Source organism: Meriones unguiculatus, chromosome 18 (genome assembly GCF_030254825.1).
Source record: "Meriones unguiculatus strain TT.TT164.6M chromosome 18, Bangor_MerUng_6.1, whole genome shotgun sequence".
In the NCBI taxonomy this organism is placed as follows: Eukaryota; Metazoa; Chordata; class Mammalia; order Rodentia; family Muridae; genus Meriones; species Meriones unguiculatus.
Genome location: NC_083365.1, coordinates 47,853,895 through 47,925,329, shown reverse-complemented (window position 1 = coordinate 47,925,329; position 71,435 = coordinate 47,853,895). Strand labels below are relative to the sequence as shown.

At 48.3% G+C, this 71,435-nt stretch overlaps 1 protein-coding gene and 1 pseudogene across 1 annotated transcript; one reads left to right on the top strand and one right to left on the bottom strand.

Moving 5' to 3' along the window:
- Window positions 1-8,665: 8,665 nt before the first annotated feature.
- LOC132648916 (large ribosomal subunit protein uL22-like) lies at window positions 8,666-10,109 on the bottom strand (annotated as a pseudogene).
- Window positions 10,110-33,715: 23,606 nt separating this feature from the next.
- On the top strand, window positions 33,716-71,229 carry Syt13 (synaptotagmin 13). The gene is made up of 6 exons (XM_021646563.2): window positions 33,716-34,017; window positions 56,649-56,874; window positions 58,964-59,098; window positions 61,809-62,110; window positions 66,770-66,899; window positions 68,880-71,229. Exons 1-6 carry the CDS (start codon window positions 33,835-33,837, stop codon window positions 69,182-69,184), a joined length of 1,281 nt encoding a protein of 426 aa, XP_021502238.1. The 5' UTR covers window positions 33,716-33,834; the 3' UTR covers window positions 69,185-71,229.
- Window positions 71,230-71,435: the final 206 nt, after the last annotated feature.

Below are 71,435 nucleotides of genomic sequence, written 5' to 3'. Positions count from 1 at the left end.
TTGCAGTTTCCAGGTTCCTGATGTTCTTGCTGTTTAAGGTTTTGGTTTTTTTTTTCCCCCCACACTGTTAAGGTTTGCTCTTCTCTTTTTCTGCCTTCTTTCCAGTTAGCGGAAGGACGGCAGAAGCAGGACATGCGAGTGGCCAGTCAGACTTTCTTGCTGAGTGTTCACTAGAGCAACCACAGTTATGAAGAAAACAGACCTACATGCTGCGTCCTCCAGCTTGGTGCCATCAGCATCTGATGTAGATCCATGTATCTCAGCTTCCCAAGTCCTGATGTGAGGCACCATTAGGAACTGCTGTTTCCTGTGTGGCCAAGCCTTTGCTCGGGGTCTGCACATCTAGAGTCAGAGAAAAGAAAACAAACCAGTATTTGCAGCCCTTCAGCATTCTAGAACAGCTGATGCTAAGTCTAGACTGTAATGGACCTTGCCTCTGCTTCTACCCCTTTCCTGTGAACTGGGGGCTCATAGAGTGCCTGTCTTTTGCACTAGTTCTGAGGCTCACACTCCTAAAAGGGGGCAGAGCATACTGAGCGGTACACAGCATGCTGCGAACCACATATGCAGGTTCCTGTAAGTTGCTAAGCGAAAGGTGAGTCTGTGTCAATCCAGTAAGTGTCATCCATTCTGCTCAACGTGTTGGGTCCTTCTGCAGCATTCTATGGGGAGAGGGGTGGGTCTGACAACTTCATTCAACACACACACACACACATGGCCTAACATCTCCTCTATGAAGTTGGTGCAGTGTTTCCAGGGGCTGCCCAGGGACTAACCAATGGATAAGCATCACTCACCATCCTGCTCTTTCACTGCAGCGCTGAGGATGTGTCTGGAAGAATGCATTCACAGCCAGCTCCATCCTCAGAGCCCAGGCTGCCCTCTTGGCTCATGTGACTGCAGCACTCATTTTGATCCCCGCTGCCTTGCTCTCTCAACACTGTTATAATCAATCATTTCCCCATAGCAATTAGAAGAGTGTTAGAATGCAAATCACTTCTCTACTTAAACCTTCTGCTTAATGAAACAATCCACAACTTCCGTGCCTTCAAATAAGGCCCCATGGAAAACAGCCCAATGACCATTTAGGTCAGAGGTGGCTACTCCCCTGTCACCATTCTTGCCCGTGGCCAAGCTCACCCCATGGTCTGTAGATCCAAGGTTCAAGCACATGCTAGCCTTCCAGAATATCTTACTCAGTGCCCCACAGCACCACAGCAGTTCTCCAAGGGCCCTTGGGCCCACCCAGTTCTCCTCTTCCTGCTGGTAGCCATTCCTGGAAACAGCCTTTGCCCAGCAAATCCTAATTCTCCTGGTATGTCAACACCAGCCTTGCTTTCTGGGGCTCCTCGGCTGCTTTGCAAGTGGGTACAGACAGATGAGACTCCATCTGCCTTGGGAAACAACTCCTGGTGCCTCCTGGGCTCTGTCATCTCCTGGGTAATAAGCTCATTTCAGGTCCATCAAAGTGTTTGTGGGTCTCCCATCTTGCTGGACTTGGACAGATCAAAACATTGGATTCCAGTGGCGGCCTGTGCCCTATGAGGCCACCTTCCCATTGGCTGGCCACTCTGTCCTATGTCCCCTTTCTGTTTTTCACAAAGCAGTTACAGTTACAGGGTTTTTATCCCCTTGTAGGTGTGGCTCTTGCTCACTTGCCCACCCCAGTGCAAATGTCTGTTCATCCTACTTTCCTCCCACACAGTGTGTGTGTGTGTATGTGTCCCACATACTTAGTAGGACATTCTTACATACATTTTGAGAGAGTAGGTCTTCCTTTCCCTTCCTTTCTTGAAAAGAAAACTTTTTTATGAGCTACACAGAGAGTCACAGAGTAGGAAAACAAACAAACAGAAGAGAAGACATTTGAAAGCAAAGGAATAGTGCCCCTTTCCAAAGGGAGTCATGAGTTCCAACCTCAGACATGAATGACAGCAAGCAGGTGAGAGATGTGGGGACTGAAACTCGGGTTCCAGGGTCTGTGACAGGCCTGAGGCAGAAAGAGACCTGTGCTTTCCTGCCCAAGCCAAGCCACAGTGGGCTCTGCACCTGGTGAGGTCACTCATGGCGGAGCTGCCACTCAGAGGGTCTGAGGCACCCCCTTCCCCTAACCCTCACTCTAGAGTGGCAGGAAAAAGTTAGGAGCATTGCCGGGACCCCAGGGAGAAACAGCAGAGAGATGTTTGGAGGAACTGATGAGGAGTAGCGTCTTGGGGAGAGGATGCAGAGAGACATCTGAGAAACCAATGATGGAGCAGATGAGGCAACGGCGGGTACGGAAGGATCGAGGCACAGGCCAGGCAAGCTTTCATCCTTGACTGCCCTGTAGATGAGACCAAGGTGGAGTGGGCACATTCCACGCTGCTGATGCCGAGAGGGAAAGGGCAGGAGCCTTAAGTTGCTGAGCGTTGGCAGGCCTGGCAGTAGGCGCTTACTGGAGTTGGCAGGCTTCTCTGTTTTCCTCCCGGGAGAGAACGAGTCACCTGAACATGTCCCCATGGGGAGAAATTGGTAAGACTTGGAAACCTGTGCACACTGACCGTGAGAAGACGCAACATTCCTGTCACAGACTATCAACCAAGATCAGCGGAATGATTGGTGCTATAAAATGAAGATCACTCGCGCGCCCCTGGCTGTGGACAACAGAGGTCCTGCCAGCAGGCTCACACTGGAGATCTGGTGGAGTTAAGAACCTTATAGATTCCAAAAGGACTAGCTTGGATGAGGCAAGCTTGGATGGCATGCAGACCCAGGTTGGCCTTGGACAGCTGGGTCTAGCTGGGTGATTTCACCTGTCCCAGGTCCTTAAAGCAAGTCCCCTACTCTGACCCATTTTCTTTGTGCTGTAACAGACAGCTTGAGAGTAGAGGGGTTCATTTTGGCTCATAGTTTCAGGGATATTCATCCATCCTGGCTGGGAAGGCATGATGACTGCAGAGCAGGAGCTTGAGGACACACTTGCTGACTTCTTGGTGACATAGGGAGCAGGAAGCTCTGAGCCAGACTGAGAGGCCAGTGTAACCTTCAAAAGCTCACGCTCCTCCTCCAGACAGGTCCCATGTCCCCAAAGTGCCATAACCTTCCAAAGCAGCTGGGGACCAAGAGTGCAAGCCCTTGAGCCCATAAGAGACATTTCCAAACCCAAACCGTAACAGGAATGGATGTCTATGCTTCCTCCCAGTTTCCCCAGAAGGCCCAGTACCTCTGCTGTAGTGATTTTTTAAAAAATGAGTCTTGAATAACGGATTGGTGGAAACTGGCTATGGGCATACCACACTGCCAAGGAGGAGGACCCCTTGACCTCAGTGTTCCCACTTCTGGGATGCAGGAAGTGTCTGCAAGAGAACTGGAAAGGTGTGGGTGGAGCCAGCTGTCTATCAACATTCTGTTCTGTAGACAGGCACTTCAGAGAGAGGGGCTGCGCGTCTTCCTTCTCGCAGAATCTTGGTTAGAAATGAACTCATTTTCCTGTTTTTCCTTCGTACATTGTTAGTTTTTCAACCTGGCACAATGTTGTAGAATCACCGGGGAAGAGAGACTCAATGGGGGATTGTTTAGATCACGTTGTCCTGTGGGTGTGTCTGTAGGGACTGTCTTGATTGCATTAGTTGGGTGGGAAAGATCTGGCCTACTGCAGGTGGCAGCATTCCCTAGGCAGGGGACCCTGTGCTCTATAAGCATAGAAAGGAGCTGAGCGTGAACAGGCATGCATGGGTCATTCTATCCCCTCTCTTGACCGTAGAAATGACTAGATACTTCATGTTCCTGCCTTGACTTCCCCGATACTATGGCCTTGGAATTGTGAGCTAAAGTCTACCCCTTTTCCTTTAAGGTGCTTTTTTTTTAAAAAACAAAACAAAACAAAACAAAACAAAACAAAAACAAAAACAGGGTACAACAATACAAGCTAGAACTGAGTACAAAAAAAGTCCTCCTGTCTGTGACTGCAGTCTATTCATGCAAAATGTATTGAAAGCCTAAAAAGGGTACCAACCTCCCACAGGTTAGGCACCTTACTTTATTTAACCTGAAACATCTGTGAGGCACATGTTACGCTCACTTCACAGATCAGGACACAGGTTGTGCACAATCACCCTAAGACCAAATTCACGAAAGGAGTTTGAAGGTGGTTGAACTACTCTTGTGACCCACAGCATGCCACAGAAGAGAAAACGTGGCCTTTTGACCACTGAATATTTTCCTTTCTTTGGCTTTATTCTGCTTCAGCTGTAGCTTTTTATGTGTTCCTTAACAGTGCTGGACACAGCAGGGAAAATGATGGGGTGCTATTCGTCATGATGCCCACTAGGGGGCAGCAAGAAGCCACATGTACGGAGACTCGCCTCTGATTCTTAGGAATGAACTTGGAGAGGAAGAACACCCTTATTTCACCCCTTATTTCCAACACCCTTATTTTTCTAATAAAACAAAACCAAACCAGAATGCCACAAGGATCAGGTTTCCTCCCTAGAGCCAGTTATAGGGAATCATTAAATCAACAAATGTTAATTGGATATTCATTAAGCCAATTCCAGCTTAGATGTGGTTGCCCCCAACAGAGAGCGTAGTCTCAGGGACGTTGGAGAGAGACTGTAGGGAGGGCTGTGGAGAGGAGGGGGCAGGAAGAAGCCTGAGCACTAGCGATTTCCCCTCAGGCCTAAGGATGAAAGACATCCAGCCTTTCAAGCAGCTAGGACTAGAACTCCAAAAATAAAGAGCAGCATTAGGGGGCTGGCTGGGTCCGAGACAGAAAAGGAAAACACGCTTAAGGGGCCAGAAGCAGGGTGACTGCCATGCCTGAATAAGTCTTCCCTGTCCTGAGCAAGGACATGAGCTCTCAGTATCCGCACCATGAACCTAAGCTCCTACCCTGTTAATATTCCTACTTAAAGCTTGGCTAAGGCTACAGAGGCTGGAAAGCAGCGCCTAGTGGGGACTTGAATTTGAGTCCATCTGACTCCCAACACTTCAGCTTGTCCTTCCTATCCCAATAAGGGCAGGGCTAAGACTAGAGGCCCAGATTCTGCATGGGGGTCACGGTTTCTCTGCGAGCCTGGCAGAGGTCCTTCCTTGCCTCTTCAATGTTATTAGCTCCAGAATGCAAAATCCAGTCACTGCCCCCTCCTCCCCTCCCCCCCTCACAGGGCCACTTGCTTCTTCTGTGGTTTGTTAAGGATACTTGTCACTGGATTCAGGGTCCCTCTGGATAGCCCAGGATAATCTCAATTTAAGATGCTAATTACATTTGGGAGTGGTGGCACTCACCTTTAATCCCAGCACTTGGGTGGCAGAGGCAGGCAGATCTCTGTGAGTTCAAGGCCAGCCTGGTCTACAAAGCAAGTTCCAGGACAGCCAGGGACATATACACAGAGAAACCCTGTATCCAAACAACAAACAAACAAACAAAAACCTAAGACTGTTTCTCCGGGTGTCACTGTCCCTCCTGATCTGGGGTTGGGGCTGTTCTTTCCAATCTCCCTCAGAAAACAAAATCCGAGACTACATAAGTCTCTTCTATAAAGAGCTGTGGTACTGCACGTGAAACCCAGCACACCTTGCTTCCTGCATACTTTAAAACATCTCCAATTTCTCATGATCCCCATTACAGTGTAACTATTTGCCATATTGTATTTTTCATAATGACAAAGAATAAAAGCCTATGCACGTTCTATGCAAGGCTTAACTGAACAGTCCCATCCGTGGATTCCGTCGATTAGAACATGAATCAAACTGTGGTGGCCACCATTCGACTCGTCACAGAATTGCTATGAGTCATTACCTGGCCAGCGCTAGGCCAGGTGCATAACTAGGAGCCGGTGCCAGAGATCCAGGGGCTGCGCCTGAGATCCAGCTGTGGGAGCTTCCGTGACATGAGCACAGGAGCCGGGTAGGAAGACTGGTCACCCTTTCCCCCACAGGTCCCCACGGTGGGCAGCCTGACTTGTTGGGCTGCATTTTCCAACTTGATCAAACTCGTTCCAAGCTTCAAGATGTGTCGCATTCTTGCTCTGCCTCAAAGAAGCTCTGTACACACACTGCCAGCTGCGGTAAAGCCCTTATTTTGCTCCATTCAAAGCAGGTTCAGGCTGGCTGCTGGCAGAAGGCACTGGGAGCAAGCTGTAAAAGAGCCCACCTGGGAAGAGGAGGCTGAGGCTCCCAGAGGCTTCTTGCTGAACTGACATCTTGCTGGACCTCAAGCCAAAGCCAGCTTGGCCTCAGCCATGATGTTAGCATCAGATTTCAAAGTCCCGGAAGGGAAGGAGGCTGCCTCCACTAGGTAAAGTCACTAGGGTGAGCTGGGTTGCGTATGCACGTGAGCCAGGGGTACAAATGTCTGGTCGGAGGGAGAATAGAAAAACAGAGTGGGCCGAAGGACAAGCGTAAGAAGGTTGAGGATGTCCAAATGAGGTCTTGGACTATGTCACGTACCTCAGCTGAAGGTCAGGTCTGGTCTCTAACAGAAGTCTCTGACTGAGGGTCAGGATCCTGGGGGCGACTCTGCAGCCATAGGATGGAGCAGGTTGGCCTCTCTCCAGAAGCATAGAAGAGCGTTGTTCTTAGTCTCTGCTTGTATACTGTCCAGTGGGCATCGTGGGGTTCTTAGGCCTGAGTCTAGTTATCTTGAGTTAGTGATGTTACTGACTTCTGATTATCAGGTGAGGCCTTGGGGGTAGTGAGTATCCTGACCAAGCTATTTTTATATGTCTAAAAGACTGCGGTGAATGTGCTCATTCAGACAGTGAGGAGGCCATGGAGAGTGAGGGAAGGGAGAAGGCTGAGGGAGGATAAGGAGGCTAGGCACAAATTCCTTCGGGAATCTGATGGGAACTGTTGGGAACTTCCTTTCTTCCCAAAAGTAATCTGCATCTGCAGACTGATGGGCTGATTAGAATGTCAGTACTGTGGAGGGATTGGAAGAGTGTCTGTCCAGAGGTTCATTAGCTTATCTTGGGCTTGAACAGCCCTGCCATCCCCTAACACAATGCAGAAATTAACATCTTGAAAAAATAACTTTTAGAATCTATTAGCAGAAAACTGGCTTCTACCGACCCCAGATCAAAGAAGGCCACCAGACAGCATCTTGAGCCTACAGAAAAACTCCCCCAACTCTCTGTACCCACCTCTCTGATGTACTCACCAATGTATTTAAAACTTTCATGGCTTTCTCTGTTCTGTAAAACTATAAAAGCTCAGTGAAACTGCTTCCACATTGAAACACAGAATTTGACATAAAGTAATTCTACACCCCAGGGCTAAGGTCACTCACAGTGGCTCCTGAATAAACAATTTCTTATTTCCTTTGACATGGGAGCTGTATGGAGAAGTCTAAGCAGGCTGTTTTGTGGTGTCTGGGCTGGTGGGGCCGAGACTGTCCTGTGATGAGCACTGGAGAGTGTCCTCATCAGTGCCCCCACTGTGATCAAGATTAACACAACAGGAAAGTCCCAGGCATCCTCAAGGTCAGAAGCCAGTCTTGTGCCAGCTTCTGGGGTTCTGCTCCCCCGGGGCCAGCTTTGACTGGTCTGAGCTCTATTTAAGGGAAACTATGGGCTGAGGAGATGACTCATCAGGCAAGCATGCTTTTCACCCAAGCTTGGTGACCTGAATTTGAGCCCCTGGGCCCACCTTGGAATGGAAAGGAAGAACTGACTCCCACAACGTGTCCCTCTGACTTCCACACACAAGTAAATTAAATAAGTAAGCAAGCAAGCAAACACACAAATAAGAAAAGAGCTATATGCTCACCCAGCTAAAGGAGGAACCTCGAGCCGAGAAGAAAGTTCAAGTCTAAGTAAGGCTTTCTGGTTTCCCACTGGCTCAGGTGGCTAAGAACATGCCCTTCCTGGTGAGAAATATTCTTGTGTTCTGTTGATCTCATCGAGGGACAAATTCAGGACCTCACACATGGTGAGCAGTATTTGCACAACCTAGGGATCCCTCCACAAAGTCACTCAGGCTTTCCTTGACTCATTGTTCAATCAAGGCAGGCCTCCTGGGTATCTGGGATGACACAGAATATTCCTCCATTTTTGTTGTGTCGTTTGGTTGGTTGGTTTGGGTGGAAAATTGATTAAGATCTTAATCAATTTTAATCTTAAGGAATGTAATATTTTTTTTAATTTATTATTTTATTTAGGTATTTGTGTGTGGCCAGAGAAGACATTGGATCTCTTGGAGCCAGAGATGGTTATGAGCTGCACCCCATGGGTACTAGGGACTGAACTCAGGTCTTTTGAAAGAGCAGCCAGTACTCTCACCTGCTTAGTCGTCACCCTAGCCCTGAGGTATGTAGTCTTCTGTAGAAGAATCTGAGAAATAATAAATGGAATGATTGTATATGGGCTTGTGGGACAGCCAGAGGAAGCAGGCCAGCACACAGTAGGAACCTTGCCCTACTGGCGCCTGGCAAGAGCTAACTGTCATGTCTGGCCTCCTTGCCTGGGTCCCTATCCCAGAATGATGTCCTCTTCTCAGGCAATCAGAGGGATGGAGAAGGGGTTGTCTTTTCTCTGCCCAGTGCCCCTGAGCATCAGGTTTCTGCATCTCCACAAGGACATTGTGACGCAAACCTGCCCATTACTGCCAGGCAATTCCTGAGAGCTCCCCTCAGCTGAGTGTGGTTTGGTTTTTTACTTTTATCTGCATTTATTTTATCCTGAATTTATTATTCCCGTGCCATCAGCTTTTGTTTCTTCAGTTTCTTCTGAGATATTTTTTTTTCTTCTATGCAACTTCCTCTTCTGGCTTCAGAACAATTTGTTCCTTTTCTTTTTTTTTTTCTTTTTTTTAAATTTTTATTCATTACACTTTATTCACTTTGTATCCCCCCATAAGGCCTTCCCTCCTCCCCTCCCGATCCCACCCCCCATCCTCCCACCCTCTTCTTCATACATGCCCCTCCCCAAGTCCACTGATAGGGGAGGTCCTCCTCTCCTTCCTTCTGATCTTAGTCTATCAGATCTCATCTGGAGTGGCTGCATTGTCATCTTCTGTGGCCTGGTAAGGCTGCTCCCTGCTCAGGGGGAGGTGATCAAAGAGCAGGCCAATCAGATTATGTCAGAGGCAGTCCCTCTTCCCATTACTATGTAACCCACTTGAACACTAAACTGCCATGGGCTACATCTGTGCAGGGGTTCTAGGTTATCTCCATGTATGGTACTTGGTTGGAGTATGAGTCTCTGGGAAGACCCCTGTGTTCAAATTTCTGGTTCTGTTGCTCTCCTTATGGAGTTCCTGTCCTCTCCAGATCTTACTATTTCCCACTTCTTACATAAGATTCCATGCACACTGCCCAACAGTTGGCCATAAGTCTCAGCGTCTACACAATGGAATATTACTCAGCAATGAAAAATAAGAAAATCATGAAATTTGCAGGTAAATGGTGGGACCTGGAAAGGATCATCCTGAGTGAGCTGTTCCAGAAGCAAAAAGACACACATGGTATATACTCACTCATATAGACATGTAATATATGATAAACCTACTAAAATCTGTGCATCTAAAGAAACTAATCAAGAGGGAGGACCCTGACCAAAATGCTCAATCCCCATCCCGAAAGGCAAAGAGGATGGACATCAGAAGAAGAAGAAAACAGGAAACAACCTAGGAACCTGCCACAGAGGGCCTCTGAAGGGCTCTGCCCTGCAGACTATCAAAGCAGATGCTGAGACTGATGGCCAACTGTTGGGCAGTGTGCACGGAATCTTATGTAAGAAGTGGGAAATAGTAAGATTTGATCCTTTTCAGTGAGGAGCATCTCAATGTGGCAGGGGGAAGCCATGCCTGGGTTAATCCGGCCATGAGCTCTGTAAGTTCGAAGGTGCATCTTAGGTGCCTTGTTCACCTGAATATATTCAATGACTAGAGAATCTCCATCTAAGCCCTTAAGTTCTTCATCACTCTCTGCATTTTTAAGCAGGTGTAACAAAAATTCAGCACTTTTTTTTTTTTCCTTTTGGCACACACTGCTTCTTTAAAGTGACGTCTTTCGGACACTTGGTGGCTTTTCGGATATGCATACCCTTGATGGCTGGGCAGTTTCCCGGGTGTTCTTAAAGTGAACATGAATGAAGATTTGAACCTCTTGATTTGCATGATTTCATAGGGTTTTCTGGGACAAGAGGGTAGTGATCCATCTTCGTGGATCGACTCTGGCCATTTTTGGGAAGAGCCTGAGGGTGCTCTTAATCAGGCTTCTTCATCCAGCTGAGAGAAAGGTTTTATACTGATGGATGAAGTAATCCTCCTTCATCCCTTCAACTTTAGCCTCCCATGCTGTTGACTCCACTGCCTCCTTGCTACAGTAGATACTGTACCTATTGGCCCTTGGATGTGAGGTCGCAGAAGGCTCTGATATTTAAATCTGTGCTCCAGCCCTGAGCAGATATCACTCTGTAAATAGGTTGTCCACCACAGGGGCAAAGCTTGGCTCTGCTTTGGTCTCTGAAGGCTCCCACCGTGACATGAGGGACCAGAACTAACATGCACAGGACACCCCCACGTGCAGCTGCTGGACAAATAAAAAAGAAATATGGATGCCAGACACCAGGAGGTGTCTGAGCCAGGCTTTGAGATAAGATCCATGTCCCAACAGATGTTGAAGCAGGTGTTTTATCCTCCCTGCTGTTTATTTACTGACCCAAGCTCTCAAGCGAGAAAATTCCAAGCTAAGAAGGGATCCAGAGTCGTTGGAAATGAGTACACAGGTGCCTGCATCACTCTGGGGCATGTTACATAAAAGAAAAGGCTGGCTGCTCTTGCATAGTGACCTCAGGAGAAAAGACTTCCTTTCCCTCCACCTAAAATGGGAATTTCGTGAACTGCTGTACAAAGGGTCTGTTGCTGCAAACACAGAGCGTCCTAACTGTGCAATCCAAGTCTGTGCCGTGGAGTACAAGAATGAAGGGGGTAAAAGGAGAGATGTGTCTAAGGGGACAAAACAAATTGCATAAGGAGGTAACTTCCTATGTGCAAGGAGGAACAATCTTAAGTTTCAGAGGGAAGAGTAAATGTTCAAGAAGTACCAAGAAAAACGTTGAGACGCCACAGTGCAGAGGGCTTTGCCTGAGCTCAAGCTTATGTCTCAGGGTACTATGTCCGAAATAAGCCTGCCTTAGAGGCCAGGCTAAAAGTGTACCTCACGCCTAGATCATCCCCAAATAGACTGGCATATGTATAAGAGGTATGAAGTTGCAGCTCAGGGGGGGACAGTTGGACTCTGAGAGTTGATCGGTTCAGTTACTGAATGTTGCCTGGCTCCTGGGCTGGACAAAATTCAAGCCTTTCCATGTAGCACGCGCATAGCACTAATAATTTCCGGATGGGTTAGAGATGACGTCACCAATGCTTAAAAAATACCAAATACAGTACAGAAAAATGAAAGGTCCTGTATCAGTTTCTTTTCTCAGCACTGTGACAACTTCCGGGAAGAAGGTTTGATTTGGCTCACGGTTCTAGGAACACAGTCCACAACTGTGGGAAGGCACAGCTCCCCAACAGCTCAGTCTATGACAGGAAGACCTTGAAGACCTTGAAGCACAACTTGTTTACATCTGGGCAGATCAGGGTGGGGCCAGAGGCAGGGCTGGGATGTGACCCTCAGTGTCCAACCTAGTTGAAGGGTTAATGACCTAAAAGCCTCAGCTGGGTGGGGAACCTCCCAGCAGTTGGCTTGACTGGTAACAGCTGTGGCCTGTTAGACTACAGGAAGCTTCTCATATCAACACAGCAACTCTGCAGCACAGCGCACTGGCATGCAGGTGGAATCTTCATCCCCCAAATCCCCATTCCTGACCTGTAAAACCGCAAGCTCCCTGCTCCACGTGCGCACTCCTGCACAGTCTGTGTCTTTCATTTGTTCTGACCGACCAACAGTTCTGCCTTCAGAGAGGTCTGTCTCCTTCCTTTTATCATCTCCAGCTGACACAAATGACCTGCATCCACCAGCCTAACCCTATGTCACAAAGTTCCACACCTCCAGAAATAGCCTTACCATTGGGACACTTAAGCACTTGAGCCTTCGGGAGGCATTTCCCATCTGAACCGGCTTTCTTAGGCAAAGGTATAAGCACACAGATGCCACAGAAAAGCACAGGGGAGTTGATGTCATTGTTACTAAATTTTCTCTCCTAGAAAATGACACTAGCGAACTCAGTCGTAATAGCTCAAGCATGTAATCCCAGCATTCTGGAGCCTGAAGCCAGAGGATTGGAGAATCTGCCTCTAAACAAATGATGCCATAAAACAGAGTCTAAAGACACACTCAAGCCCTTCTGTTAGGTAAAGGGCACAACCCGGTTCCGATCTTGAGGCTGGAGAAATGGCTCAGGTGGTAATGGGCACGCAGACCTGAGCACTCACAGAAAGGGCACAGCTGTGACCACAGCACTTTGGGGATCATAGACAGGAGGACGTCTGGGCCTTGCCAGCTGCCAGCCTTGCTCTGTGGTTAGAGGGACTTTGCCTCAGAAGGCTGTGTGGGGAGTAACATCACAACCCCTGGCAATCTATACTGTACCCATGTGTTCAAGCGCTACGTACTGTGCTGTGATAGGCTTTGGGTACACACACACACACACACACACACACACACACACACACACATTTAGTCACTCCAGAAAGGAAATCTACAACAGACCAATGTAATGACTGCGCCAATCAAAGTCCAACCTGGCAAACTGGTGAGCTTTCATTGGGGTTACTAAGGGAAGTATGGTGAGGGGTCACTTCCAGGAGCAGGAAGGATTCACAAAGACAGCTGCATCACCAACTATTCACCCTGACACCAATGACACCTCCCAAAGGCTGCAACCCCGAGCTTGCTCTCTGCACAATTTGCAGGTCCAAGGATCTGCTCGCTGCTTGGCCAGTCAGTCTCTTTCCTTTGCAGTTGTTTGTTCCTTCTATAAAGCTGGGGGATAGCCGGAAAAATGGAAATCTAGACCACCCTCAGCCACCTAGTAAGTTTGAGACTAGCTTGGACTACTTGAGATTTTGTCTCAAAAAAAAAAAAAAAAAAAACAACAACAAACAAAACTGGGTAAGTGTAAGTATAAATACGTGTTTAAATGTGTATACATGAACAACACATTATTCAAGTGTATATATTACAATGCTATTTCTATTTTTTTCCTTGTATTGTTAACAAGATGGGAATTCACTCTCTGCAGGCATCAAAGGGGGAAAGGCCCACAGCAGAACCACAGGCTAGCCACTTACCCATAAGAACTAAGAGCCACACCTTGCTCCTTCCCCATCCCCTTCCCCACCCAGTTCCCTTCCTCCATCTACTTCACATGTCTATTTTATTTCCCCTTCTGAGTGAGAATCAAGCCTGGGGTTAGGGACTGGGGGATAGAATGGAAATCAGTGTGTGTGTGGGGGGGGCATCTCCAGGACAGGGGAGGCTCCTGGGAGTCTATGCGGGTGACCCTAGCAGCAGGGGATATGGGGCCTGAAGTGGCCACCTCCTGTAGCCAGGTGGGACTTCCAGTGGAGGGAGGGGGACACCGACCCACCCACAAAACCTTTGACTTAAAACTTGTCTTGCCTACAAGAAGTGTAGGGGTAAAGATGGAGCAGAGATTGATGGAATGGCCAACCACATCTTGATCTACAAGTAGGAAGCAGAGAGAGAGAGAGACAGAGAGAGACAGTGACAGAGAGAGAGACAGAGAGGGAGAGAGAGCGGTTTGAGTCTTTTGGAATTTCAAAGCCCACCCCCAGTGACACCCCTCCTCCAACAAGGCCACACCTCCTAATCATTTTCAAAAGTTCAAGTCATCACATGGGGAAAGGTCCCATGGGGTCCTGAACACTAGACCTTCGATCCCCCCTGTTATTTAGTGCTGGGGTTTTTGTGGCAGCTCCCTCAGATAGGTGTGACAGGATAGGGGTGATGAGTGAGGTGGAAGGTCTCAAGCCCTTAATCATGCCTTGACCTTTGTGTTGGTAGTATGAATTAGAATGTCTCCACTCCATCAGGCTCATATGTTTGAGCTTGATCCTCAGTTAGCAGTACTATTTGGGAAGGATTAGGAAGTGGCCTTATTGGAGTAGATGTGGTCTTGTCAGAGGAGGTGTGTCACTGGAAGTGAGCTTTGAGATTTCAAAAGTCCCTGCCAGGTCCAGTCTCTCATTCTCTCTCTGCCTGAGACTTTCATATCAGATATGAACCCTCTGTTCCTTCTCCGGCATCAGGCCTGCTTGTTGCCAAGCTTCCTGCCCTGATGGTCATGGACCAACCCTCTGAAACTGTAAGCAGGCCCCCAAGTAAGTGCTTTATTTTTTAAGTTGTCTTAGTCATGGTATTTCTTCATAGCAATAGAATAGTAACTAAGACAATATTGCTGGTACAGAAGCCCATAAAAGGTCACCTCCTCAGAACAAAGATGGTTTTTAGCACCCAGGAAATTCCAAGAGGGTCTGAACTCTGTGCCTGGAACTGGGTCGGAGAGCTAATATCAGAACCAAAGAGTCTCCTAGTATTTCTATTGCTTGAGAATTTATGATGATTTTAGAAGCTTTCTGCCAGGAACTTGGGTGAAGACCAATATATATATTTCTCTTGTCAATCACAGTACCACAGCGACAAAATCTACATATTTTCCAAGTGCACATAGAATATTTACTCAAATACCATATGCTAGGCTATTTAAAGAAACTTCAAAAAATGTAAAATATTAGAAACACTCAGAGCCCATCTTCACACAGCTGTGGAGTCAAGCCTGTCATGAAGGATAAATAGACTATCAACTGCCTAACTAGGCAGTGATACAGCTTAGAAATACAGCTTCATAATGTTGTCTTAGATTGCTTTCTGTTGCTATGGCAAACACCACAACCAAAAGCAACTTTGGGGAACAAGAGGTTTATTTCCACTTACACTTCCAGGTCACAGTTTATCTCTGAGGGAAGTCGGGTCAGAAACTCAAGCAGAAACTATGAAGCAACACTGCTTCCTGGCTCATGCTCTGCTCATGCTCAGCTGCCTTTCTTATACAGCCCAAGCCCACATGTTTGGGGATGGTGCTGCCCACTATGGTCTGAGCCCTCCTCCTCAGTCATCATTCAAGCAATCCCTCACAGACGTGGCCACAAGCTAACCTGAAGAGGCAGTTTTTCAGTTGAGGTTCCTTCTTCCAAGATCGCTTTAGGTTGCATCAAGTTGATAATATAAAACCAACAAGATGTAAGTTTTCCCCAACCTGAATTTTGGGCCTATAAAAAGGTGTCGAACTCTTAATTAGTGTGTTGCATAGTCATCATTGTTGGTTTGACCTGATTAACTCCTCTAGGTATGTCTAGGGGGCGTTTGCAGATACTGTTGTTGAGATATACTATTGTTGAGTAACTGGCGGGGGTGGGGGGAAGATCTCCCTTGGAGATGGTCAGCAGCATCTAAGAAGAAGGAAGGAGGCAGCCAGCCAGCTCATGCAGGCTCCATTTTTCTGGCCTGCATACGCCTATTTCTGCTTTCATTGTCCAGGAGCACCACACTCCAGATTCTTTAGCCTTTCAACACCAGCTTACACTTGGAACTCCAGAAAATTCCAGGCTTCCATCCTCAGACTGGCGCTCCATCACTGGTTCCCTCTGTGTGCTGGCTCGTGTTATGTTAAGGTAGTCACAAGCCAGAGCCAGAGTCATTTGAGAAGAGGAAACTTGCTTTTAGAAAATGCTCCCAAAGACTGACCCATGGGCAAGCCTGTGGTGCATTCACAATTGATAGTTGTGATGGCTGTTCTTGGGTGTCAACTTGATTACATCTGGAATTGACTAAAACTGTAGGCAGCTGGGTACGCCTGGGAGGGACAGTTCTTGAAATTTTTGAAGTGGGAAGACCCACATAAATCAGGGTCTCTTGAGGTGGGAAGATCCACTTTAAATGTGGCCACCCCCCCTGGTAGCAGCCTATACTAAGGACATGGAAGAAGAAAGCTTTCACTCTTTGCTTGCTTGCCCACCCTCACAATTACTGGAAGGATTCATATTTTCACTGATGTTAGGGTCTCCTTCTTAGGGATTCTGACATATACTGAAGACCATCTGAGACATCCAGCTTTATAGACTGTCCAACTACTGGATTCTTGGACATTCTGTTGGTAGACAACCATTGCTGGACTAGCGGGAACACAGACCATAAGCCACTCTAACAAAATCCCGTGTGTGAGTGTGCGCATGTATGATATCATTCTATCAGTTCTGTTCTCTAGAGAGCAATACAGTGCAATAATTGATGGGAAAGGGCCCAGCCCATTGTGGGTGGTGCCATCCCAGGGTAGGCGGTCCTAGGTGCTACAAGAAAGTAAACTGAGCAAGCCATGAGGAGCAAGCCAATAAGCAGCACTCCTCCATGGGCTCTGCATCAGCTCCTGCCTCCAAGTCATTACCCTGTTTCAGTTTCTGTCCTGACTTTCTTCTGTGTTGGACTGTGATATGAAAGTGGAAATGGAATAAACCTTTTCTTTCCAAATTGCTCGTGGCCATGGTGTTTTATCACAGCAATAGAAATCCTGACTAAGAGACCCTGGTTCTGAGCTTCTGGTTTCTTAACCTGAGCAGTCAGAGTTCACTACCCCTCCACTGTAGAACCAAAGATGGCCAATGTTTGACTACCCAGCCTCCAACTGTGAAGACAATAAATCCAGAATCTCCTAAGGGAAGCTGTCCACACTGGAGCAAACAGAATATTAACCCATTAGTAGTAAGAGAATCAGTATAAAGCTACTTTGGAAAACTTCCTGTCTACTAAAGCCAAGCACACATTTAACCAGTGACCTAGTGGCATCTTTTCAGGGCATGAGCATAAGTTTCCCAGGAGACACATACAAAGCTGTCATTACTGGCTCAACTAATGGGGGCAAAACAGCAGAGAGCTGCTATTGCTCAGCAGTGTCAACTGTGATGGAGTCACAGGCTATGGAACATTACACTGCAGTGAGACCAAATGAGCTCATGCTGCCTACAACGGCACTGATAAAGTCCACAGTACAGTGCTCATTTAGTCAAGAGCCAAGGGAGATAGGGGTGGCTCTTCTCGACTGAAGAGACGCGTAGCCAAACGAAGTGCGCACACGTGACTGCATTCCACAGTTTTTTTTTTTTTAAGCTATATGCTACATTTCCAGGATGACTAGCAGCTTATAAAACATACAGATTGTACATTAGGGGTGACCGAATGAACATCAGCGTTCCTAGGTTATGATCAGGAGGCTGTGTGGGAGGATGCCTTTGTCTTGGAAGCTTCAGGCCAAAGCTTTTAGGTCTCTTGCTTGTTAGGGTATTCTGATGAAAAGAAACTGTGTGTAGTTAAAGAAAAATGGAAGCATGTGCCACAGTGTTAAAGATCAACAACAGTCTGGAGAGATGGCTGAGCAGTTAAAAACACTTATTCCTTTTACAGAGAAAAATGGGGTTCATTCCTAGAACCATCTGTAACTACAGTTTCAGGGGATTCAACATCCTCTCCAGACCTCCCGAGGTCCCTAGGCACACATATGGTACACATACATATATATATATATATATATATATATACATGCAGACAAAGGACTCACTCACATAAAATAGAAACAAATAAATCTAAAATAAATTAAGCAAAAGAAGATTAATAATGCAGGTGAGGAGATACATAGTGTTTGCCCATCATTCTTTCAGTGTTTCTAGAAACCTCCCCCCCTTTTTTTTCCTGAAGAGACTCAAAGGCAAGGACAGAAATCGAAAGGGAAAATCTAAAGCATGCCACTTACAGAAAATTATAACATAAAACGAGAGAAAGACAAAGGAATGAAAGACTAAACCTTTCTCCTTAAAAGAAATTACATCCATAGAAAATATCTTCTGTGTTTTCACTTAGCATTGAGTAGTCAGTCCCAGCTGCCCAGTAGGGAGGAGGGGAGCTGAATGGAAAGAAACAAAATTACCTCCATTGCAAACAAATGATCAGACCTAAGAGATCTGGGCTGGGCTGCTGCATGCAAGGCCAGTAAACAAAGACAAAATGCGAGTCTCTACCAAAGCATCCAAGAGCATAAAAAGCAAGACGTGACATTTCATTTAAATACAGGAACAAAAGCAAATAAACCAGGAATGAATCTAATAAGAGACCATGGGGGATTTTGATGTAGCAAAGAGTAAAGTTTTATTGTAAGGCATTACTGTCCCCAGTAACAGAGAGATAAGTTGTGTTCACAGATGGTGAAAATCTGAACTCCTAACTATATTGCTTTCTTCAAATCTGACATAAACTTGATTTAATTCCAACCAAAGTCTCCAAAAAGGGTTTTCATCGAATTTGACAGGTGGATTCTAGACCTTGATGTGGTCTGAGTCGGTGGAAGCTGGTGGCTCTCATCTCGGCTGGTAGAAAGACTTAAACCCAATGCAGTCAAGACTGGTTGCTGCTGAACAAGGATGGACACGTGGGACACAGGACAGAGCATGGTCCTGGACTAGAGACACATCCTCACATGAGTAAACGTCTTCACTCCACCAGGGGAAGCACCGTGAGCCGACGTGGAAGGTTTCCGTGGGTAATCCATGAGGCAATGACAATTGGTGTCGATGTAGAAAAATGTGCTGAGATCCCCACCTCCCACCAAACACAGGAACAGTGGTGTCCCGGGTGAACCATTGGCCTAAATGGGAAATACAAACTTTTTTTTTAAATTTTATTTTCTTCTTATCAGTTACATTTTATTAACTCTGTATCTCAGCTGTATCCCGCTCCCTCATTCCCTCCCAATCCCTCCCTCCCTCCCTCATCTCCACCGTGCCCCTTTCCAAGTCCACTGATTTCGGGGGTCCTCCTCCCCATTTATCCGATCCTGTTTTATCAGGTATCTTCAGGACTGGCTGCAAAGCCCTCCTCTGTGGCCTAACAGGACTGCTCCTCCCTTGGGGGGTGGGGTAAAGTTCTTCCTATCCAGAGTCAAGAACTTCAGAGCATCCTGGATTGTCCCTGTGGAAGCCGTGGATCTGGCTTTACTGGGGCAGAGACTCCAAAGAGTCAAGGATTTCTCATGCTGTGGCCAGCAGTGGGAGCAGGACCCCCACTCTGCCACTCATAGATACACATCTGTTATCTACTGTGGCCAGATGACAGGGCTCTTAAGACCTGGAGGTGAGGGCCACAGCCACAGACCCCTTATAGCCATCAGCAACCCACAGTGTGAACCACAAAGGCCAGCTTATGTCCCCCTGCGTTCTTTGTGAGTGCATTAGACACAGAAACACTAGAAACTCTACACCCTCCTTAATGGGAGAGAGAGTCTGAGCCTCTGACCTGGGCTGTCTAAGGGCCAAGGGGTGAGCTCAGTGTGTGAAGGAGCTTATTTCCAAGCCTGGCAACATGGCTTCAACCCATGGAACCCGCCCACATGGAAGAAAGAGAGAACCAACTCCCAAAAGTTGTCCTATGATTTCCACACACAAGCCACATCACACATATGCACACACCCCCAAATAAATCAATAGCCCTTAAAAAGGGAAAGAAAGATGGAAAGAAAGAAAGAAAGAAAGAAAGAAAGAAAGAAAGAGGGAGAAAGAAAGAAAGGAAGAAACATTAGGGTTGCCCAGAATCCTTCCTGACTTCCTGCTTGGACTTTCTCTTTATTGTGTCCGCAGGGACACATATAGAACAGGAAATGAAGAGGATTCAAGCCACCAGGCGGTGCTCCAATCTACTCAGTTCTCCCTGGCTTAGCTCTTCATTGCCCGGCTTCTTTATCTTAGCTCCTCAGGAAGACACAGAGCAGCAAGGTGTGGTGGTGCACACCTGTAATCCCAGCACCCAGGAGGCTGAGGCAGGAATGAGTTTGAAACTAACCTGGGCTTCATAGTGAGACCCAGGAGAGTGCGGAATAGAGAGTCAGGCATGGAGCACCTGGTTCGGGCCTAGTTGAGTTTATGAGGAGACAGGGGAGACAAGATGTTCCTTCCCCTTGGGACCACTAGCATCCTACCTGTTGGGAAAGAATAGGACAGGACTGACTACCACGGAGGCCATGGATATAAGGGACACATGTGTACACAGAAAGTGTGTGTGACAGATGCAGCCTCAGCCAGGCGTGGTCAGGGGAGGAGACTTTATTGCTGTTGGTGGCTCCCTGATGTTCCCTTGCTCTTAGGCAGGTCCCCTGGAACTTTGTATGGGAAAAGAAAGAGGGTGCTCCATTTCCAGGGCCACATACATCAGGCCCCTGAGAACACAGTCTTCCTGCATGGACTCTCAGCCTTTTCTGGGACACAGTGCTGCTGCTGTGGTCACTGCCCAGTGGAGAAGCTAGGTCAGGGGGCCAACGGGTTGGGGCAGGCCAGAGGAACCAAAAGGCAAAGGATGGGGAGAAACTTTGATGTCGGAACAGCCCCCAGGCTTTGGGAATGGAACTGGGACCAATGGTGTTTATAAGCTGCTGCAAATGGGTCATTTATGTCTGGGGGTACAGCCAGGAAATTAGGGTTTTATGGCCCACTAAACATCAGTAACAATTAAAGTCAGCTGGAGATTGCAAGGCCTGCCATGGGTGCAAAGCACAAAAACAAACATGAAGTAAGAAAGCCACCAATTCTGCAGCCAAAAGCCAACTCTGCCGAGCCTTCCTCCTGAGGCCGGGGAGGAGGGGCCACTCAGTTTAGGGTACTTCCCTTAGTTTTATTTTCCAAAGAAACAAAGACTTAGTGACAGTTTTTCTCAGGAAGGAAGGAAGGAAGGAAGGAAGGAAGGAAGGAAGGAAGGTCTATCTTCCAAATAGGTCAAACAAAAGGATGACCCACACAATGTTAATTGCATTAAGTGTCACAGCAGGCTGTGGTTTCCCACTGGTAATGGCCTCCAATGGCTCACCTAGACAGTCCTCACACTGGCAGGAATCATCAACCCCCTTCACTGGAGAGGAGAGGGACCTTCACAGGTGGAGGGCATTCGCTGAAGGCCAGCACACATCTGGTGGGTTCCATTTGTTAGGGCTACAGTAGCTATTGAAATGGACACATTCTGCATCCTTTGGATGCACTTTGGAGTCTTCTGAAACAAAACAAAACAAAACAAAAATAAACCCTGTCCTGCTCCTTGAGATGAGGTCATTAGTTAGTAAGTAATGTGTACCAATGTACTACTCGGGGCTCACAGACAACAGGATAGGAGAGAGAGAGAGAGAGAGAGAGAGAGAGAGAGAGAGAGAGAGGGAGGTATGCATGCATACACACACACACACATATATGTATACATATATACACTGATACATAGATAGACATAAGTAGGCAGGTAGATAAACAGGCAAGTAGATGATAGTTTCATAGATACATAGATATATTCACACATAGATACATAGATGGTGAGTAAGAAAAAGAAAAGAAAAGAAAGACCATGACTGGTTACAGACTTCAGCACCAAATGAAGAGAAAGAGAAAGGAAAGGAAAGAACTGCTCATAGGTGTTGGACATGACTGGTCCTGGGTTTTGGCACTAGATAAACATTTAAAGAAAAGAAAAAAAGAGAAGGGAAAGACATGACTATTCCTAGCTATGGCAGAAGAGAAAGCTTATTTTAGATATGTAGGAGATCATACCAGAAGCAAGGACATCTGGGAGAGTCCAGGGTGGACATGTCCAGACTGAGCTGAGCCATGTGGAGAGGGAGAGGGAGAGAGGGGAACCAAGTGCAGCAGCCAGGAGGCGCAAAGTACAAGGAGAGTGGGTAACCAAAATGATTGGATTACGTAGGGAAGAGCAGCCCAGCCCCCTGGGCTGGAGAGTTCAGGGTAAGGGGCAGGGTATCCCAGCCTGGGGGACCCTGCAACTAGCAGGGACTGAGAAATGCAGGGAGAACCTAGTGGCCAGATCTACATTGACATGTTAAATAAGCACCTCAGCCATTGCCGGTTAGAAACCGAACAGTAGGTAGGTAGTCAGACAGACAGGAGATAGATAGATAGATAGATAGATAGATAGATAGATAGATAGATAGATAGATAGATAGATAGATAGATGCATACCTGCATACATGCAAATACATAAATATATAATAGACACAGATAGGTAAACAGATAGATGAGTAGGCAAGCAGACAGATAGGAGGATCGGAGACGGGTTTAAGAGGGGAATTGGCTTCTATAATTATTAAGACCAAGAAGTCCCCCAATAGGCCATCTGTAAGCTGGAACCCCAGGGAAGAAAGTAGGATGTTCAGAGCAGATTCGAAAGCCTCGGAATGTGGAAGCTCACAGTGTGGATCTGTGTGAAAACAAAGCCAGAGAGGTTGAGAGGACGCCTGATGCAAAACCTGGAGTCCCAAAGGCTGGGGAACCGGGGTTTCCAAAGTAGGCAAGGGAAAAGCTAAAGGGCAAGGGGGAGGGGGAAGAGGAAGAGGAGAAGGAGGAACAGGAGGAAGAGGAAGGTAGGATTTCCTTTCCTAGACATTGTTCTATCAGTAGGAATTTTAGGTTGAGAACTAGGAAGTGAGTGGGAACCAATGTATTCCCGAGAGCAAGAGGGCACAAGTTTTTAAAACAAAAGGTTCCCAGAGTGCCCAGCCCAACAAACACCACACACTGGGGGACACATCCAGAACTCACTGATGAAAACCAGATTCTGGAAATTTTCGGAGAAAAACCAACAAAAGATGTCACCGCCAAATGGATAATTCCAACCAGAATCAGAAACCAGGGAGGAAGGAAGAACAAAGACTATAAAATTACGAGGGAAAATCACCTACAGCCTCCATTCCGTAGCCAAGTAGTTAACGGAGTTTAATGGAATCTTGAGATAAAAGGATGGGGAAAGATAACATTTCAGCTTTACCAGGTGTCGGTGTGCAGACGATTCTGCTGGCCTGCCCTCAGGGACCTAGCGATTGTTCACCTGCTGTCACCCCCTGTCTGCCAGATAAGACACCCCCTCTCCACCGCCTCAGCTCTCTCTCTCTCTCTCTCTGTTCCCACTGTTTCTTTCTGTCCATTTTTCCAGCTCTCTCTCTCTCTCTTCCCAGTGTCCCCTTTCTCTCTTCCCTCATGGCTCAGTCGTGGCCTGTACCCCTTCTCCAGGCCCTCCTCTCTTTCCCCCCACTAAAACTCCTTATACCAGATCCGCTGCATGGCATAATTCCTCAGGGGCGTACTCTGGCATGGGGCCACCTTGGTGGGCATCTCTGTTGAGGAAGATACTTAAGAATACACTCTCGTTATAAAGTAAATCAAAGGGGCGGGGGGCTAGCATGCAATCTAGGAGAGTGACTGGGGAGGCCAAGGCTAAAGTTAGCCCAGATGCAAAGAAGGAGAGAGAAGGTCAGGGGATTGTGTGGCCCTGGGTCAGTGGCTCACAGCAGGTGATGGTTTTGCTCTTAGGGACATTTGGTAGCATGGCAGTGTGGGGGAGTCAAAACAAAGAGAGAAGTTGATACTGACGTCTAGTTGGTAAACAGAATCTCTTGACTATCCCACAGGGCACAGGAAAACCTCCCTCTACGCATAGAGGTGTCCAGCACAAAATTACACATGCAAACCAGAGTACAAGCCTCATGAGGATCCACTCGGTCTTTTAAAATTTTATTTTGTTGGTGCGTGCATGTGTGTGTGTGTAGGACACCCAGAGTTTCTGTCAGATATCTTTCTCTTTTGCACTCCACCTGGTATTTTGGACAGGATCTCTTGCTGAACCTGGATTGATTGGCTAGGCTGGCTAGCCAGTGAGCTTCGGAGTTCACCTCTCTCTGCCCTGCAGTGATGGGGTTACAGACATGCACCCATGAGTCCAACTTTTACTTAAGTTCTAGGGATCCGAACTAGGATCCTCCTGCTTGTGAGGCAAGCACCTTATCCACTAAGCCACCGCCATCGTCTCCTTTGTTTACTGATACATCCCTAAAACGCAGCAGATCTTTGCTGAAAAGAGCGTGTGATTAACATGACTGACAGTGTAGCCTGGCAGACGGACAGATGTCTGAGAAGCTGGGTCAGTATGAGTTCTTGCTGCACATCAATCCGATTTCTTTCTTTCACATCTCGGAGGAGGGCTTCCAAGCCTGGGTGGTGAAAGGTAGGTGCTGCGGCAGGTTGACGTGGTTGGCAGCAGGCATATGATTCTGAGGAAGTCGGCAGCAGCTCCCCGGGTGGAGGCCCCCTCCAGTGTCTGCTGGAGCAGGACTCCCGGGAGGCCATTGGATTCTACATAATTGGAGCCTCTCAGCAGGACAGCATGGGGTCCAGCGGGAGCTGCAGATGAGTCCAGCAATGCTGCTGCTCCTCTGAGGACAGTTCCTCTGTGAGAGGGTGCTTGTCTACTGTAACATGCCCCCCCCATATTCCCATCTGTAAAATGAGGGCACGAATAAGCACCAGGGGCTTCCTACATACTTCCGAGAGGTGTGTGAGAAGTGATGTTGGGGGGGCAGGGCAAGCCAGAGTGAGTCTGCGCTCACTCTCCTTCACCAAAGCAGGCTGTTCTTTGCTTCCTGCTCCATGGGTCACTGTGGGCCTCCTGCATCCTGTGAGGACCCGTTTCACATTCTACAAGAACGTTTTGAGTGCCAGCAGCAGCATTCTGAATCTACTGCCCATCACGTGCCAGGCATGAAGCGTAACCTCCATGCTCATTGCGTAGTCTCACCCTCGTTATGTTCAGGCACTGAGATGAGCCTCCATGACAGCGCTTTGTCGAAGGCTTTGACCCTGGCTTCCCTGTGTTCACTTGGGCCGAATGGGGCCACTCTCCTCTAACTTGACAAAAGCACAACACAGTTCCCAGGCTGCTTAACCACTGTCAGACACAAGACAGAGGTGCCAGGGGCTCTGTCTGAGGCTGCTCCTGGTTAGTCAAGCCCCAGAGAGGACTAACAATGTCAGGGGATTTATGGAGCCACCTCCGTAAGTGTGAAGGAGTAGAGAAACCTGCAAAGGTCTGTGCACAGAGGCAGGCAGAGCCCAGGGACTTGAACGAAAGCCTGGACAGGGCTGCGGAGCAGGCACAGGGGCTCTCATTGTCAGCTTGTGTCCTTACAGAGAGAAGTAGTATGCCTGACTGTGTTCTTGGGCTGAGAATACACTGGTGAACAACACAGACCTTCATTCTCTGCCTTCCAAAGGCCTTCGTTCTCAAGGAGACTCAGCAAGATGGACAAGACAGAAGAGCAGCATGCTGTGGAACGTTAAACAGTACAAGTGGTAATGGTTGGAAGCGTAAAGCAGGTAAGAGGAACAGGAGGTGATGGAGCAAGGGATGGGATGATGCAGCAGAGTGTTGGTGATTCCAGATGTATCAGTTCCCAAGAAGGCTGCCTAGAGAAGACAAGGGTTGCCGCAGAAAACCCAGGGAGGGAGCAATTCTCGAGATGGCCTCTAGGGGGAAGCGTCTCCTCATTCAAGAACAATTTCCATGTAAAACTGATTTTAAAATAGGAGCATTTTAGACAGAGTACCTGAAGAGCCACTGGGGTGAAAACTGTTCTCTGATGTGGTAAAAGTCGGTACCTACACTGCCAGAACTACTGTAACATGCTTGGGACCTATTCCCCGTGTTCATCGTACTTCAAAAATAAGTCACACACACCCTGAACTTTTATTTTAATTTAAATCATAGTTGCATTGTTTTCCCCTGCCCCACATTGGCAAAAGCTGCCATTCCTCTCAGATTTTATGCAATGCATTAGTACAGACAGAAAGCTCAGAGTGCGCCTGACTGGTAGGAAGGGCTTAATGACTGTCAGCCCCACCTCTGATGCACACCCACAGAGCCTCCTTTGTGATTCCTGGTGTGGTCCCTGTTCGGTACAGTGAAGGGAGAACATGGAGATTTTCCTGGAGTCTGATGGCAGACTCCTAGAATGCTGGAATTTTGCCCAGTCTCTTAAAATTTATTATCCTGATTATCATTTATTATCATCATTTATTATTATTATCATTATTATTATTTACAGTATGTGCATGTGACTGACTGCAGGTGTCCAAGGAAGCCAAAGGTATCAGAACTCTCCAGACCTGAAGTTATAGGCATGAACCACCTGACATGGCTGCTAGGAACAGAACTGGCATCCTCTGGAAGAGCAGTGAGGGCTCTTAACTGTTGGGCAGTGCCTCCTACCCCTTTTATGGATAACTCATCCTGTTTCATTAGCAATTCTAAAGGAGCCAACTACCAAGCAGATCTGGGCAAAGCATGGGTCTCAGTTTCCATAGAGCGAACTCTGCAGACTTCTGGTTCCCTGGTTGACTTCTCAATTAACTAAAAAGAATGTTTTGATAATGAGACCAAAATATATAGAGATGTCTGGGTGCAAAACAGCTATCCCCAAGGTGGGAGACTACGTTAAAAGGGGAGAGGTGATAGCAGTTAGAGTGAGGCTGTGAGCATCATCAGAACAGACCGAGATGTCCTGCACCAGATGTTACTGAAGCCATGGCGAACTGGGACCAGTAGAGGTGAGTTCTGGGAAGCGACGCTGTCCGCTTCCTGAATGCTGGCATCTGAAAGATTGATTCTTGTGCATTTGTTTGTAAGAAAACAGTAAGAAAACTGATCACAGGTATTGATCATACCCTGAAAAGCTCTGTTCTGAAAGACTAACAAAACAGAGCATTAGGGGCCTGGAGAGATGGCTCCGTGGATACTAGCACTGGCTGCTCTTGTAGAGAACTCAAGTTTGGTTCCCAGCACCCAAACAGTTGCTCACAGCGACCGTGTTCTAGAGGATCTAATGCCTTCTTCTGACCTTTACAGGGACCGTGCACACAGGCGGCAGACAAGGCAAAACGTTCATGCAATCAAAGTAAAATAAAAGATACAAAATTAAAAAAACAAAAACAGAGAGTATCACCAGTCTCACTATGAACCCAAGAATGATGGAATATTCATCTATTTATTTGTATCAGTTACCTCTTGATGTGTAACAAATACTCCAAAACTTACTGGCTGGAAGCCGCTCATTACTTGATGGAGCTCACAGTTCCGTGGGTGGGGGTTGGGCTCGGTGCGGGCGATTCTTGGCTCAGCCAAGCTGAAGTGAGTCTCCAGGCACTTGGGCGGTTTTGCTTCTGGAATGGGCCTGCCATGCTTTGGAGTCTTGTTGGGCTTTCATTGTCCTTGGAGATCCACTGAGCTTCTTCACATGGTGTCTGGACAGGATTCAGTGATGGGCTGTGGAAGCTCCCAGAGTGCCTGGAGAAGTACATCTAAGTTAATAAGAAATGTTAAAGATGAAAAAGAAATCATTAAAAAACATTCCGGAGGCTGTGCCAGAGCTAAATTCTGAGCAACGTAATTCTCCTCAACCCCTTCCTCCCTCCTAGCCTTTCCTGACCATACCACTTCCTCTTTTTCTCTAACAGAATCAAATTCTGTATCAGAGGGAAAGGTGCTACTGACCTGCTCTAAGACAAACCCTGCCGTGTGGCTGAGGAGCAGGCCAGGTTGCTCCCCTGTGTCTGAGACATGTCTCCCTGTGAACCTTCTCACTCAGCCTTCCGTCTCACAGTGATGGAACTCTCCATCCTTCTAAGACAGACTCTGATTTATTGGTGTCGTGTCATGTGTGTGCATGGAGTCTGAGACACTGTGAGACAAAACTCATTCTACCTCTAAAATTAACTGATAACTCAGCCACAAAACCTGAGGACACTTCATTTTACATTTCCAATTTGCTGTGTACTAGAGTTACTGTTGTTGGCGTGTCTGACTTAGGGTGTTTGTATGTATGTGTGTGTAAGCATGTGTTCAGATGTATTTGTATGTATGTATATGTATACATATGTATATGTATACATGTGCATATGTATACACACGTGTGTGTGTGTGTGTGTGTGTGTGTGTATGTGTGTGTGTGTTTAGGTGTGCAAGTGAAATGTAAGAATTTTGAGCATAAGTTTTGAAGTCTAACCTTTTTTGGAAATCAGTGTTTTCAAGGTCCTTATTCTGCTCAAGCCTAGGTAAACTACAACTCTAAAACTTTAGGGCTAATTTGTCTTAAAAGTCACTGAGTCACTGTAAAATTAAGCCGTTACCCCCTACTTTGCCTGCTTGGGGCTCTCACATGAAAAAAGAGTCACATGGGGGCTGGAGAGATGACTCAGTGGTTAAGAGCACTGTCTGCTCTTCCAAATGACCAGGTTCATTTCCCAGAATTCACATGGCAGCTCACAACTGTTTGCAGCTCCAATTCCAAGGGATCTCACACCTTCACATTAATGCACACACAAAAAAGTCACATGTACAAATGATACTAATGTCTTACCTTACATCCTAAATATAAATTAGATTCACTCTCCACAGTATATTTGAGACAACAGTTCATCTCTGAGCCTTCAGCCGTGAAGAATAAAATGATTTAAATAGAAACCCATTAAATGATTAAACTGATGACCCAAATGTAAAGGAAATGCAAAACATTTGTAAATTGTTAGAAGAGGGTTTTTTGTTTGTTTAAAAAAATTTTTTAAACCCTGTCTTGAAAAACCAAAAAAAAAAAAAAGGTTATCTGTGCTAAGACAACACAGAAATGTGCCATGTTTTATACCGTACTTATAACTGTTAGATATTAAGTATACAATGTCCATGGTTTTTTATGTGTGTTTTAGATATGGTTTTTAAAATTTTTATTGAAATATAGTTATTTTTTAGGAAACATTTCTTAAAATTTATAAGGAAAAGTTTTGAAGAAACCATCAAATGAGAAAAAAAATATAAAAATTAAAAATGTATTTTGATAAAATTAGAAGTGTTGTTATACTGACATATGGATTCTCCTGCAGCATGAGTTTCTATTTATTTCTCCAAACTGAAATCTGATGTAAGAGCAAAATAGTAGGACAAATGAAATTGTTAGTCACAAATAGGATTGACAATATTTTAGATATCGAAGGTTAATCTTTTCTAAAATTAAAACTTACCGCCAAACTTTAAACTTTAGAAAAACTAAAATTGTAAGATAAATTGTTTTTGAATAGTCTAAACATTAAATAACTGTTGTATAAAGTACAAGGAGCTGTAGCACAGAGGGAAACATGTGATCCATCTAGTTTAAAATATGGCTTTTGATTGATTAAAATGCCTGTTTCCCTCACCTTCTGCCTTTATATAGTCAGCCCATACTGTGTTCCTGATTGTTTTCTTTGTGGGTATAATACTTCTACTATGAGTATATGTCACATGTAAACATTGTGTCATTTACAGAGGAGGGGGCTGGATGGGAAGGGAAGGAAAGGGAGAGGTGGGGAAGGAAAAGAAGAAAGAAAGAAGGAAAGACCAGATCTGCGTCACAATGGCTGTTAATATTTGATGTGGTCCAGGGATTTCTTCTTAAAGGCTTTACCAACTCTCTCTCTCTCTGTCTCTCTCTCTCTCAGACTGTCTTCCTGTCACGTCACTCCAGCGTCAGCCTATCCGAGTGTAGGAACAAGCCTTTCTGGTACCATGGAACAGCAACAATACCCAGCATTCAGCCTCTACAGGCAAATGGGGTAGCTGTGAACTGAAATTCCCAGAAAACAAAAACAAAACCCAGCCCAGACCGTTGCACTAGCATTACAGCATCTTTGAGGCCGATTGTCTGACTAGAACACCTGTGCTGTTGAGACCCAGCACAATGTTACAGGTCCAGAGACAATTATCTTGAGCTATCTTTTTTTTTTAACAGTTGTATTTGTTGCCCACTACTGTGGCTGACCTTTCATCCTGGTGACCATCTGGTAAAAATCCTTTGGGACATATTAATAAACTACTAGCTTCTAGCAACCCAAAAGCGAAGCACACCATCAGAGAGCATCTGGGGCACATACCAACGAGACCTCTGTGGTATTAGTTACTTTTCTGTTGCTGGGACAAAAATACCGTGATCAAAAGCAACTTAAGAAGGACTTTATTTTGGCTTACAGGCTTCAGAGGACAGGGAAAGCATAATGTAGCATGGCATGGCAACCAGAGCAGGAAGTTAGATGGTCACATTTCTACCACGCATCGGAAGCACCAGGATCAGAACAGGAAGCGACGCAAGGCTATAACACCTCAAAGCCAGTAGCAGTGACATATTTCCTCCAATAAGGCACCACCAACTGGGGTCTAAGTGTCCAACTATGCGAGCCCTCTACAGTGTCGTGTGTTTTATCACAGGAATGCTGGGGTTAATGGCAGTATACCCGATGCTGTTCCCATAAGATGACAACGGAACTGACCAAGTATCTCTGTGATGCATTCCTCGCTTGCCTGTGACCACACTCGTGAGAACAGACACATTGCACCGCCAGTCACAGAAAGGCACGATGCATACAGCTGTGTTCAGAGCACAGTCCTTGGCCATGACAGCAAACCACTGCTACTGATTTGTGGATGCACTGCACTTACGACGGTCAGTATTTTCCGATGCGCTCCTTGTAATAATGAGAAAATTGTTACTGTGAAGCAAGATTTGTATTATGCTGGGTGCAGCCTCCGTGCAGCCTGTGGTCATGGTGATCCCTAATTGCATACGAGGACCATGGGGTTCAGCTGACCTGTGCGCTCTGCTTTTGTGTAATCCCATCTATGATGGGACTGAGGCTGGAAGGATTCTCAGAAGCTACGCCATGCTGGGCAGACATGTGACTGCATTTGATTTTTTTTTTTTTTCTCCAGGATAAAAGTCTTTCAGGACCTTAGAGACTAGGAGTGACTCCTCCCACTATTTAAACATCCAAGCATCCATTGAAATAACAACGCCAGCATTTCATCCAGAGGCTGGTAGGCAGCCCTGGAAGAGCCTCCTGCTTGAGATGCTCCCCTAGAATCTTGCCCTTGGCCGACCTTGGCACCCTGGCAGCCAGAACATTCCCAATTATCCACCGGCCTCTTCTTCAGACTGTCTCATCCATTCTTCCAGGCTGACTCCGTCAACTACTTTTATCAGACCACATGATTTCATTTGTCAAAGAAACTCAGCCATGCCAATTTATTAAAGGCCACTTCTCAGATAACAGTCACAGGAAGTGTAAGCCATTCCTTTGATGGGAGGCATGAGGCAGTCTGGTTGGATGGCAAAGGGATTCCAGCATCCTGACAACCCCTGGGGTTCAGCTGTCTTGGGCTCCACACCCTAGCTGTAGTAGGTTCATTGCATATGAAAGAGATGAGAGGTAAGCTCTTCTTCCTAGGCTGGGGCCACTGCAGCTGCTAGCATCCCAGTAACCATAGCAACAATGGACCACATGGCAGGTGTCTGATGTCCATCAGACATTTTCTGGTGTTAAGTGCTCTTCGTCCTTCCATCCAAGCCTTCCTTAGATTCTGTTCTGACTGGTGGCATTAAGAGTCTCTCGGGGGAGCAGCTCAGGCCTGGGAGATCAGCAGCCAACTGCATTAATTAAGTCTCTCTTTTCCCCAGAATATTTTGCATTGCCTGGCTCAGGAGCCAAGAGAACCTCCCAGGGCAGTTCTGATGAGAGAGACTGCTAAATAGAGCACAGGAGATGGGGGTGGGAGTTTAAGAAGTACAGTTGCCAGATGTAAACAAATGGGGTTTAGTAGGAAAATATTTCTGGCATACAGCAGGCACATAACTAATAACCGTGGAAAAGTCAATGTAATAAAATGGAGTTGGTATAGAAAATGGAACTCTCTGCAAGCTGCTATAATCCTTAGGGAGATGATCAGGTGAGCTACTTAACAATTATTGAGTGTCTGCTGTGTGCAGCTGTGGGTGCTGTGGAACCTCTAATTACTGAATTATTGAATGAATCTCCAATCCACTGGGCATAGAGGGGCTAGGGGGAGCAACCAGGTAGCAAAGGGTTTGGATCTAAGTTGCCCGTGGGTCTTCCATGGAGAACCTTTGAAAGGCTATGTACGTGGCAGTCAGGATCTGCTGTAGGCCTCAAAAGCATCCATTCTGGTAGATGTTGAAAGGATTAGAAAAGGAAGCTAACTGCTTTGAGCAAAGAAATGATTTTCAGCTATACCCAGGCCTTAGGAGAACTGGAGTTGGGGCTCCCTTCCTTTGGAACCTGGCTGCCATGCTGGGAGATTCTCTGGCTACAGGACAGGCCTGTGTAGAGGAGAATGAAGGGTGCCTGCTGAGCTTTCAGGTTGTTTCCTGGGGTGGCCTGGCAGCAGCTGCTACCACTCAGAGTACCATTTGCACAGCCCAGCCCAGCTGGACCCCTCATAACTGCAGTCCCGGAAGACTGCTGAGCAGAAACCGCCCAGCTGAGTGCAGCCAACCTACAGAATCATGCTGTGTAAAACACAAAAACAAAAAAACAAAAAACAAAACAAAAACCAACTGCTCTAAGCCAGGGAGTCATGGTGGTGCTCCATGTGGTGGGTAAGTGATAAATTAGGGGGAGGAAAAGGCAGACCCAGGCAGAGATAACACCTGAAGCTAGACAGACAAGCGCTGCTGGACAGACAATAGCTGCTGGACATCTCCAACTCCAGAGTCATCAGCTGCCTGGAAGCTGTGGACTAATTCTGCCAAGCCCCCTCTCAGAGGCACCCAGAAAGCACACCCAGCGCCTACAAACCACATCTAGTTTTCAGTGACTCAAGCCTTCTGCATCATGAATAGCACCAAAAGCTCAGCTTTCTAGAGCAAAGGCAGTCATCTTCCTGCACAAACTCTCATTTTCCCTCACACAGTCTCCACACTGTGAGCCCTGTGCCCCAGAGGCAGCCTCTGATCCCAATGGCCTCCGAAGACAACGTTTCCAGTGGCCCTGTGGCCCTTCTGAGCCTCAGCACCCTCAGCTATGTAGGCGGTAAGGTCGTTCCCCTTGGGATCAGATAACACACGTGAGCTGTAATGCAGCCCTAAGATAACTACCAGAACACAGGACCCTCCAGGCACACCACATCAGTCAGTCCCTTCACACCCCAGTCTCCCCATCTCTCTCCTTGTCCACCCCCCACATTCCCTCGCCCAGTCTCTGCCTGTCCAGTGTCTGTCCTGTGAAGCCACTGTGAGCCCAGGAAATGAGACACCTCTACTCCTGTGCTCTTGCAAAGCTTGGAGCATCCGCAAAGAGTGAGTAGTTTGAGGAGGTGACCAGCTCTCCAGAATGAGTCCCAGATCCGTAGAGGGGGATTCCTCCAGTTGATTAACACTGTGACTTCAGGAAGCTCCTAGAGCCAACTGCCTGTGTGTGCACACACATGTGCACAGAGCATTAAGATTGACTCCATGAAACACCGTGATTACCCACCTGCCATTGTATGTGTGTGTGTGCATGTCTTTGTGTGTGAGTGTGTGCACATGTGCGTGTTTGTACATAGAGCGCTAGGAATGGCTCCGTACAACCCTGAGGTTGTCCTGTGTGTGTGTCCAAGCATGTGTGTTTGCACATGGTGTACCTCTGTATGTGCGTGTATGTATGTGGGTGTCTGTGTGTGTGCATATGTGTGTACACATAGCTCTAGGAATTTCCCAACAGAATCCTGAGTTTATCACCTATGTGCGGGATGGGGACCGGGCAGGGGGTGGAGACAGGGAGGGAGATAACACTAGGAATGACCCCATACAACTCTGAGGGTATCCCCTGCCAGTGTGTGTGTATATGCATGCATGTGTGTATGTAAGTATGTATGTATATGTATATATGTATGTAAGTATGTATGTGTGTTTGTGTACGTTAGAGCTTAGAGCGCTAGGCACGGTCCTGCACAAACCTGGCGGTAGGAGGCGGGTCACATGGTGGCGAGGAGGGGGTTGCGGTTGACGCGCCTCCGGGTCAGCCTCCGCCTCTGACGTCCTTACAGCCATCCTCCCTCCCGGCTGGCTGCTTCCCCGCCCTCGGAGTCTGGAGAGCGGCTGGAGCCAGGCGGGAGCGCGAGGTGCAGGGGGCTGGTGGCGGGAGGCGGGCGAGCCGCGGGAAGCAGGCACCATGGTGCTGTCGGTGCCTGTGATCGCGCTGGGCGCCACGCTGGGCACGGCCACTAGCATCCTTGCGCTGTGCGGGGTCACCTGCCTGTGCAGGCATATGCACCCCAAGAAGAGGTTTCTGCCTCGGGACCACGAGCCTGACCCGGAGAAGGCGAGGCCCGGTGTGCTAGAGCCAGCCCAACAGGTGAGTGCAGACCAGGTGGGATGGCCGGGCCACCCTATGTTTTGATAGACAGGGAGGGAGACAGCAGACAAGACCTGCAACGGGGGTCGTGGTGGCCTCGAGGATTACGGGAGGGAGGTGAAGGAGGATGGGGGATGAGGGCTTGAGAGGGCTGGGAAAGGAATAAGGGTTGGGGAAGATGTGCAGGTTGAAGGGAGACCGTGAACCTTTGGAAGGGAGGTGGCTGCAGGGTTAAGGCTCCCTTGGAGGGACACTGGGGAGAAGAAGCCTGCAGAATAGGGGGCAAGGGTAGTGGGGTCTGCCGGAGGAGAGAGGGGGGACTGTGGGGCGAACAGCTCCCTAGGAAATCATCAGAGGGGAGATGGCACCTGTGTGTTTTCACAGCTGGACAGCAGGAACAGTAGGGATGTCTGGGGGTCTAGAGGCAGTCAATGAGGAGGAGCCTGCAAGACCCTCTCTTCCTAGCAGCTGAGCTCCCGCATCCCCTTAGGTCTCTGGAGATTGGAGAGCTTTTATTCCCCTCATCTGTGGTCCTCAGAGCCCCCTGAGCTGGAAATGGGCTCTGGGCTGTGTATTCCAGGCTGGAATGGCAGCAGAGTCTTGGGGATCTGCTGGAAGAGCTTTCTCCATGATCTGTGACCTCCAGAATGCTTCTCAGGCGGAGGACAGTGCTCCTCAGAGAGCCCTGTCTCTCTGAGGAAAGGATGGCCATGGGTCAGACATGCACCAAGGACCTTCCAGAGTCCCTGATTTCAGCCTTCTGGGAGGATCTTCCTCTCAGCCAGTCCTCTCTTTCCTAGTAAATTAATTATTCAGAACCCCTCCCCCCCAGGTCCCAGAGTGGAGCCTGTAGTGGGAGTAAGGGAAATGGCTGCTGTCCTTGAGGCACTTAGAATCCCCAGGCAAGTGATATTGTCATTGGTAAACAGGAGCTGGTGAGTGGTGGGATGTGAGCCTGGCATGGTCTGGAAGTGGGAACAGTGGGCTCCCCAGTGGTGAGGGTGTGGCCGGCTGCCTTCCCCTCCCATCTGGCGTCTCTGGGAGACACCTGAGGGACAGATGGCATTCTGCCGCCTTTCAGCTGTGACCCTCCAGCTACCCCTAACTGGGGAGCAGTTACTGTAAACAGCTTCCAGGCTCCCTTCTGACTGTCCTACTGACCCCCACACAATGCTGAGTATCTGCCCAAGAAGTGCCAGACTTCCTCTCAGCAACTTAAAACCCCCCCAAACACCTCATTAGAATAAGTGGCAGCAAGCCAGCCACTGTTTAGTCACCACCTCGATGCCTCGCTGGTAAGACCTTTACGTATATTTGTGCTTTTAACAGCCCAACTTATAAATTAGAAAACACAAGTTCAGGGAGGACAAGTGACTCGCTCAAGGCCACACAGCTCTCCTTGAGCTAGTCTGGTTTTAGAGTTCTTGCTGGTAGCCCCTCCAGCCAGCCCCCTGCCCCCTCTCTCTGACAGGTGCCTGTCTTTCCAAGCCAGGCTCACCCCCAGTGACTCTTTCTGTAGTCTTTGCCTCTCTGGCTTGATGATGCCCTCCCTTCTCCCCCACCCCCAAACTTATTTTCCACACAGATGGCTTCTCCTCAGCCTTTAGATCTCTTCCTGTTATCTTCCAAGGGAGGAGTTTATTAAACTGGCCCCTGAAGCAAACATCCCTGTGACCGTGTGCCATATCATTCCCTCTAAAGCCTTTATAGCACTCCCTACACTGGCTGTCATTCATATTAGCCACCGGTATAATATTCATTCCTAGCACCTAGAAACTGACATTTGTGCAAGAAGAAACCACTGGCAAACAAAGGCACCCAGCCTTCTGTTCCAAGGGATTATGGGTGCAGGGGCTGTGTCTTTGCAGCCCAGGGCTAGTTCTCTGGAGGTCAGTGACGTTTGCCCATGAATATCTGTTGATAAGTGATGCTCACCTATGTATATGTCTTCTCCGGTTCCCCAGTGCCAGGGAATTTGGCAGCAGATTTCAATAGGTGTGAAAATGATGACTGGAGAGCTCAAGGTGTCTTGGTGGCCACTGTGCTCTGATTCATCCACTGACCCAGATAAAGTAACAGACAAAGACAGTGCAGTTGAAAGAAGCCAAGGAGGCAGGCACAGGGTGAGGTGCCTGAGGGACAGTTAGCAAGGCTCACTGAAGACGTTCCTCAAAGAGAGGGTGCAGTGCTAGAGGGGGGGGTGTCTGTACATAACTGGCTTCAACAGAGGTCTTGTGGCTAGTTGTGTCTCACTGAGATCTGGGGGTGTTTGGAAGGTACAGCATCCTTGTTTGTACTTCCAAGTCTCATTGGCTGTGCTGCTGGTGTCATAGGGTGGACCTACAAATCTGATTGATGCCCCAAAATGGATAGACAAAATTGAGGTTTGTATTAAAAAGGAGCCTGGAGGTCTCCCAGGGTTTAAAAAAAATCTCCCAGGCAATTTTTTTTAAAGGGTCAGAGTCTTGATTAGGGGGAAATGATCTTGTTTTCTTGTCACCATTAACCCAGACTGAAACATGGCATTTTCCATAAGTGGGCTATAAACAAGAAAGTGTGAAAGTGTTCCAAATCCCTGTGAGTTTGTCTTCAAGGAAAACCGTAGCTCGTCTGAAACGTGATGCTGGGGTTGCAGATACTTCTTCTGTGGTTTATACCCCTCCACCCCTCCACTTTTAGTTATGGTGTTTATTAAGGTCCCTGCCCCATCCTGTGATTTACTACATTAATAAAGGACCTCACATGTAGCTCTTCCTGGATAGATGCTACTGACTATTCCTATACAGCCTATCTACTCTACTTTCTGCTTTCTAAGCATCCTGGAGACGGATCTGACAGCTTCTCTAGATAGGGAGGGGATCGCCACACCAATGATCAGGAGCTCCTGCTGAGGGCCAGGTGCCCTGCTGGCTTCAGGTCATAGGTCACACTTTGCCCTAGAGATAGATAGACTCAGGTGCCCCATCATTTGTGTCCAGTGTTTGGGCTGGTGGGATCACTGGGGACACCTCAACCCACCCCAGGAAGTTTGGTGACAGGTAAGCTGTGGTTTGACGAAGAAATAAACAGGGAGGAGCCCTGTCTCTTCTTCACAACTGTCTCTGAATCTATTTGTAAGCTTCAGACCCCCTGACTTCCTTCCCTGGAGTTTCCTCTCCCCAGGTTTCAGGTTTCTGCTGTCCCTTTTGGCATTTGGGGGTGAGCAGAGAAGCTGCCCTCCCCACTGATCACCCTGAAGTCATCTCCTTGCATGACCCTAAGAGGTCAAGAAGCTTTCATTTTAGGGTCCTGTTTCAACTTATATAAAAACCAACTTGGCTGTGGCCTTAAGCGGAGCTTCTCAAATAACTTGAGTCCCCAGGGAAGCTGGTACTATCTGTCCTCACAAATAGGCAACACGGAGCCAGAGACTTTAGTGAACTTGCTTGGCCTTCATCAGTGCTCACCCAATTCTCATATCCACACACCCGCTCCCCACTGCCACCAGCACCCAGCTCATTCAGTTCTTCCGTTCCATCAGAACTGAAACAAGCTGGCTTTCAACAGAAGCTTAGTTCCAAGTTTTTAATGGGATGAATAAATGTTGAATTGATGTCAAATAACAGACGCAGAGTCGAGTCCTTTCCCCCAAGGTCTGGAGCATGCCCTTCACTTTTCCCATGTCCCTGACAATGAGCGACGGGCAGCAGGGTGTGCGATCCCTCCCCCCCCGGATTTGTATACTGAATGAAACATTTTTGTCTATAACAGGGACTAGGAGGGACAAAACTCAAAGTAGGTCATACAGGCAAGTGCCCATTTACAGGAGACCTGAAGCCAGGCTTGAGGCATGCATGGTGCCACCCGGCAAGACAAGTAAGCAATAGGTTGAATAAGGAATGGGTAAGCCCCTGGACTTTGATTCCTGCTCTGCCTCATGATAAAAGTGGTTTATCTATACCTGGTTTATTTTCCTTAAAATTCACCTAGCCTATTGTTTGTGTGCTTTTCTGTAAATAGCTGTGTACCAATACGGTTTTTATTAAACCAGCTCATTGTTGTCACACTGTGGAAATCATTAAGACCAGGCCAGTACTCTCATAATGGGGGCTTTTAGTCCTGAGATTCCCCCAGTAATGGTCCAGCAGAAGCTGCCTCTTGGAGCTATCCATCTGCTACTGTTTCTCCACCTGCAACATAAAAGGCTTGCTCTGGGAACTGGGGCCACAATGCCAGCAATGGGGCCCTAGAAAACCTTTAATTGTTCTCTGACCTCAGAGCAGCACCCCCCCCCCAAGCTGCTTGTTTTCATTACACCCACGGGTGAGATGGGCCAAGCACATCTGTTGCACCACATATTAATCACATCATTCGTTAAAGGTTAATGAGTGCATCCTAGACACGGCATACAGTGGAAAGCAAACATGCTCCTCTTGAGGAGACAGAAGGTGCAGCCAGGAACTGCTACAGAGCATGTAACCGTGCTGAATGATGGTCAACATTCAGGGAGCTGTGAGAAATCCTGAGGAGGAGCAATGCCACCCACAGTCCAAAGCGCATCTTTCTCCAGTTCTAAGTGGTTGCTCTCTGGACATCCCTTTTGTTGACTCTTAATGACTGAAGGGCCTGTGTATTGCTAACCCCACTCCTGGAACTGATTGGACTCTGGCTGCTTTAAGGGATGACTGCCATAGATTCTCAGCCTTTTACTTACTTATTGCTGTTGTTTGTTGCTGGTAGGGGGATGGGGAAGGCTTGAGCCCAATGCTTCCTACATGCTAAGTACATGTGATAATACTGAGACCACCCAGCCTAGTTCTCAGCATTTTAAGGCTTCAGCTCCAAGCTTACTGTCAATAAATTCCCTGACTAGTAACTCTTCCATCCATACAAACAACAGTAAAAGACCCATTTCCACAGAGTAGTACACATCGGGGCTGGCTCTGCATCTACCTACATAAGCTCTTTATATGTACCAGACAATTGCATTTTCACAGGTGAGAAATGTGAATCCATAGAGCTTAAGTAATATATTCACAGTAACGTATCGTAGGACCCAAACTTATAGAGTCTGGTTCTAGAGCCACATATTTGATCACTTAGCTAGAGCTTAATAAGAAACAGCTCGTCAAAATTTTATTCAGGCTGCTGTTTCCCCAGACAGGGGAACAGGTGTCTGTCTTTGCAGGTCAGTTTTCAAAACCTCCCCTGATGCTTGGGTTATTCTCTACTTTGTACACCCATCAGCTCCAGGCACTGGGTGCAGCTCAGCACCCTCCTGAGAGATTTTACACAGTAAACATGTTTGGGCTGGTTGCTTAGCAACAACAAAGACAGTATGAATTTTTCATCACGAGATTAGCATAAATTATTTCAGGGAGATGAGCACAACCCCAGGAAGCACTAAGCCCTTCAAAGACTCTCATAGCAAATCTCTGTTTCTGGACCTAGTAGGCCCTTCCCAATGGCAGGTCCTGACTTATCACATTCCTGGTTCCTCCCCCAGTTTGTTTTTGGTGTGGCATACAGATTAGTGAGTGTGATGATTAGTGTTAATTGCCAACTTGACAGAATTTAGCATCACTCAGAATTTAGGCCTCTGAGCATGCCTGTGGGGATGGTTTTGATTATGTTAACCAAGGTGGGAAGACCTGTCCCCTGTGGGTGGCACCATCCCCTGTCAGAGATCCCAGACTGCATGCTGAAGAAAGGGAGTTGAACAGCAGTGTGCATTCACTGACCTCTGCTTTCCTGCTATGAATGTGATGCGATGAGCTGCGCCAAGCTCCTGCTGTCTTGACTTCCCTGCTATCCCTCTAACTGTGAGCCAATTACAGCCTTTCTCCCTTCCTACCAGACACTTTACACAGCAACAGGAAAAGTACCTAAGAGTCAGGTTCATGATTTGTCCCCTCGTGGAGCCCATATGGAAAACACTGTTGCACCCTGCTCAGGGCTTTAGATGCTGACCAGGGTATCAGCAATGGGGAATGCAGGAGAAGGACTCAGTGGGGGGAATAGGCCAAGAAGCCAGCAGGGGTTAAGGCAAAAGGAGAAGGGAAAGAAGAGACCAGCAGGTGAGGATCCAGAACAACAAGGAAGACAAGGGCACCTGCCATACAACAGGAGCATTGAGGCCGAGGCTCCCTCTTGCCTACCTAGCTGAGTACAGCTTCTCTGTATGGTCCTCTACCAAAGGGCAACAGTTCACCTCCCTCTTGGCCTCAGTGCCCTTGTGTTCAGAACCCACAGAACTGATTTCTTGCTGGCCCTGGGGAAACCAGACTTAAGGATGAGGACAACAGCTTCACAGAAGCAAGTGTTTTTATTTGTGTGTGTGTGTGTGTGTATGTGTGTGTGCCTGTGTGAGTACATATGCACCAGGTGCATACGTGCAAGTGTCTGGTCAGAAGCTGGAAGGTGGCATTGGATCACCTGGAACTACAGCTACAAGCAGTTGTGAGCCACCACATGGGTGCTGGAAACCAAACCCAAGTCGCCTTCCTGAGTGGCAAGTGCTCTTAACCACTGAGCCATCTCTCCAGCCCTAGTAGAGTTGAGTTGTAATGACCAAGAGTTCTCTGCATGGGCCTCAGAACCAACACACCTGAGCACAAAAAGGACCCCACAACCAAGTTGTGGAAACTAACATGTCAGCAGAGGGGAAAGGAAAACAGAAGGAAGGGGAGTGAGCCTCCCTCTTGTCCTCTCCCCTCCTGATATCTCCTCCTCCTCCTTGCCCCACCTCCTCCTCTTCTCCTTCTTCTTCTTAGAGTTGGGGCCTTCTGACAGGGTCTCACTGTTGTAACTATGTAGCCAAGGCTAGATTGAATCACACTATATAGACCAAACTGGTCAGGAACTTAGAGATCCTCCTTCCTTGCCATGCAAATGCTGGGATTATAGGTCTGTGCCACTACGCCCAGCCCGCTTTTCCTTTTCTTACCACTTTAATTATTTTTACTGAGTGAATACTATGTGCCAGGTTCAGCCCTGGGGGATGGGCACACAATGGTAGCTGCTCTCTCACAGGTGACACAGTGACCCATTCCCTATCCTCATGAAGCATATGGTGCTGTGGGCAGGCCCAGAGTCAACAGAAGGGACAGCAGGTGTGAAGTGATCTGTGGTCAGGCTGGAGGGTCAGTGAGGCTCAGGCAAGCAGCCCATTGCTGCACTTGGTCAGGTTCATCCTCTCACACATGCTCATTATGTAGTCATGCCATGCCTCTGTGGACTGTCTGGAATCTATTTAGTTCCAATGTGTTTTTAAATTAGGGTAAAATCCACACAAAACTAACCGTTTCAAAGTTCATGAATCAATACTATTTAGTAATTCACATTGTTAAGCAACTACCAGGCCACCTAATTCCAGAACATTTCCATCACCTCAGCAGAAAACCCACACCCATTTAGCGGGAGCCTCTTGTTCTTCTTCCTCCCCAGGCTCTGGTAAACACCCATCTGCTGTCTGTCTCTGGGGATTTGCCTGTTCTGGACATTTCGTATAAATAGAATCATTAACAAGTGACCTTCTGTGTCTGGCGTCTTACAGTTAGCACACTGTTTCTCCTTTTTTTAAAAAAGCTTTATTTTATTCTTAGCCATGTGTATGTCTGTGTGTGAGAAAGTGTGCGTCTGAGCGTGTGCGTCTGAGCATGTGCGTGCAGGTGTGCTTGGAGGCAGGGGGCTGTCTGAGTCCCTGGGTGGGAAGTTACAGATGGTTGTGAGCTGTCCGGTGTGGGTAGTGTGAACCCTGTTTTGGTCATCTGCAGAACAGCAAATGGTGGTAACCGCTGAACCAGCTCTCCAGCCCACCACTTAGAACATTTCTAAGGCCTGTCCCCGTCACAGCCTGTGTTCACCCCCACTGTTCACACATCCTCCCTGTTATCCTTGCCTTAGTCCTGATGCTCTGGACAGTCCATCTGTTTGTTTGAGTTCCTGCCTTCAGCTCTTTCAGGTACACAATATACATGGGAGTTGAATTCCCAGGTCAAGTAGCAATTCTATATTTAACTTTTGGAGGATCAGCTGAACTGCCTTCCATGGACAATCTGCCATTTTCTATTCCCCCAGCAATACTGGAGGAGCTAAATTCTGTAACTCCTTTGTCATTAGTTCTGATTTTCTTCCTTTCTTCCCTCCTTCTTTCTTTGCCCTCTTTCCTTTTCTCCTTCCTTCCTTCCTTCTCCTTCTTTTTAGATAGTCACCCTAGCAACTGTGTGAAAATGTGTTTTGGATGTAAACTATACCCCACCCCACCCCACCTCATCCCACCTGCTCTAACACTTAGCCCCAGATGGTGGTGCTGTTTTGGAAGGCTGAGGAAGTGGAGCCTTGCCAGTGGAAGTGGGTCAGTAGGGGTGGGCCTGACCCACATCCTGTCTGCTCTGTTTCCCAATGCAGGAGCAATCTGACCAACTGACTCACCCTCTGGGTTCCTGCCTTCCCCGCCAGAATGGCTTGTATCCCCTAAAACTATGAGCCCAAATAAGCCCTCCTTCTCTTAAGTTGCTTCATGTCAGGTTTGGTCACAGCAGCAAGAGAGGTAACTAAAACACAGAATTTTCTAAGCCTTTCATTGAAACACCCATTTCAAAATTATTTCCTGTGCTTTTATTCTGATTGATGTTCCTAAATTCTTTAACTGGTTTTAACAGCCATTTGTTCTCTGCATTGCACGTTGATTGAAACGAACCCACACAGGTACACCCGAGACACGTGTGCGTCTCAGAAGCAGTGGGGTGTCACATAGTTGAGAAGTCTGTACCTGTCATCCTGTTGCTTAGATTTGTTGCATGCTGTCCTCGTCCTCTTCCTCCATCCCTCCACCCCAGCAAGCTTTAGCCCTCGTGCCTCCCTGATGCTTCACCCAGAGACTTGGGTGTCCCCTAAGCTCAACTCCATTTTGTATATAATGTCCTCACATTGATGCCGACAGGCCAGAACAGTGCCAGGAGGAGCTCTGGCGATGTCCCCAATGGGGCTGATGTGCTGTGCACACAGGCTTTCCTACCACAACTTTCAGTAAGTGCTAATTCCTTGGCTAAAGGGCTTTTTTTGGCCTTCATAGTACAGAAAAGTCTTAGGTGATTTTCACACGGCACTGAAGCATAATTACAAGATATTTGGAGAAGCTGGTTGAGGGTTTAGGGTGGACAAGAAATGCATTATGATGTTTCCCATTAAAGCGATGGAGCATCGCTTGCCTTCTGAAACTTGCTCTACGGGAACAGGTCAAGATCAAGTCAGGAGGGGTACTTAGGCACATGAATATGAATGAACAAAAGCAAGGAAGGGCCCCGTGGGGAGTCTGCCAGACCGAGTCCACCTGGCAAAGACCCAGGGCGTTTTGATACATTTCATTGATTTCCTTTGCCCTCAAATCTGCTCACTGAAGCCAAGGTGTACTTTACTTTCTTAGAAACAGGAACAGGGCTTCACTTAGCAAGAAGTAAGGAGGATGCTAAGTGGGTAACTGGATTGGGTGAGGGATGGGAGAGAGAAAAGGATGTTGTATATATGCGTGTGTGCATATGTGTTTGTGTTTGTGTGTGCATGTGCGTGTTTGTGCATGTATGTGTGTATGTATATGTATATGTATGACAGGAAAGTAGAAGGGAGACTTTGACAGGGCAGAAAGATCTCCAAAGGAAGGGAGAACCGAAGAAAGGGATGAGGATGGGAAGAAAGACATACTTTCAGACTGGAATGTAGCTTAGCGGTGGAATGCTTGCCTAGCATGTGTAAGGTCTTTGGTTCAGTCCCTGGCATGTCACAAAAGGAGGAGGAAGGCAATGTAACTCAAAGATGATACAACTGACTATGGCAAACTGTCTTCTCCCCTATGTCAAGGAGATTTCCCTAGACATAAAAAAGCAGAGGAGGAAAGAGGGGATCAAGAGATTGGTGAAAGAGAGGGGAAACTAGTTGGAAAGTTACAAAAATGACACATATGCATGAAAATGCGTGAAATGACATAATGAAACTCAACTAAAATACTCATTAAAAAAGAGTAAAACATGGGGGTACATGCTTGTAATCTTAGCACTGGATCATAGAGGCAGGAGGATCAAGGTCATCCCTTGAACAGAGTTCAAGGTCATCCCTCTGTATGTAGGAAGTTTAAGACTGAGCTGGTCTACATGAGATTCAGTCTAAAAAAAAAACAATCCAAGACAGTGCTGACTAAAATTGGAAAGAATGTTCCGAGAGCATTCCAAGTAGAGAACACTTTAAGAACAGCACAGGGATGGCTGCCACAGGCCAGGCTGCCTTCCTTCGGAAGGTGCCCCTGCCTTTCCTGGTTTCATAATTTCCTTTCCCGGTGCCTCACATCAGCAGCAGCCATGCTTCTACGTCCAGCAACGCCCCCCTCACCTGCAAGGAAGACGAGGCTATCACACAGAGACAGTAGGGTTATTTCAAGACAAAATCCGACTCGACCTGCGGGCTATCCTGCAGCTGTGGAGTGTGTCCTTTGAAGAGCTCATCTCCTGCCCAAGTGGAGCACATTTTCCTGAGGCAGCACCCTCTGTGCAAAACACTTGAGGACAAGAAGTGCAAAAGAGGGTTAGCAGTGGCTGACTCAAGACCGGAGTTTCACCAGATGACGTCAGGATGAGGGCTAGGAACAAGGGGAGGGGGTCTTTAGACTCCACAACACGCTTGAAACAACTGGAGTACTTGCAGTCCATGTAAAGGAGAGTGAGCTGCCGGCAGCAGAGGAGGCAGATGTCCTTACACCTGCCCTGTGGGGTTTCTAGAACCTTCATTGTAAAGAAGCTCCCAGAATCCCTCTGCAGAGGGAGCCCCTTGGCTGTGTAGGTGCCAAAGCCCCGGGAGAGATCTACAGGGGCACATACAGCGGCTCACTGTGTCTGCTGTACCTGTGCCTCGAAGTCTGGAAAAGCGGGCCGAGGCTACTGCCAGGGATGCAGGCAGCATTGCAGATTGTGCCTGGGGGAGACACTTTAGGGTCCCGGCCTGCTCAGGAGCACAGCAGGGTGGCTGTGGCTGAGTCTGACTAAGCTGGAAGAAAGCCGGCTTGGGGACTCAGACAGGCCGCCTTGGGAGGCCGCTCTAATTGCAGCAGTAAACGGGATGGTAATTGGGCTAATAAATAGTATGAATAATTAAGCTGCCTTGAAAGGCCCTTATCAGAGTGCTTTTGGTATAGTCTAAGAATGAGTGAAGGAGTTGGGGCATCTGAGAGGATCTACCCTTCCCTTTGCTTTGACACCAGCCAGTGACCTAAGCTTTCCACACCCGCCCTGGTCACTTGTGATCTTATCACTGAGTCATCATGGAGATGAGGCAGCATGCTGTGATGGTTAGTAGAGATTGTCTACTTGACAGGATCTACAATTGCTAAGTAGACAGGCTTCCGGTCTTGCCTGTGGGAGTTATCTAAGTTAGGTTAATTGAGGTGACGCCATTCCAAGGGTTGGGTCCCAGACTGATTGTAAAAGGAGAAAAGTAGCTGAACACCAGTTTTCTGACTGGGGATACCATGCAACCAACCGCCTCAAGCTCCTGCTGCAGACTTTTCCCTTCAAACTGTGAGCCAACACAGACGCTTCCTTCAATTGTTCTGGTCTGACTTTTCATCACAACAACACAAAGTAACAAATGTAAACATTAAGCACTGTGGTGCCCAAAATGCAGTAAGTACAGGGATGGGGGTGCAGTGGTAGTGTGGGGGAGGGGAGGTGGAAACTGCTCCTTGTTGTCTCCAAGGACTCTTTCTGGGCCCCCGGAAAGCTCTGATCTTAACCCCATCCCCACCCCTGCCCCAAGCAGCCCCTTATTTCTATCCTTTCATGCTCTAGCTCTAGTGGCTCCTCCCTGTCAGCTGCACTGGTAGAACAAGGTGGTGTTAGCAGAAGAGGGTCCTGGAGGAGACCTGCCCTTGGCCCCTCCCGGCCAGGTTGCTGAAGGTGGTTGCTGTACCTGTAAGTGAAGGGCTCAGCTGTTTTTAGCGAGAACGTCTTCATTCAGCTGGGTCTTGCAACCTCCCCTCCCCCGAGCCACTTTATACCTAGAGATGTCAATGATCCTGCTGGTCAACGTGAGACCATTCATGTCTCATGTTGACAGCTTGACCCTCCACTAGTATAAATGTTTAATGGAAGGTCCCCCATCCGGTCAGTCTCCTGACCTCCAGCCCTGACATGCAGTGTAAATGTACCATGAGCTCCTGCCTAAATCTAACAATGGGTGCTCAGAGTTAACCATTATCACAGACCCTGGCAATCAGCCAGAAGGGATCAGACAATCAAGAGAGGGTAGCAACGAAACTGGCAAGGTGGGCACCAACAATGAAGATATTTCTATCCATACAAGGTCCCAACCTTGAGCACTGGCTTTCATTTCCCCTTTTGGTGCCTCATGCATCTCAAAGCTTTTAATACCTGTTGCCAACCAACATCTGGGTCAGGGCATTTCAGGGTGGTTCCCATTTTAAGGAGCTTGCAAGGACCTGAGGAGAGACACCCCAAGTTTATAGCAACTGGAAACCACCCGCTCTGATATTACCAACCTCCTATGGTCGAACCATATTTTTGCAACACTTTGCAGGCCCGCTGGTAGGGGGCATACAATAGGTTTGCGTTGGGCTTAAATGGGAGAACAGCTGTATCAAAATGGCAGCTGGAAGTGAAATACTAGGAGTGGCTCTGTTATGGGGGCGGAGGCTAGGACATCTCTCGTTTCATGTTATCTCAAGGGGGAGAATTTAGTAAGCGAGACAGGCTGTGTAAGATGAAGGCCTTTGTCTACTTGCTAGCCTGTGTTTGTTGTTTTAGCAAAGCTAAGCAAAGCATATACTTCAGAGAGAAACTGGAAAGGGCTGCCCTGAAGGGAACTAGCTGCCCAGTGGGTTCTGCATTGTGGGTTTAAAAGAGATCTTTATAACTATTTATGAAATAAGTAACACATTCATGGGCTAATGTGAGCCATTTCACCCCTAACTCATAGTGGATCAGATTTCCATTTTAGGGTATTTCTTCCCATGATTCTATAGAAAATTCACAAGGGTGCAGAAGTCAAAGCCATGATGTAAATGATATATATCATAAAGCGAGAGTCTTTAAGAACACGCATTCACACGCACGTGCACCACCCCCTTCATTAGCACACATGTGAGAACTGGGTGAGTGCCCTCCTAATTTCTGATTTAGTGGCAACAACCTCACTGTGACCACAAAGGGGCATTCTGACCATGAGGAACCACAGCTGCCAAGATGCCAGTATCCTTGGCTACCTCATCTCCAACTCCTTGCCTGCCCAGTATCCGCCCTTTACAGGGCATCCCTTGCTGATTAGACAGGAACCAGACTGTCCTTCCAGCCCTACTGTGGGTAGTTGTGCAGGGCCTTCAGGAACAGTTCTCTCTGGAAAGCTTACAAACAAAAATCGGAAGTGCTCCTTCTGAGCACAGCTCCCTTGCACACACCCCTTCCGCTCCAACCTGATTCCACCTTAAGCAGTCCACCTTCCTTGGAGATCTCTCTCACCTGATGCTCCTTTCCTCATCTTGGTTCTTGTGCCCAAGACTTCTCCCTCCTAGACCTCTCCCACATACTCCACCAGATCTCTTCCTTCCTCCATGCCTCACTTTCCTTTCTGTCCTTGCATGCATCTGCTGATTTAAATTACCGGCATTAAGTTTTGTTCAGGCGACTCTCTGACTGCTGACTGTCCATAGGTCCCACTGTTAAAACAGAGCTCTAAACCTTTTGTTTAAGGCCCTTTATGGCCTGGCCTCACTTTTTTTTTTCCCCTGCCTCACCTTCCTCCTTGGCATACTCATCATGCCACAAGTATGTGCCTCTCTGGATCCAGGTTACTGCCATCCCTATTTGAGATGCCTCTTTCTCTTCCACCGTTCATCATCCTCAGATTCTGGGCTCAAGCCCTCCTCCTTCTGATCACACCGAGGATGAGGAACAGTTCTTTGGGCTTTTGGTAGCACACAGCCCAGAGACATTTAAGACTGTGTTTGGGGAACTGGGGAGATTTAGGAATACTTGAAGGTCTTCCCGATGACCCGAGTTCAGTTCCCAGCGCTCTGTCAGGTGGCTTGCAACAGCCTGTGGCTTCAGTTCCAGATGGTCTGACACTCTCTTCTGGCCTCTTCTTGGGCACCTGTCTGCACATGGCACCCACTCACACAGACACATACACATAAATGAAAATAACCCTTACTATTAGAAGGCCACATTCAACAGGTTGGGATAGTAGCTCAAGTGTAATGGGCTTGCCCACACACAAGGCCATGGGTTCCCATCCCCAGAGCTGCCCAAAATAAAAGGCTTGCTGTTCATCTTTTTATACACATGCATCCAAGGTGGCCAATACCTTTCATCTTGCGTATCAGTTCTTATTCATCACACAGATACCTGAGCTCAGCAAGAAAGAACCCTTTCATCGATTAGCCATGTCTGCTGTGAGCTCAGGCTCAGGAGTTGTGTGGCATAAGCACTTCCTTGTTCCTGATCATGGAGTCTCTCTTCCAACCCTGCAGTACACTCTCTGAGAGTAGGGTCTTGCTCATGTTTGCCGCAGAGGCAGCTAAACAAGTGTGGGATGACTTGTCAAGCCCTAACCCAATGAGGGGAATATAGGCTTCAGCCCCAAACCTAAGGAGAATGCACACCTGTTCGCCACCACACTACCGCCCTGGCCGCACTCACACCTCCAGGCCCTTTACGGTGTGAGTACGGTGCGTTCCACGTGACTGGACAAAAAGGATGGCTGTTCCCGGAGACTTGCACCTCTCTGCACTTTTTCCACCCCACGTCATCCTTAATGGATGATTTTTACACTTGACAGGCTCAGCAAATGTACTTCCTTCTCTAACACCGAGAAAAGCTTTGAGGAGGCGAATGTGGACAACAGGCGTTGTTAGAAGGATAATCTCGAGTGTGCTCGTCATTTCATGGTTAAAAACAATCCTGTTCCAGCAGCCTGTGATTTTCAATAAGCTCGCATAATAACGGGGCTGAAAGCTGTTGTCCTGGCCTGTGGCATCATCAATTATGCAAGGATTATGGAATCAACAGTTCCTCTGACTGCTCTGGAGGAAGATTCTAGAATCTTTAGGTGTCAAGGGAAGTGAGCAGGGCCCATGTAGTAGAAGGCAGGCATGATTGTACTTGTTAACCCAGTGATAAGGTGCCAGTCACAGGCCTGCTGGCCAGCTCCGGCTGCTCGGTGAGTCCCAGGCCAAAGAGAGACTGCCTCAAAATAACAAAGTAGACAAGTCACCTGAGGAACAACTAAAGCGTGGCCTCTGACCTCCATAAGCCTGCACACACGTGTATACCTGAGTGCCCCGATGTACACGTTTACATACAAACACATATGCACACACACACACACACACACACACACACACCTCAAACAAACATTACCACCACAGGTAAGAAACAGGAGCAAAAGTGTCAGAAGAGCAGCACCCGCATGCTGACTCACAACCATCGGAAACTCTGGTTCCAGGGGATCCGACACCCTCTTCTGACCTCCGCAAACTGCATGTGAGTGGTGGGCAGACTTTAATGAAGCTGAAATGCTCACACAAAAAGACAAAATACATTTCAAATGTACTCCTTTTCTGGATTTTACCCATGAAGGAAATACACAGAGTGGATCACAGGCTGAATGAAGGCGCGTGCAACTGTCTCACAGGAGCTACCGACAGGTGCACGGTCTCTCAGCTTGACAGAGAGACTTTCGGCCCCTGCAGACGCAATACAGTACTAAGAGAGGGGCTCAGTACTGTATTGCATATTGAGTATTTCCACCTTTGTGAAACCCTGTTTCCTCCACGGTAGAGAAAGCCATGTTGTTTTAGTTTTGACTTAGTTTTTAAGATGTATTCTATTTCTGTGTGTAAGCGTTTCAGCTACATTAATGCCTGTCCACCACTTTGATGCGGTTTGTGGAGGTCAGGAGAGGGTGTCGGACTTGCTGGTGGTTGTGAGTCACCGTGAGGGTGCTGAAAACTGAACCCATGTCCTCTGCAAGAGCAGCTAGGGTTCTTAACTGCTAAGCCTTTTCCCCAGCCCCTATTTTTATTTTAGTACTACTGAAACATAGCACTAGAATGGTGAGATGGTTCAGCAGGTAAATGAACTTGGCCGCCATTTGTTAAAGAGGTGGTGGCCATATTGCCTTTTCCTGCTCTGCAAGTGAGTTCCAAATAACGCAGAAACTACCTCTGAGGAGAAAAACCTCTGGGCAGATCTTGTTTTTTTGTGGTTTCTGGTCCCTTTTGTTTGGCTGTGGTTTGAGACAAACCACATTTCTATGTATCCAAATCCATTTCTAGGTATCCCAGGGTGGTTTTGAATTGGTTTCCCAGCCTTCATCTCCCAGGTGCTGGGATTACTGATATGCAAGGCCTGCTCCACTGTTTTAGGTACTCTCTCTTCTCAGAATGTCGGGAGTCTAGCCCTCCTCAAGCCCTTCATCCTCACCTTCCCCCACCTACACACTCATTGTTCTCTGTATGCAAACTTTCAGCTGCTGCTTTGCCCCAGAATGCTCCTCTCCAATGTCTCTGCTTGTCAAGCTGCCACTCCTGCTTTGAGGTGCCCAGTCCAAAGTGAGGTTCACCAAGCCTCTTTCTGCATGGCTCCCTTCCCACACATCTCCCCTTCTCTGATTGCTCTGTGATTCCAGCCACATGGTCTAGCTGGGTTTTTATTGGGCTCTGCCTTAGCAGCTTCTCTTATCACATCTGTGAAATGGCATCCTTGTCACAGAACTTCCTTTACAGAGGTTTAGAGGGCCCAGGGAGGTCTCATGGGGCAGTGTAGGGCACAGGCAGGCAGAACCACGAGGTGGAAAGGGCTGGAAGCTTGAATTTAAAGGAGAGAAATGGAGACCCCCCTCCCCCATGACTGGAATAATCTGCTTTTAAATTGCTTAGTCACTGAGCTGGGGGTGCGGATAGGGGAGCTCTTTGCAATAAAGCCCATTGTCTTCTCTGACTACATTAAGTTTCAAGGAGAGCGAGGCCATTCTGACTATAGATTTAGCTTGTAGGAGGTAGTCTTCTCTTGGGGAGACAGCAATCTCCCTCAGTTAGCTTAACTTAATAGATCACCTCCCTCTTTCCACTCTCTTACCACACACGTGCAGACCCTGTGTGAGGGCAGAGACCAGTGGCCAACAGGGCTTCTTTCACAGACAAAGTCCTTGACGGTGAATGGTGTCCGACCGGATGAATGAGTGAATGTCCAGACAGAGGTGGGACATCCTCTGCCTCACCCCAGCTGGCTTCTCCTTACATCTTCCCACAGCCTTGGGAAGATGCCAGGCCACTGCCAGCAGAGAAGCACAGGCTAGTCTACAGATTCTATAGTCACATGCCTGCGTCCAAATCCTAGCTTGGTATCTCTTGGCGCTCAAGTTTTTATGGACATAATTCCCTTTCTTCCTCACTCAGTTACCCCTGCCATGGCCTTAATACCACTTCTTTCTAGCCAGAACTGTCTTTGAGGACTAGTAGTGTCTAGAGTGTCACCTACTGAGGCAGTCCTCCCCGTGAGGACATTGACTTAAAGATGTTGTTAGTACTGTTCCTAGCCCCCAGAAATGTGTCAGTGTTGAGTGAGTGGCCAGATGGGTGACTGGACACAGAGAGGGTTTGTTGTGTTACACACTTGCCACTGATACCTTGAGCCACTGACAGGGCCACCTACCCACTCAACCCTTCTCCTAGTCCATTGCTTTAGGTACTGGCTAGAGGTCTAGTACAAGCTGGACTGAGTATCTATCTATCTATCTATCTATCTATCTATCTATCTATCTATCTATCTATCTACCTACCTATCTATCTAGACAAGGTCTCAATAGAGTCTAGACTGTCCTTTGAGTTTCTAATCTTCTTACCTCTACCTTCCCAGTGTTAGGATCACAGCTGTGTGACATCACTGGCTTATGTAGTGTTGAAGACTGAACCTGCGGCTTCATGCATGGTAGACAAATACTCCACCAACTGAGCCGCATTCGCAGCCCCCCAAACTAGCCTTTTTAGGTTTAAAAATAGCCTTAAAATGGAACACAGTAGGAAGAGGTGAGTCCCGAGAGAAGGGGATTTGGGACACAGGCTTGGAATACACAGAAGAAGGGGTGGTGCGGGCTGCAGGGTCACCATGGAAACACTGCTTGGCGCCAGGCTTGGAAGACCAGCTGTTTCTTCAAAGTGAAGCTCTGCTCAGCGCTTTGAAACACACACCTCTTTTACTGGGACCCTGTGGACTCACCCCCGAGCAGCCAAGCTGATCTACCGTACTTATGTCTTTGGGGTCTCCCGAAATTTGGGGTGGGCCCAAGTAAAGTGCAGGTACCATTCACTGTAGCACTCTGGGAGGCTTCTTAGACACGCAGGTTCCCCAGAATCCACCAGGCTGGGGCCTGGGAATCTAAATTGTCTCATCTTTTTATGTGAGTGATGTTTGTCAGCCAGCCTCTTCAATATTCCTGTCCCGTGGACTGAAGGCTGTGCAGGGGACAGTAGGGGGCAGCGAGGTAAAACTTTAGGGTATTAGCCTAGATTGAAAGGAGCCCCCACTGCTCCCTACTCAACCATGACTCTGGACAAGGAACTAACATCAGTTAGAGTGGCATCCATCTCACAGAACTTTCTTTACAGAGATTTAGAGGGCTCAGGGAGGTCACATGGGGCATCATAGGGCACAGGCAGGCAGAACCATGGGATGGAAAAAAACAGAGCAGCCTGAACTTAAAGGAGAGAAATGGAGATTCCCCTCAGACTGGGGAAAAAAACTGCTTTTGAATTGCTTAGCCACCGAACTGGGGGTGGGGGTCCGGGAACTGTTTGTCACAGAGCACATAGTCTGCTCTGACCAAGTTAAGTTCCAAGGAGAGTGAGGCCATTCTGACTACAATAGCCTGTAGCACACAGTCTTCCCCTGGGGAGATGGTGATTATGTGGGTGCATACTTGTGCATGTGTGTGTGTGTGTGTGTGTGTGTGTGTACTTGTGTGCATGTGAATGTGGAGGCCAGAGATCAACCTTGGGAGACTCATGTCTTGACTCTGGGTCTCATTGAGTAGTTGGTCACTAATCTGACTAAAGAGTCTGGCCATTGAGCCTGGGGAATCTGTATGTCCAGCCCAGAATGCCAGGGTCACACATGTGTCCTGTCATACTCTGCTATTTACGTGGGCACTGGGGGTCTGAACTCAGGTTCTCATGATTGCGGACTAAGCCCTTTACTGCCTGAGCTATCTCTCCAGTTATTTTAAGAAGGACGTCCTCCCTCCTGGAACCCTCAGGTTAGGCCTGGCCTGAGGTGAGGCCCCATCAATATTTGCTCGGTAGAGGAAGTCCGGATCCTCCCACCCTACCCCCAAGCCATCTGCCAGCCTGCAACAGCTGCTATAGACAGCCCGAGCCTTCCAGCCTGCTTCCTTAGGAAGCCGGAGCCTGGAAGGTGGGGCTGAGGCTGGCAGGAAGGGCACGAGGCAGGCACGAGGCAGAGCAACCTGCACTTAGCATCCAGGGCGACAGCTGGGGCTGCAGGGGTCACCTCTAACCCAAAGCTCCAAAGACGCCAAAGAGGAAGAAAACCAAAATTCACAGTCAAGTTACCCCCAGAGCTGCTGGCTTTTCACATTGTTTTTTTTTTTTTTCTTTTTTCCCCCGAAAAGAAACTTTATTTTGAAGATGTTTGTGGAAGAATCTTACTATATAGGTCTGGCTGGCCTCCAGCTTGTGATCCTCCTGCCTTTACCTCCTGAAGTGTGAGTCACTATGACAGCTTCAAATTATGCATGTGTATGTGTGTTATATATGTGCGTATGTGTATATATCTGTGTGTGCTTGTATATGTATGTGTGTATGTACATGTGGGTTATATGTATATGTGTACGTATGTGTGTTTATATGTGTATGTGTGTCTGTATGTACATGGATGGGGTGTTGGTATGTATGTGACTGTGTGTATGTATTGGGCATGTCTCCAGGCACTGTGGTACACGCCCCCTAGCCTGAACCTGGCACCTGCAGAGTTGGCCATGGCGCAGGGACCCAGAGGCTAACAGCCTGGGAGTCAGGTGAGGCTGGGAGACTGCTCCTCTGAGGGTCTGTTCTGAAATGTGTGTCTCTTCTGTCTGTCCGGCTCCACAGAGATAGACAGACATCCGTCCCTAACTGCTGAACTGTAGTTCCTCTGAGCATCTTTCCTGACATCCTGGCACCCACTGTCTCAGGTCTCTGTCCTGGGCTTCATAAACAGGGAGGCCAGAAGCCCTGGTTCTGAGTGTCACCTCTTTACCTCCACCTGGAAGCTGATGTGCCTGCTCCTCAACATCCCCTTCCTTCCAGACCCCCCCCAACCCCTCTCCCAGGCTCCCTCTGTTTGCCCTAAACCTCTCTTCTATGCCTTGAACAGTGAGGTTTCAGCTATTTGACATGCAACAGAAAGATAAAATTTTTACAATTAGTTATTTGTTTGCTTATTTGTGTGTTTGTAGGGAGCATACTTGCCATAGTCCATGTGTAGAGGCCAGAAGTCAGCTCATGGGAGTCAGTTCTTTCCTTCTATCTTGTGGGTTCTGAGGATCAAACTTAGGTTGTCAGATCTGACAGCAAATGCCTTTAACCAGTGAGCCATCTCAATGGCCCTGAAACAGGGTTCTAAAATGCAGAACAAGGTGGTTGGTGCTTTTGTGCCTTGAAGACTTGAGTTATCAACAGCACCTCTACTCCCAGTTTGGGCCGTTAATCATTCTTGCAAAAGGCCACTGTTTGCACCCAGGATAAGGATCAATACCAAGTGTGGAAGCCATATGCTGGGCACACAGAGATTCCAGGGGGCTGAGTGGACATCGCGTGAGCCCTCAGGAGCCTCCTGCAATGTTGGGCATCCATTTGGCATGCTCTGGGTTGCAAGGTAGAAATTCCCAACTCAAACCAGCTGTACTTGTGAACGTGCTGAGATGGCCAGGCCACAGGGTAGGTGGCCTTGGTGGCCAAATGATATTAAAATCAGAGAGACAGACTCCATGTCCTTCTGCCCTCAGTGCACAGTGTTGGCTTTGTCCTACGTCTGACTCATCTTGCAGTCAAAAGACAGGGCCATGTACTTTCTGCCCAGCAGGATGTATTCTGTCTGGAGACCATGCCTACCATAGCATCTGGGCTGGCCTCCCTAGGATTGGTGCCATCCAACCCCAGAGCAGGAAAAGTCACCAAGGTAATGGCTTAGAGAGGAGGATCAGAGCAAACAGTCACATCCTAGTGGCTGAAGGTGGCCCTAATCAGCCAAGTGATAATTGTGGGCAGCAGGTGAAGGGGGTCAGGATCGGTCTTTTGCTTCAGGATAGATAGGAACTTAGACTCCAGCTCTTCAAGAGGCACCGTGGAGAACCTCATTCATTCCTGGAGCCACCGGTGAGTCCCCTGCCAAAACCACAGGCTCACCCAGGCATGAATCAAACCCAAGAGCCAAACCCAGCCCTTCTATAAAGCGACTGAGCTGGAATAAAATCAAATGCAAACATGGACATGCTCCCCAGGCCGTCCAAACAACCTCACTTCTGGTCCCAACATCTGTCAGAAAGGCTGGATCTCAAGGATGGTGGAGACCTGTTAGTATCTTAGGAACTCCTTTGGGGCTGAGGAACAAGGCAGAATACCTGGGATTGGAATATCCATTTGGTCACTAGTAGTGGCCAAACGACAGCTGATACCAACAGGTAAATGGTATGAAATCCTGTCAAAGCCTCTAGTGGCTCCATATAGCTCTGAGTGCTGCTGGGTCTCAGTTTCCCCACTGTGAAATGGTAAAACAGATGGAACCCACACTTAGGTGAGATGTAGGAGGTGGCTCTGCACAACCAGGTGTCAGGGACAGGGTCCTTCTATCTTTTATACACTTTCCTCCTTCAAGGTCAAGGTCAAACCTGATTTCCAGGTTCTCTAAGCATCTGCAGATCACACGCTGCCCTGCCCTTGACCTGCTGTCTGCTGCTGTGATCTCTCCTGAACAGTTGGGTGGGCTTATTCTTTTCCTCTGCTGTTTGGGATATCTCCCCAAAGAACCATGTCACCTACCTCCTTCCAACCAAAGCAACAGCTCAGATGTGTCATTAAGGCAACAGAAAAAAATGACCTGACCAAAGTAGCCTAGCTCTGGTACTAGGACTGGGAGGAAGGCAAGATCTAGTTGCTGTGCTCATGGGTCGGGCATACTAAGGCTTAGGACAGACCGAAGCCAGGCTACCAACAGCTAAACAGTATAGTTTAGATGGATGATGGGTGGGTAAGAGATGGTTTGGGGTGCCTTAGAAGGGAGGCGGACAGATTTTGGAAGTGCCAGAGCCCAGTGGGTCAGGCAGGTTCTTACAGGGGTCTGGATTTTGTGGTGTGGTTGGAACTACTGGCATGCCTCAGCCATTGGAAGGGGAGGAAGAGGAGAAATGGAGACACAGAGAGAGAGACAGACAGAGAGAGAGAGAGAGAGAGAGAGAGAGAGAGAGAGAGAGAGAGACTTCCTGCATCCTTCAGGAAGTCAGGAAGTCAGCCCCCTCTTCTCCTTCTTAGGGTGGAGATGATTCCTATTACACCCTCCTACTCACACCAACTAACCATTTCTGTTTCACATTTGTAGTTCAACGTTAAAAAATCCACGGAGCCTGTCCAGCCTCGGCCTCTCCTTAAGTTCCCGGACATCTATGGCCCCCGGCCAGCCGTGACAGCCCCAGAAGTCATCAACTATGCAGACTACACTCTGGGGTCCATAGAGGAGTCTGCTGCGCCTGCCAGCCCCCAGGCCCAGAGTGACAGCCGCCTCAAGAGGCAGGTCACAGAGGAGCTGTTCATCCTTCCTCAGAATGGTAGGGTTCCCTGCACCTGGTGGGCAGCACAGGGGACAGGGAGGGTCTCGACAGCATCTTGGGATACAGTGTGTTACCTGCCCAGGCTGTAGAGAGCCCTGGTGTGGTGTGGTGTGGCTCCATCATTTGGCAACCAGCTTGAGAAATGAAGAGTCTCTTTCAGATCTTATGCAATTACATAAGGGATTTTTTTTAAAAAAAATCAAGGTTAAAAACAGGCTTCTGAGTTATATGTTTAACTCTCTGTCTTTTTATATGCTTGCTCTGTGGCGCCAGACATGCAGTTAAGCCTCTCTGGGACTTCATCCTCATTGATGAAGTGGGACCATATCACCTACCTGTGAAGGTTACTGTGAAATGTTTATAAACAATGATAAAAATAAAATACTCGGAGCAGGGCTTAGCACAAAGCATCCAAACAGAGAGCTGCTGCCACTGTCCCTATTCTTCCTATGAGCACCAGTTTTCAGACGGTAGCACCCACAGGTGACCCAGCACGGTGCAGCCAGGATGCCAGCAGGAGATTCAGGCCTTAACCTGTAATACACAAGCTTTGAAGAACAATCCTAAGACTGAAGGGGCCGGTTCTGTGGTTCAGGCTCGCTGCATGTGGCAATGCGGGAAGCAGCAGCGTTGACAATGACCTGGGTCCCTGTGCATTCCTGTTGGACGGTGGACAGGTGGCCTACTGCAGAGGCACACGTTGGCCTGGCTTTTCAGGAACCACTTCAATCTGCACTGCAAATGGGAAGGACTTCTTGGCCCTCAGATTAAGGCTCCCCGTTCACATTTTAAATAGATTCATAATTGAAGACTCGAGTGGAAAGTCAGGCAAGACTGATGGGTGTGAGCACTCTTGGGGGTGGTTCCCACTGTCAGAGCCTCTCTCGGGAGCCCCTGGGCACTAGGTGCTTTGATGATACCGGGATAGATCCCTCTGCTAAGTTAAGCAATGCCTGGCTGCTGGGAATCCAGCACACATGTTTTTGTGCCATCCTTTCCCTTCCCATTCCAGACGGCAGCAGCCTGGTTCTGATCCATGGGCAACTAGCGTGATGCACTGACTGTGTTTGACTCCCCTAGGGCTGGCCCCACTCTTCCCCTCACCATGGTGCTCAGCGCCCCGTGTTTGAAAGAAGTCCATTGCTGTCACTCACATGGTATTGTCCCTCGGTCACTCAGGAAGAACAGCTGCACAGTGAGCTTTGCAGATGCTGCCCTGAAGAGAGGACAAGAGATGCCCATTCAGGGATAGGAGATGCCAGCAGGGATTGGGTGGATCCTCGGGCTAAGGCTGCCTGAGCCCAAGAGCTCTCGGTAGCACTAAGTCCCTTCTCACCCAGCCTGCTGTCCTCAGGATGGCTTTAGGAGCCAAGTACGTCCTGCACACATGTGTGCCTTGGTCTCACCATGGTCAATCTGCTCCTTCGAGCACGGTCTGTATCAGGAATCTAATCATGTCCCTTGGGGACAAGAATGGCCTCCAGAGTTCTGCTCTCTATTTCATTCCGAGGATCAGCGGTTCAGTTCTGATTGCTCAAAATGTCATCTGTGGCAGCCATTGTGGCTTCTTAATTCTCCCTTTAGGCTCCAGCTCAAGAGAGGAGCAGAGGCAGCAATACTGGCAATTTTATTAGTGGTTTTAGGACCTTCTTGATTAAAGATAAGGCCCTCCATTCACTTAGAAAATGTTAAGTGCACATAAATTAAAGCCAAAGCCACCATCTTTGCCAGCCGCACCTATTCTGGACTTGCTCTGTGCTGTTATCTTTACCAGCTCATTCCTATGGGATTTGCCCACAATTCCATCCTTGACCAGAACCATGCGGCAGCTTTTTTGTGGAATGCTCACTGTAGACTAAGCACTGAGCTGAGAAGGCATCCCCTAAAGGACATACAGCTGCTATGTGGCTGCTTGCATAGGGCATCAAAACCCACATATTGACCACTGGACTCCAATGGTCCCTTGAGGTGTAGCGCCACAGTCCCCTTTTGGGACAGTTCTGGGCTCAGATTGCTGGCTTAGATGGCCTATCTTCAGAGAAGCAGAACCCAGCATGATAACCATGGTCACCTGTCTGTCTCCCAGGTGTGGTGGAGGATGTCTGTGTTATGGAGACCTGGAACCCAGAGAAGGCTGCCAGCTGGAACCAGGCCCCCAAACTCCACTTCCGCCTGGACTATGACCAGAAGAAGGCTGAGTTATTTGTGACTAGCCTGGAAGGTACTGCTTTGTGTGATTGGCAGGGACTAGTGTATGCCCTGCAGGTAGGATGGGAGGGTCTGCGGCCGAGAGTACAAGGGCTAGACTCTGACAAACATTCTCAAATGATTCTTGGACACAGAAGTTCTTCTCCCTCACTCCTAGAGCCATGAAAATCAGGGATTCCTGCCTGGCAGATCTTTCCTCTACCTGGTGACCCAAGGACCAGTCCCTTCCATCTGTGGTTCTCTAAGCTCCTCACGCCTTCTGCTAGGTGCTTCTAGCTGATAAGACAAGAACTAGGTGGCACAGCCATTCTGTGATAGCCTTAATGGACACAGCATGTGTCACCTCTGCTCACATCCCATTGGTTGGAGCCTTGTCACCTGGCCACACTTGTTACAGGGTATCCTAGGAAATGTGGCCTGGCAGGCTGCCCAAGAGGATGAGGAGCTAAGTGGTGATGAACAGTTAGAAGCCTTTGCCAGCAATGCCTTTGATATTAAACAGGGGTTTGTGCCAGACAAAAACTCTCTCTCAAAGGTCAGGAACATTTCTGAGAACTTCCCCAAGAGTTGGGTGGTTTGTCTGGTAAGATGTCCTGGGGACCCTTTCACTGACAGTAGACCTCACCACTAACCAAGTTAAGATTTTGCAAGGAGACCAGGGCTGGTGGTGAGTGATGGGGTCAGCCGTGCTGCGTGTCTCTTCCTTATTCCTCTTGTTTCTGTGTTGGCCGATTTTCCATCACCATGACAAAATGCCTGAGGAGGGGGACTTAAAAGGAGGAAAGAGTTGTTTTGGCTCACAGTTCCAGAGGCTTCAGTCCATGGGTGGCTCTGTTGCCTTTGGGTCTGTGAACAGAACAGCACAGTAGGCAGAAGTCCATGCCAGAGAGCACACACTGGGCAAAGGTGCTCGACTTGCAGTGACAAGGAAGCAGAGGGCAGGCAGGGTCCCAATATTCTCTTCAGGAACATGCCTAGTGACTGGTTTCCTTCCTCTCGGCTCCACCTCCCTAGAGCTCCATCAGCCAGGGGCTGCGCCTGCAGTCCATGGCCTTTGCAAGTCCAAACAGGCGTTTAATTGTCTAGTTGCTGTGACAGAAATATCCTGACAAAGGCAATTTACAGAGAAAGAATTTTATTATGGCACATAATTCGAGGGTACATGTCCATCGTGTACCATGGTGGAGAAGACATGGCAGCCAGAGCTTGAGGTAGCTGGTCGTCCTGTGTCTACAGACTGGAAGTAGGGAGCAATGAACTCTAGGACCTTAGACTCGGCTGCCTCCCACAATTGGCTGGAACAGCTCCGTCTTGAGCATGCCCAGAAGTTTGTCTCCTGAATGATTCTAGATCCTGCCAAGTTGACAAAGCTAACTCTCGCACACCACATCACTTGTGTTAAACTTGACCTTATGGATGGAAAATAGGGCTTCAAACTTGCTGAGTAAGTGTCCTGCATCTGAGCTTTTCCTTGGCCCCTGGTTTCCTTATCTGAGTTAGAATTTTCCCTTTTTACTGTTGATTAGGATCTTTTGGCACTTTCATGTGCTTTAGTACATCTGTTGGGGAAATTCCATTTTACAGATTGGGAAACCGAGTTCTAGCCTCTCCCACGAGGTTATCCAGGTTACTCTGATAATAAGTGACAGAGCCAGGAACAAGCAGCCCCTTGAAGCTCAGAAGAATGCTCTTGTCTTTTGGGACATCAGGTCGTCAGGCCTCATTTGTGGAGACAGAGCTCATTCAACATCTCTCTCTGTGTGAAATGTCAACTTCCACACTGAAGAGACAGTCACCAGAGTGTCTTGGGAAGAGGAGGAGCTTCAGGACACCTTGTCATGACACTTTAGAAACACCTGCCAGCAGGAGAGGAGCTTAATGGCACAGGGTGGGCACACTGTGTGGGAGACCCAGGTTCCTTTCCTGGTGAGGTTCAAGACCAAAGCCAATCAGACTGGCCAGATGCCTGCTAAGAGGTTCACTCCAGTGCTATAGCTTAGTTCCTAACTACCCTCAAAGGTGCATGTGGTTAACACTTGCTCCCTAGTCTCCTGGTCTCTTTCTCATACTCATTTGTTTCCTGGCCATGATGTGAATTGTTCTGCTTGGTCTCGTGATTCTGCCATGACCTGCTGCCCCACAAAGTCATGTTGCCACTGTCATCATGGGCTAGAGTTTCCAAAACCCTGAACCTAAGCAAACCTTTTCAGTTTATAAGTTGATTCTCTAAGGCATTTGTTATAGTGTCAGAAAGCTGACTAACAGTTCACAGTGTGACGCACCTAAAACATCAAGGGCGAGACTCGGAAGCAACAGTCATGAGGCAGCAGCCCAGTGATTCAGCTTGCAAGTGACTGTGTGGTAAATATTGAAGATAAAGAAATACATGAGTCACAGCACTGGTAGCTATCCTAATAAAAGCTCTTCAGGGGCCTTGGCACCAATGAATACACGTGTGAATCTTGAGGTGGGAAGGAGTATAGGAAGTGCCTCCTCTTTTCCCCATTATCCGAGGAAAACTCATCCCACCCCCCACATGATGTTTCGTCTTGAAATGTTTCTCTGCAAGACATTTGCACAGTGACAGAATGTAGTGGTCAGTCCCAGGCTCCTGCAGACGCGGGGTCACACGAGGTCATCTGTGTTCTGTAGTCCTGTCAGGGGACCTCCTCCCCCCATCCTTGGGAAGTGCCAGGTCTGTCCTGTTTTGTCCTTGCCTGCAGCTGTCACCGGTGACCACGAAGGAGGCTGTGACTGCTACATCCAAGGCAGCGTGGCTGTCAAGACGGGCTCTGTGGAGGCGCAGACGGCTCTGAAGAAACGTCAGCTACACACAACCTGGGAGGAGGGTCTGGCCCTGCCCCTGGGTGAGGAGGAGCTCCCCACGGCCACCCTGACGCTCACCCTGCGGACCTGTGACCGTTTCTCCCGCCACAGTGTGATTGGGGAACTCTGCCTGGGCCTGGATGGAGCATCTGTTCCCCTGGGAGCGGCACAGTGGGGTGAGCTGAAGACCACAGCGAAGGTAGGGGCTTTTCAGACCTGAGGGCTAGAGCTGGCTGGCAGAGGGTGAGAGTAGACCATTGAGGTGATAAAACAAGGTGCAGAGACATTCTTGGCTCAGGCGAAAGGCAGCTGGGGCTCCTTATAGGAGGCTGGGGAGGGTTCATAGTCCAGAAGTTGGGGATCCTGGCACCTATCCCAAGGGGTACCTCTTACTGTTCAAAGATGCCCCTGCTGCCAAGTGCAGTGTAATGATCAGGGTATATCAGCTTCCGTGCTATGGTAGAGCTGCCCTCACCTGAATCCAGCTGTGGTTCCTATGTTCCTCCTAAGCTTAACCCTGCAGAGATATGAGGAAGGCAGCATGTTTTCAGAGCATGCAGACTGGGGGACAAGAGGATACAGATGGCTGCTGACAGCGATCTGAGACAGGAGTTAGATACCGAAATGTCTAAGAAGAGATTCGCTCTGATGGAGGGTTCTGGAAGGCCTGGTAGGCAGGAGAACTAGTACTGGCTTTGAGGTAGCTACCTGGGCTCTGTGAAGACCAGAGTACAGTCCACCATCTGCAGAGACACTGGCTGGGGATAGTGTCCTCTGTGGAGGCTGCTGAGACCTCTTGCTCCTTGGGGAGCAAACCATGTTCTTCACATGTCAAGATAGCATGCAGTCAAGGCAGGGCAGGGATGCTGTGAAGTCCTCAGGATCTATCCAAGAGCTTACCACTGTGGAGCCTTCAGGGAACTTCTGATAATGACAACTCATCTACCAATTAGTTGGTCTACACCACTAAGATGTATCTAAGAACCATACAATCAAATTATATTTTAAAAAACCCACAATCTTAGAATGCCTTAAGTAGTGTGTTTATAGTTTTGCATTGGGTGACATTCATAGCAATCCTTTGTCTACAAGGTTTGATGTACCCCCATGGGCCAGAGGCTGGACCAGTCAAGATCAGCTTGCAAGGCCCGCAAAGCTGAAAGCCTTTCCTATCACCTTTCTCAATAAAGCAAGTTGCCAACTTGCCCGTTGGGACACTATTTCTGTGTTCCCCATCTCAGTGGCTCAAGTGGCTCAGCTCAGGAAGTCACTTCCCTGAGTAGTAGCCATTGTCGTCATTTCCCAAACCAGCCAGGTAAGGGCAACACAGGGGAACTGCACACAGGGGAACTGAGGCTCACCTGATTAACAATCCACACAGCATCGCAGACCAGACCAGGCAGACAGTGCAACCTCAACGGCAAGTCCTTCTGACTCTTCCTGGGTGCTTTTTTTTTTTACCTGCCATGCACCTGCCAGAGGAGGTGATGGGCAGAAGTCTTTACTGTTCAAGCCTGGACTGTAGGAGGCAGAGAGCATTCTACTTCTTGCCTGCTTCTCTTTGGGTCATCGTTTTTCTGTTTTTCTGTCTTTTCTCAGCTTGGAAAATTGATAGGAAACACACACACACACACACACACACACACACACACACAGCCACCCTTTGAGCCTGCTACTTCAAAACCCACTTTCTAATGAGTATGTGATTTGAGGTGCTTGTGTTGTCACAAGGGCCCCTAATGGCAGAGAATACACGTGGCCTTATTAAAGTAGTAAGCTGGTTCTCTCTGGAGCTTAGGAAGTCCCCCTACCAGGCATAGGTGTTTTGGTACAACCACAGAGGGCTGAAACTCAACCTCACTGAGACAGAATCCTGGATGTCTTGCCTGCTTCTGTCCATCCCCTGAAAGACAACAATCACTCATTCACAAGCACCTCACCCGACCCCTACTGTGTCCCAGGCAGCCTGCCACAACTGCAGCTGGAGTCCTGTCCTCAGGCTCATCCATCTTAATGTCATCACTCTTCCTGAAGCTGTCACCACTCCACAGCTAGCCGGGTACATCTCTTTCCCTCTGGGCAGCCGTGTGGGGAGCCTTCAACCTCCAGGCCAGGTCAGGAAGCCCTACTCTGATGGAGAGCGAAGGCTGATCAAAAGCTGGTGAGGGAGTCTGCAGCTGCTGCAGCCCAGATATTTTTTTTTCTTTTCTGGGCTTGAATGGGTTAACAGAGGTGGCAGCAGTGCCCCAGTTCCTGCTGGAAGACATTTAGCCCAAAGTGGCATGTGCGTCATTGGGGACAATAGAGCACCCCACTCTGAGGGCGGCCTGGAGTGAGTGATTCATTGAGCATCTAAGAAAAAAAAAGAAGTGGGGAGAGACAGGAAAAGGGAGAAGAAACAAAGGCTGGTTTTCATTTGTGGTGCTTTGAGCATCTGAGGCCAGGGCGGGGTGTTGCTACAGCTCTCTTGTCTGATGACATCCACAAGGCTGGTCCTGGTTTTCACCCTTACACATGTGAGAAGCCCTTCCCAGGAGCACAGAGATGTAGGCCTGCTCTGGGAGCAGTAGAGGGCTCAGGCCTGGCCCTCTATAACAGCAGTCCAGCTCAGCTGTGGAGCTCAGGATAGCTTACCTTGCCAGCTCTGCAGCTCCTGGGCTGCCTGCTTGCCACCTGTCTCCAGACCTCGGTGCCTTCACCGTGACATGAGAGAGCTACGAGAGACTGTCCACTCAGGAAGCCAGAGCAGTGATCTCAGACTTGGACTCCATGGGAGTCTCAGCTTTGCTATGTCATAGCTACTGACCCAGGAGGGGGTCTCCTGCCGAGAATGAGAATCTCAGCGTCCTTCTCAAGGTCACTGCCAAGATTAAGAGAGACATCTGAATTTTTTTTTTCTGGCAAATATTTATTTTGTGTCCCGTGTGTACCTGGTGCCAGAGGTGTGTAATGAACCTGCATTCTGGTGGAGCAGGGAACACACTCGCATGGAGCACAGTGCCCTTGCTTAATAGACCTGAGTCGTCTGTACTCATGCCACCCCAAGCTTCCCTGAGAATGGCAGATCAATGTGTCATGTGACCAGCCACCTATATTTAATTACACTTGTGCTGGAATATTGAGTGCAAGGCTTGCCTCTGGGCACTTCAGCCGACCAGGAAAGACCACTAGCTGCCTCAAGGGTCCAATTAGCAAAGAGATGAATGGGGGGCAGAGCAGGAAGGCTTGTTGCCCTGTTCTGCATGGGGAGGGTGGCAAGTCTAGCAACCTTCTAAGGAAGCTCTCTGCTTTTTTGTCCTGACAGTAGCTCTCAGATGACACTGGGAAGACAATTGTGGGGACAAAGGTGTGGGTGGGGTTATCTTGCTTCTCTGCAGAGGTATTGCTACTGCAGATTCCCCAATTCTTATCCTAGAAACAATTCAAAGGAGGAGGAGACATTAGAGCAACAAATTGGAATTAATTAAGATAGAGAGCTGGCTCCTCCCTCAAGAGCAAAGGACAATCTCAAGAGTCCCCTGGGAAGAATGAGTCTTTGGGGTCACGGTAGAGACATTTGTCTTGGATGACAGGCATGCTCTGAGGCCAAGGGTGTGCTCAGAACACAAAGCCAGGCGCCACAGCCTGCCTCCGTGCGACTGAAGGAGGTAAAGGGCTCTGTGACCACTCGCCAGTGACCGCAATATTTAGGTGGGGGATGATCTCCCTGAATCCCCTCACTGAGCAGCAAAAAAGCAGAAAATCTGGGTACTGAAAGATGTGCCACAGGGCAAGGAAGGGTTCCTTCAAAGGACTTGGCAACATTTTCACTCTCTTACAGGAGGTTGGTGTAAACGAACACACAGGGGTGAACCAAGAGTATCCGCCAGCTTCCTAGAGGACCAGCACCTACTCTGACTACTCCACTGCCACTCAGTCCTTGCTGGTCTTCCCTGGTGCCCCAGCCTTGTGCTCATGATACTGGCTCCTGTTGGTGAATCCACTCCTTGTTTAGCTTTGACAGCCACTTCATTAGTGATGCTGTGCTGCAAAGCTGGAGTTTTCGCTTCATGCAAAGAAATGGACAACTTGGTCCTGGGAAAAGCGGCTCAGTTAACTGAGAGCTCCTACCACTCCTAAAGAGGACCCAAGTTGCAGCATGAATTTTGGGTGACTCTCAGCTATCTGTAATCCAGCTTCAAGGGATCTATTGATCTTTTGTGGTCTCTGAGGGTACCTGTCCTCACACATGCACACACACACAAAAATACACATAATTAAAAATAAACAAAATTAAGGGGGAAAAGAAATAACTCTCTACCCGTCCAGGAGCCTGATAGGTCCATGCTGTGACTTTCAAACTGGGTTCCCTAGGATCCTAGAGATCTACAAAGACACAGCCAGAGTCTAGGCAAAGAGTACAGGAGGAGAAAGGGGCCCCACTTTCTTCCTTCAGTGTAGCCTGAGTGGGAGTTATTTTCTGTTCACAAATTAGATTTAAAGAGACATTATGTGCCAGGGTGTGGTGGCTCATGCCTAATCTCAGTACTGTAGAGGCAGAGGCAGGTAAACTTCTGAGTTCATTGCCAGCTTGGCCTACCTAGTGATTTCCAGGCTAGCTAGGGCTACATAGTGAGACCCTGTCTCAAATAACTAAACATAGAAAGATGACATGCGGTAGACCAAGTACTCCTTTTGACACACATGCCAGCCCCCCTCCTCAGGGCCCTGCCGCTTGCCTTGTGTGGTGGTAGATAAACTAGCCGTAGGTGAATGGATCCCAGATGTCTATGGGTATGAGGGCTGTGTGACTCCCCTCGGCTTCAGGTGACGGGTCAGAAGCCAGATTCAAGGGCAATCTCTACCCTTTTGTATTCAGGAGCCATCTGCAGGGACTGGGGAGGTCCTTCTGTCAATCAGCTACCTCCCAGCTGCCAATCGCCTCCTGGTGGTGCTGATCAAAGCCAAGAACCTCCACTCCAACCAATCCAAGGAGCTTCTGGGCAAGGGTGAGTAAGGGTGAAAGGAGAGAGCCAGGGTGCCCCAGCTCACAATACATGCAGAAGGCAGTGGTACCTGACCTAAAATGGGAGGTGATAGGGGTTCAGCTGCGGAGTCTCCCTCAGCATCTGTTGCCCAGGATATACTAGTCCGTTCTGACAGGCACACTCATGCCTTCAAGTTCTGTCACATCTCTGCTAGTGTTCTGACACCCTCTCACTCTGCTCTCCATTCCAAGCCTTGGCCAAATGCCTTCTTCTCATACACACCCACTGAGCATGGGTGACAGCTGCTGTCGCGTGGCTTCGAAGGTAAAGTCCGGGGTTTGAGGAGTCTATGGCACAGATGCTCGCAGAAAGCTCTTTGTAAAAGTCTGGAGGTTTGGGGTTGCCTTCTGATACCTGCGCACAGGTATCAGTTGTAGAGACCAAGCAGGTTCTCCTAGCAAAGCAGGAAAGCAGCAGGGATGAGCTGTGAATGGAGTGTTCAGTATCAATACTACAGAAATCATCTGTTGCATTAGAAGTTACAATTCATGTTTATAGATTTGCCTGTGCATTCCTAAGAGGTCTTGGGCAAATGAAATCAGAAGGGCTGGTGTTACTGCAGTCCTGAGCCACAGGTCAGAGGTAGATGCCTCGCTTCATCCCTTCCAGTCAATTCTGCCTTGCTTTTTTTTTTTTTTTTTTTTTTTTTTAATAGCTCCCATCAGGATCATTACAGAAGAGCACTTTGTGTCTGAAATATCTCTGTAGAAATAACAAACTAACCACCCAGGGGCAATAGCGATAGCAATAAATACAAAGTAACAATTACTATCTCGTTAGCTTGGGCAACCTTGACTAATGAAAACAAAATGTCCTAAGCCGTGGAAGATTGCCTGCTGACTTGTGGACTTCCTGGGGATCTGGGGACAGGGAGCCTGCCTTCACCCTCTTCACAGGAAATCCAGCTCCTCACATAAACTTAGAAAAAAGGCAAGTGAACAGAACTCAGCCAGGAGGACAAGCACCATCTTAACAATGGACACAAATGCTGACTAGAGAATGAAGAGGATGAAGGTGGAGAGCTCATTGGTTTTCTGGTCTGATTTTAACTCAAACTGGGGGTCACCTAAGCCCTTGTCCCTGTCTTGGTATGATCTGAAATCAAACAGGAAGACATCTAAGCCATTGTCCCTGACTTGGTTTGTCAAGTCACTTAGAAGGGTTTATAGTCAACGTGGTTCCCCAGAGGCCATCTGACACGCTCAGGTCTGAGCCACCCACTGACCTCATATGCTTTGTGGCAGGCTGATGAATATCTAATTTGAAAACCCAAAATCCTGTAACCGCCGACACCTGGGCTCTCCTGAGTTTTACTCCATGCAAACTTCAGGCTTTGTGTATGAGTGTGAACCCCAGAGGTATAGGACTGGAACCCCAGGGTCTCTGAAAACAGGAAGAGCTCAAGTTTCAGGCCTGCCTGGGCTGTGGAGGAAGTTCAAGACTAGCCGGGGTGACTTGGTGCAACCCTGTCTCTAAAGAAAAAGGGAAAAGAAAGCTGGAGAGCTGACTCAGCGGTAGAATGCATGATTGCTTAGTATGTGCAAAACTCTAGGTTCAAGAAAAAAAAAAAGAATCATTAAATGAAGTTTGTGCTTAGGCTTGAGTCCCATCCCCAAGATATCTCATATCTGCAAGTATCCCCTAGTCTGAAAAACGCACCAAATCTGAAGTGTTTATGGTCCCAAACCTTAACAGATAAAGATACACAACCTGTATGGTCAGTCTTTACATTCTAGCACAAGTTACAGACATGACAACTTTGTGTTCCTATATCTAGACCAGTCCCTGCCAGCTGGTAGATACTTAATATCTTTTGAGTGAAAGCATGGTCCAGCGGAAGTATGGAAAACCCCAGGAAGGAGCAGTATTACTGGTGTGATCAGATATCTTAGCAACTCACTTGCTCTCCTCCATCTTTCCTTCCTCTGTACCTCTCCCTAGATGTCTCTGTCAAGGTGACCTTGAAGCACCAGGCTCAGAAGCTGAAGAAGAAACAGACAAAAAGAGCCAAGCACAAGATCAACCCTGTGTGGAACGAGATGATCATGTTTGAGCTACCGGACGACCTGCTGCGGGCTTCCAGTGTGGAGCTGGAGGTGCTGGGCCAGGGCGAGGAGGGGCCGAGCTTTGAGCTGGGCCACTGCAGCCTCGGCCTGCACGCCTCAGGCTCCGAGCGCAGCCACTGGGAGGAGATGCTGAAGAACCCGCGCCGGCAGATCGCCATGTGGCACCAGCTGCACCTGTAGTCGGCCATCAGCTGCTGACAGTCCTTCTGGGACACAGTCATCCTCCAGCCTCAGCCATCAGTCATCCCCTCCTGCCCTGTCCACACGCCTACACCCAAGGACAGAGGCAGAAATGCTGGCTGAGGCCAGGACCTCAGTCCTCTCTTACTACATTCCTAATACTAAAGAGTGAGCGGGGTCACCAGGACGGTGAGTGTGACTGGCGCATCAGGGTCACTCAGAGTTCTGTGTCTTGCTCATCTGTGTTATGGAAAAAGACATGTGTCAGGTACAGGCACTCTCTGTGGGCAGTCCTTGCTTACGTCAGTCTAAAGCAGAGGTTCTCCATCTGTGGGTCGTGGCCTCTTTGGCATGCCTCTCTCCAACACTATTTATATTGTGATTCACAAGAGTAGCAAACTTACAGTTTTGAAGTAGCAATGAAAATAATCTTATGGTTGGAGGTCATCACAACTTGAGGGACTGTATCAAAGAGTCTCAGCATTAGGGATGTTGAGAACCACTGGCTGGCCAGCAGGTCCCTGGAATGCCTGGGGGCATCATGCCACACTGATGATCTGGATGGAATATCCGAGGCATCTGTCCTTAACAAGCACAGGGGTTCTGGAGCAGAGCAGGAGGGGCTGTGCCTGATGAGATCCCTTTGACATATCTGACAGCCTTTCCACCGCCGTCCTCCAAGGGTACGAAGACAGAAGCTCTCTGCTTACATTGTTTCTCCCTTTTTATATTTTCGCTCTTTGATTCCCACTCTTGAACTATATTGTGTGTTTGGACTGTCTTATTGAAAAAATTGGGGTGGGTTTTGTTCGTCTTGGTCATGCCTAGGGAGCCTTTTCCCTGGCAAGCCTAGGTTAGCATCCCCTGGGGTGCCTGCTGCATTCGGAGGGCTAGCTGTCATGTCCACCAGTGTCTCCCGCCAAGCTGACTCTGTGGGACAGACTTGTACTTCTCAGTGTGCCTGGGCTTCAGGAGGAAGCAGCTCGGAGCTTGGCTAATTCCGTCAGGCTGTGTGAACGAGGAGGCGGATGACAGCTTTAAAGAGGAAATGTAGCCGCTTGAAAACGTGCCTCCTTCCGGTTTGGGGGACACGTTCCTTCAACTGGAAACAAGAAGAAGCTAAGTTTGGCTGCCTCTGTTGATATTTCCAATAAATGCCCATCTAGGAATTAAATGTAAGTGGCTGTACAATTCAGGTTGTCAGTCGCTTCCTTGCTCCACAGCGCCTCAGCGTGGCCACCTGTGGCACAACACCGATGTCATGGGAGCCTGCCAAGCCAAATTCAGAAGGCAATCAACCAGTTTCTCAGCTGACATCAATCTGTCACTGCTCACCTCATATAGTTCCTAGCTCCTCTCATGGCTGTACTTTCTCTCCAAAATTTCCTCTGTAAATTACTCAGAGATGTGAGAACGCTGAACCGAAAACCTTTAGTGACCTTTGACACTGGCTTAGCTTGCTTCCAGCCAGGCTTGTAAGCCGCCTCTGAATCAATGAGCAACCCTGAATCTGCGTGAAAATGTGGGATCAGTCGGGGAAAGAACCTAAGCCTTTGTCAGGGGGCATTTTCTAGCAAGAGGCAGAAATAAAGCGAGAGGCACTTTCAGGCTTGGCGGCTGCTGGGCAGTTAGTGTGTGAGTTCCCACAGTCCTCTGTGAACCCCCTCCCACCCTCACTAGGTGTCTACTTGTCCGTATTTGCCCACCAAGACCTTGCATGTGTCTGTCCATTCTGACTAGAGATGACTCCAGGGCGGCCACCAGCACACCCCCTTGGTGGAAGCAGCAGATAGGAGAAGCCGGGAAAGGAGGTCAGCTCAGCTGCTCTTGGATGTCAGCCAGCCCGGTGGGAGGCGCCAGTGTCTGGACTGAGGTGGCAATCTTTGGAGTGTCTCTGCCCTTGGTGTTTCCTGTTGTTAGATGTTGTTAGACGGTCCCAAATCAAAGCACAAAAAGACGCATGAGACATTGTGGTCACATGTCTGGTTACAATTTGGAGCACAAATCTTACAGTGGTAAATAAATCATTTCCAACGGGGTTGGCAGCCCAGTGTTTCTCTTTGTTCCTTTTCCTTAATATTTTAGATGTATAAAATTTAGGGGGGAAAAGTGTGTGCACTAAGCACCCATGGACCTCTGCCAACTTCACTAAACCTTGAGGACTGTAGCTGAGCTTCCCACTAGTGCTGAGACCAGGATCTTACATTCTGGTTTGTTAGCCCCAGCATTCCTTTAGATTTTTGCTATATGA

Coding starts and splice junctions, on each gene's coding strand:
- Syt13 (XM_021646563.2), top strand. CDS start 33,835: ATGGTGCTGTCGGTGCCTGTGATCGCGCTGGGCGCCACGCTGGGCACG. Junction 59,099..61,808: donor ATTTGTGACTAGCCTGGAAG/GTACTGCTTTGT, acceptor CCTTGCCTGCAG/CTGTCACCGGTGACCACGAA. Junction 62,111..66,769: donor AGCTGAAGACCACAGCGAAG/GTAGGGGCTTTT, acceptor TTTTGTATTCAG/GAGCCATCTGCAGGGACTGG.